General features: G+C 46.8%; 14 protein-coding genes and 1 non-coding gene across 15 annotated transcripts; 8 read left to right on the top strand and 7 right to left on the bottom strand.

Moving 5' to 3' along the window:
• Positions 1-19,493: 19,493 nt before the first annotated feature.
• Positions 19,494-21,234, top strand: C8R40DRAFT_1175751 (uncharacterized protein; the record flags this gene model as incomplete). Its single annotated transcript, XM_046232383.1, has 2 exons — positions 19,494-19,846; positions 19,899-21,234. The coding sequence occupies 2 exons, from the start codon at positions 19,494-19,496 to the stop codon at positions 21,232-21,234; spliced, it is 1,689 nt and encodes a 562-aa protein (XP_046081366.1).
• A 464-nt stretch (positions 21,235-21,698) lies between these two features.
• C8R40DRAFT_1175750 (uncharacterized protein) lies at positions 21,699-23,821 on the top strand (the record flags this gene model as incomplete). Its single annotated transcript, XM_046232382.1, has 2 exons — positions 21,699-21,852; positions 21,915-23,821. 2 exons carry the CDS (start codon positions 21,699-21,701, stop codon positions 23,819-23,821), a joined length of 2,061 nt encoding a protein of 686 aa, XP_046081365.1.
• A 1,541-nt stretch (positions 23,822-25,362) lies between these two features.
• Positions 25,363-26,211, top strand: C8R40DRAFT_1057363 (uncharacterized protein; the record flags this gene model as incomplete). Its single annotated transcript, XM_046225147.1, has 1 exon — positions 25,363-26,211. A coding segment is annotated over one exon (849 nt), but the record flags the coding sequence as incomplete, so codon positions are not given.
• A 66-nt stretch (positions 26,212-26,277) lies between these two features.
• Positions 26,278-27,339, top strand: C8R40DRAFT_1057348 (uncharacterized protein; the record flags this gene model as incomplete). The annotated part of the gene is made up of 1 exon (XM_046225146.1): positions 26,278-27,339. One exon carries the CDS (start codon positions 26,278-26,280, stop codon positions 27,337-27,339), a length of 1,062 nt encoding a protein of 353 aa, XP_046081363.1.
• Positions 27,340-33,900: 6,561 nt separating this feature from the next.
• On the bottom strand, positions 33,901-34,427 carry C8R40DRAFT_1073342 (uncharacterized protein; the record flags this gene model as incomplete). The annotated part of the gene is made up of 2 exons (XM_046226551.1): positions 33,901-33,993; positions 34,032-34,427. 2 exons carry the CDS (start codon positions 34,425-34,427, stop codon positions 33,901-33,903), a joined length of 489 nt encoding a protein of 162 aa, XP_046081362.1.
• A 5,226-nt stretch (positions 34,428-39,653) lies between these two features.
• C8R40DRAFT_1240492 (uncharacterized protein) lies at positions 39,654-40,984 on the top strand (the record flags this gene model as incomplete). Its single annotated transcript, XM_046233522.1, has 2 exons — positions 39,654-39,790; positions 40,338-40,984. The coding sequence occupies exons 1-2, from the start codon at positions 39,757-39,759 to the stop codon at positions 40,982-40,984; spliced, it is 681 nt and encodes a 226-aa protein (XP_046081361.1). The 5' UTR covers positions 39,654-39,756.
• A 795-nt stretch (positions 40,985-41,779) lies between these two features.
• Positions 41,780-42,454, bottom strand: C8R40DRAFT_1175743 (uncharacterized protein; the record flags this gene model as incomplete). Its single annotated transcript, XM_046232381.1, has 2 exons — positions 41,780-42,240; positions 42,295-42,454. The coding sequence occupies 2 exons, from the start codon at positions 42,452-42,454 to the stop codon at positions 41,780-41,782; spliced, it is 621 nt and encodes a 206-aa protein (XP_046081360.1).
• An 845-nt stretch (positions 42,455-43,299) lies between these two features.
• On the bottom strand, positions 43,300-44,948 carry C8R40DRAFT_1073339 (uncharacterized protein; the record flags this gene model as incomplete). Its single annotated transcript, XM_046226550.1, has 8 exons — positions 43,300-43,379; positions 43,418-43,498; positions 43,648-43,705; positions 43,757-43,862; positions 44,046-44,069; positions 44,138-44,274; positions 44,476-44,661; positions 44,766-44,948. The coding sequence occupies 8 exons, from the start codon at positions 44,946-44,948 to the stop codon at positions 43,300-43,302; spliced, it is 855 nt and encodes a 284-aa protein (XP_046081359.1).
• Positions 44,949-45,340: 392 nt separating this feature from the next.
• On the bottom strand, positions 45,341-46,116 carry C8R40DRAFT_1175741 (uncharacterized protein; the record flags this gene model as incomplete). Its single annotated transcript, XM_046232380.1, has 2 exons — positions 45,341-45,458; positions 45,521-46,116. 2 exons carry the CDS (start codon positions 46,114-46,116, stop codon positions 45,341-45,343), a joined length of 714 nt encoding a protein of 237 aa, XP_046081358.1.
• A 719-nt stretch (positions 46,117-46,835) lies between these two features.
• On the top strand, positions 46,836-48,238 carry C8R40DRAFT_1057308 (uncharacterized protein; the record flags this gene model as incomplete). The annotated part of the gene is made up of 3 exons (XM_046225140.1): positions 46,836-47,034; positions 47,093-47,824; positions 47,889-48,238. 3 exons carry the CDS (start codon positions 46,836-46,838, stop codon positions 48,236-48,238), a joined length of 1,281 nt encoding a protein of 426 aa, XP_046081357.1.
• A 552-nt stretch (positions 48,239-48,790) lies between these two features.
• C8R40DRAFT_1175739 (uncharacterized protein) lies at positions 48,791-49,430 on the bottom strand (the record flags this gene model as incomplete). The annotated part of the gene is made up of 2 exons (XM_046232379.1): positions 48,791-49,210; positions 49,275-49,430. The coding sequence occupies 2 exons, from the start codon at positions 49,428-49,430 to the stop codon at positions 48,791-48,793; spliced, it is 576 nt and encodes a 191-aa protein (XP_046081356.1).
• A 687-nt stretch (positions 49,431-50,117) lies between these two features.
• On the top strand, positions 50,118-54,579 carry C8R40DRAFT_1126666 (uncharacterized protein). Its single transcript, XM_046229035.1, has 7 exons — positions 50,118-51,220; positions 51,272-52,641; positions 52,698-52,826; positions 52,878-53,591; positions 53,752-53,880; positions 54,018-54,207; positions 54,283-54,579. Exons 1-7 carry the CDS (start codon positions 50,265-50,267, stop codon positions 54,470-54,472), a joined length of 3,678 nt encoding a protein of 1,225 aa, XP_046081355.1. The 5' UTR covers positions 50,118-50,264; the 3' UTR covers positions 54,473-54,579.
• Positions 54,580-54,818: 239 nt separating this feature from the next.
• On the bottom strand, positions 54,819-59,074 carry C8R40DRAFT_1274565 (uncharacterized protein). The gene is made up of 4 exons (XM_046234105.1): positions 58,789-59,074; positions 58,373-58,735; positions 55,668-58,326; positions 54,819-55,581 (listed from the first exon to the last, which is right to left on the bottom strand). The coding sequence occupies exons 1-4, from the start codon at positions 58,894-58,896 to the stop codon at positions 54,935-54,937; spliced, it is 3,777 nt and encodes a 1,258-aa protein (XP_046081354.1). The 5' UTR covers positions 58,897-59,074; the 3' UTR covers positions 54,819-54,934.
• Positions 59,075-59,148: 74 nt separating this feature from the next.
• C8R40DRAFT_t238 lies at positions 59,149-59,247 on the top strand. Its single transcript has one exon. It is a non-coding gene; the product is annotated as a tRNA-Thr (tRNA).
• Positions 59,248-62,422: 3,175 nt separating this feature from the next.
• C8R40DRAFT_1057364 (uncharacterized protein) lies at positions 62,423-62,728 on the bottom strand (the record flags this gene model as incomplete). The annotated part of the gene is made up of 1 exon (XM_046225148.1): positions 62,423-62,728. One exon carries the CDS (start codon positions 62,726-62,728, stop codon positions 62,423-62,425), a length of 306 nt encoding a protein of 101 aa, XP_046081353.1.
• Positions 62,729-69,184: the final 6,456 nt, after the last annotated feature.

Raw genomic sequence — 69,184 nt, 5'->3', positions numbered from 1 at the left:
CATACGGATTCTCCGAGAAGCGCGACAGGATGCTGGAGCTGCCTTACATCTAGGAAAGAAGCAACAAAAGGAGGGATACGAACGTGGGAAGCGAAAAGCGCATCAATTCAAAGTTGGGGACCTAGTTTGGCTAAGTGCGGAGGACATTAACCTGCAGCTATCCAGTGAAAAACTAGGAGACCGACAGCTAGGACCTTACCGTATTCTGGAGAAAGTCGGACCTCTGGATTACCGCCTTGACCTTCCCCTGTCATTAGACCGCCTTCATCCTGTCTTTCATGTCGACAAACTATATCCATGGAAAGGTAACCCCATCAATGGCGAAATACCAACACCACCAGAGCCGGTGTACTTAGAAGATGAAGATGAACCGGAATATGAAGTGGAGGAGATCTTGGACAGTCGGGTACGATGGAAGAAGTTGGAATATCTAGTAAAATGGAAAGGTTACGATGCAGGACACAACTCTTGGGAACCCGCACCCAACCTCAGCCGGGCACCAAAAATTGTTCGGGCCTTTCACAAAAAACATCCGACAGCGGCAAAGCCTTGACCATCGAGGGCAATGGTCATAAGGAGGGGGGTAATGTCATAAAGTACGCAGCCCCTATCATTTTCCCTTTCTCACCGTCTCGACGCCTTTACTTGTACAATACATCATCCCATCGCTGTCAATCTCCATCGATTACTGATCTATCTATTACTGATCCACCTGACCCACCTTCTCTTTCTATCGGCTTCCGCCTCCTTCCTTGCCCCTGAACTGTACAGTATTACATCGTTGTTTCTCGCAGACTAGATTATGTATATATAGCCAACCCTCCACAGCCTGGTCCCTTATCTTGACCTCTCTGTCATTATCTGGGACCAGGTATGTGCTTACTTATTATTACCTATGACTACGATACTCAATATATCTCTGTCATTATCTGGGACCAGTTCGCCTCCGCTCCGCTTAGTCGCTCCGCCTCACTCACCTGCTTAGTCGCTCCGCCTCTCTGCCTGGCTTAGTCACCCCGCTTCCTGCTCCGCTAGTCACTCCGCCTCTGCCGCTTCGTGACAGTGCAGAAGTTACATGTAGGACCTGCACAAGTTATATGCAGATCTGCGCAAGTTACATGCATGATACATGCAAGTTATATGCAGGTCCGTGCAAGTTAAGTGCAGATCCGTGCATGTCAGGTGCAGATCCGCACAAGTTACATGCAGATCTGTGCAATGTCAGGTGCGGATCTGCCCAAGTTACATGCAAATCCATGCAGATTGAAGCACAGAACTTTCGCAGTAACAGTTTCTACAAAGTAACTACCACTCTTCACTGCAGTTCTGTCTACATTAAATGTATCTCAGTTGCCTGTCTGACTGTTCTAAGCTTAATTCTTGCTCAATTGTTCACTGCAAGAATGCGAAGCTCTCAACATATGGGAAGGACTGGTGGACGGCTAGGCCTGGTCTATTTCACCTTCTCACTCTTACGCGCGGCGTTGATATGCTGACTCTGGGCTATGCATAAAATGCTAATGCAAGCTTTAACACTCACACCAACACAAACACAAACCATCATCACACACTAAGTTCAAGGGGGTTTATCATTGAAAAAGCAAGATAACACTGCAACTCTACAAATATCTACATCATGTGGGTATAATGTATAGGTTGAATAGTTTTTCTTCTCGAGATTCTATCAAACTCGGGCATGCTAAATCTTTCTTTGACTTTATCTGAACTGAACAAAACCTCTGATTTGTATTATACACTACAAGTACAATCCACAGAAAGAGTGTGCACTACTCACAGCACTCTGACTGCTATTAACTCTGAAGCATAATGGTAATCTGTGACTTTGAACTTTCTTTCTTTCTGTCTTTCTTAAACTCTAACTTGTTTAAAGTGAAAGTTAACACTGTATCATCTTTGTTTAAAGTGCACTTGTCACTATAGCCAGAAGCTACTAACCAACCAACCAAATCCTCTCAGAAGTGGGGGGGAAAGTGCTTGTTCCCATTTAGAGGCCAGCACCCTCCTTATATATCCTCAAAATAACCCTTAACAACTGATATCAATCATTGTAGCATGTAGAATTCTTGTAGCATGTGCTGATTTTGATGGAAATCATGCTGCATCTCGGAGTAGCATGTGGACCTGTTGTACCATGTGCTACCTTTGATGGAAATCATGCTGTACCTCGGAAGGCTTTCCGGATGAGGGACATATGCTAAATCAATTCTGATATTCTCGGAATTAACTCCAGAAGTCCGGAGTATTATTATCTTTCAATCTAATCATTCAGCCCTATTGCGATGCTATACAAAGGTGAAGCTCGGAACACTTTAATTCTGCAGATATTGTCATAGTCCAAGTCAAACACAAGTGTGGGTTTTAGTATTAGAGCTTTGTTACTTGGAAATACAACTGTATCATGCTATGAAGACCCACTCAAGTGTCATTCAGATGCAATCACTGTGTAGTTCTGTGTGTTTTCTCTGAATACAATGTACTGTTCAATCTCAGTATCACTGATAGTACTTTACAGTTGAAAATGCATAATTACTGCATTATAGACTCAAATAAAAATGGGTCATATCAGCGTCCAAGGGACAAGGCGCTGGTTTCTACTTATTCTACCTACACAAAATTTTCTGGTTGGGTTGTTTCTTGTTTCTCCGCCTCCCGCTCCGCTTCTTCCATGAGCGGGGAGAGTGGAGGCACGACCACGTGCTTCCTACCATTACCACTACCATGCACGTCCTATGTCATGGGTCTCAGCTAGAGTATATATAGTGATACTATACATCCTCAGTACTTACTCTGGTACCACCACCATCGTCTACTTACACGTGTCTCTCTCATCTTCTCAATCCAAGATCTCTGCCTGTTTACTCGTCGACTTCAGTGAGTCTTCCTCCTGGTGTTGCTTGCCAGTGTACCTGGCAGGCTTCCACTTTTTTTGTACTCTTCCTGTGTGTCAAGTTCAGATATTAGTCCTTAGTTATGTACGCAAGTAAGAAACTGAGTCCCCTGATCAATATACATGTAATACCCCCACCATGGAATGAATTTCATGTCTATAACACCTGCATGAAAATGGCATACTATACACTGAATGTACTTGATGATATTCTTGGAGGCTCATCCATTCACCATTGCTCAGCACATGTTTGCATGTATACATTGTAGCTGCATGCTTCTGCATTGTAAATGTATACATATAGTGCAACTGCATGTGTTGTTATCCTTACTTAAATTGTTCCTGCATTGTTACTACACTTATCTCTATACTTTGTACACTTGCCAGAGATGTTGATTTAATCTGCAAAGTTGATCATGAGACCATTAAGAAGCCATTGGACTAGTGATCTGGTTCAAAACAATTGCAAGGAACTACAAGCTTACTTCTCAACAGTGTTGTAAAGCCCTTTTGAGTAGAGAAATCAAGATGTGCTCCCACCAGACTAAAAGGCTGGTATAATCTTCATCTAAACACTCAGTAACCAGACCCCATTGGACAATGCACCACACAAACACAAGTGGGGAGAAGCGGGGAATAAACCAAGAAGCAACAGAAGACAGAAGGGCAGAACAGACAAAGAGCATGGGTTGAAAAGGTAATGTACAATATCTTCATTGTATCCATTCCCCTTCAACTCTCCACCAGCTCCCCTTTACCTCCAGATACCTCTGCACGTTTCATGTCTTGCATCAGCGATGCCCACCATCTACTACGGCACAATACGCCCTCAGACTCAGAACATTCCAAGCATTCCTCTTGCTCTTTCTCCTTCAAAGACTACAGTTCCCAGTCTTTGGCTTCTCAGGCCAATGTCCTATATCTAACTGACTTTCACACATTGTTCTACCGTGCCGAGTATGATTATATGGCAGAAGACGCTTCAGTGTTGTCGTTTGTCACTGGGGACATCATCGATTGGGGATAGTCACACAGACATACTCAATCCACATCTTCAGTGGTTGATATGGGTCAGGCTTTGATGGAAGGAATGTTGTCATTGTCAATGGACAAATGGTTGGCTAATACAGCTGAATCTAGAAGTATAAGCATAGACGATGATCAAGGTCTAGGTGGTCCAAGTACAGGAAGAGGAAAAGGAGGAGCAAAAAGTGACTTTTAAATGCCTTTAATTGCAAGTAAGTTTATTTTTTTGTCATCAATTTCCATTGTTTATGAAATTCTCAAAACACAGAAATTTTCATTGACATAGATATTCCTACATCAACACTCAAACAAGGTGAACAATCACAATCCAGGGATCTATCACAAGAGGCCGGAGGAGGATATAGATTTGTCCATGACAGATGACACCCCACCGGCTCTGGTCCACCCTCCGTCGTCTTCTCGCACTGGTCCAGGAATTCTCAAATACGCTGACCTCAGCTCATCATCTGCACCCTACGCCAGCGGGTAGCTCTGATTCCTAACCCCAGTCAAGCTTTGGCCTCCCCTCGCCACACAGACACCTCTAAACCCTGGATCCGGCACCATCTCGCAGATGATGGGACATCATATTATTACCAGAACCAGGTCAATGGGAGGGTCCAATGGACGAGACCAAAGTCTTCGACCTCCAGCACTTTAGGCTTACCAGATATGCCGAGTTATACCTCCCTCTGCCAGAAGACCTACTAGACATGGTGCATCGCGCAAAAAAAAACGCTATAGAGCATGTAATTGTCCAGTTGGGGATCTTTGGTGGAACAAGGTTTGATTAATGGATGTTGCTGTTGTAGACCCCTCAGACTTCTCAAAGTTCTCGGAACACGATAACGAGCTTGCCTCGTTTTTGTGTGAAAGAGAAAGGAAGGAATCTAAAGGGCACTCCAACCAACCAATCTAATACACAATATGTGAGTTCACTGCTATCAAATTTATTTAATAGCAAGGGGTAGCGTTGGCAAAGGTTCCGCAAAGCTTTGAGAGCTAAGTAAGAAGCTTTGATCAATCAATTTGAATCGTTCTAAGGATTTGATATATTCCTTTGATCAAGGTAGATTCAACACGATTTGTGCTGTGGTTTGTATTGATTTGGGTATATCAAGAATTGGGGGTTTGAATCAAAGTAAATTAAAACCGAAACACACAGACCCCTACGGAGGGCTAGAACTATGTGCTGGCACAACCACACAGTGTGATTTGCCCTTAAGACCAACGACTGATCCTAAGTTCGAAGAATATCCAACAACTGGATATACTTCTCGCAGTCACAAGGAGCAGAACACAACGTTCCTATACTCACAAGTGCCGGGCCCGAATGGCTGCTAGCGAACAGGTTTCAGTCTGGTGGGAGTGTGTCTTTCCTTTTTACGGATTAGCACTGCAACGTCGTCCCAAAATCACTTGTATTCCAGATACATTGGATCACTATTTATACATACAGAATATAGAGTCGCATAGTACAATTAATTTAATACAATCAACGTTCGGAACCGCAAGGAAACTTCTACACTCAGTCAGATACCATTTAATTTGAATCTACATGTCCTTATTTGGTCCATATTGGTTCCAAGATTCTAGTATACCTCCAAACATAGGCAGGTACTTCAATATTCATTTAATTTAATTGTTTTTTGGAGGATGACTCGAATGGTGTCCAACTGTCATTGCTGTTCAACACTTACTTCGATCATTTGTCACCTCGTCCGGAGGCAAATCAGCTCTCCTCGATTCTAATCCTATCAATCTGATTCATCTGGATTAAACTAATTGCTTCTCTCTTTTAATAGACACCCATTGTGCCTATACTCAATCAAGGGAGTTACGCATAGTATTCATTTAATTGCATTCTTCAATATTTTCTACGTCAGGACTCTTTGACATTCATTTGATATGTCTTCGGAGCCTCGCAGTCTTTCGATCGTTCTTCTAGTCATTTTACTCAACCATGCAACTTGATTGGTCTATTAGACTAAATCGCAGTCTTTTAGATTAATGCATGATCTCGTTCTAGAAGGAGTATTTGATAATTCCTGAGTTCTAGAAAGTCATTTCGAGTCAATCCTCGGTTCATGGTCACTTGAGTAAGTTCTTCCAAACTCCTGCCAGTGTAAGGTCCAATAAGAATACCCTTGGTATGTCATACGTGAATGGTCATCCTTCGGATGTAGTCCGAGTCTGGTATAATCCTGCTTGACAAACAGGTAGACTGCTATCCGTAGGTAGTATCAGGGATGGGTAAACTAACCAACTTGTGGTAGTATGGGTATATGGTCCCTTCAACTTATTAGACTGATTCAGTATTGACTTTGACTGTCAATCTGGGTCTCAATTACAGTCCTCTCGATACAAATCTATACGTGAAAATGTCACAATTCACAATATAGACGTCTAGCCAAAATTTAGGCGTGTCAATGAAAGCAAAGGAGCGGAGGTGTCAGAGTTCTCGGAAGTCAATTTGGGAGTGGATTTTTGAGTTTGGTGAACTGGTCGAATTATGATCCGTCTTCGGTGGTGGTAAGATATAGTAGACCTAGGAGAGTACTGAGAGGAGGTAAAGGGAGGAAGAGGAAACACTCACCTGGCCATGGTTTTTTGTGTTGGTGTTGGTTCACATTCTTCGAACCAAACACCTGAAGGGGAAGATTCATAGTCAGGCCAGAACAGCTCAAAGTCATCCAATCTGTCACAAAGCAGCAGAGGCGGAGTAACTAAGCAAGGCGGTGAGGCGGAGCGACTAAGCAGGTCAGCGAGGCGGAGCAACTAAGCAGAGCGGAGGCAAACTGGTCCCAGATAATGACAGAGATATATTGAGTATCGTAGTTATAGGTAATAATAAGTAAGCACATACCTGGTCCCAGATAATGACAGAGAGGTCAAGATAAGGGACCAGGCTGTGGAGGGTTGGCTATATATACATAATCCAGTCTGCGAGAAACAACAATGTAATACTGTACAGTTCAGGGGCAAGGAAGGTGGCGGAAGCCGATAGAAAGAGAAGGTGGGTCAAGTGGATCAGTAATTGATGGGGGTTGACAGTGATGGGATGATGTATCGTACAAGTAAAGGCGTCGAGACAGTGAGAAAAGGAAAATGATAGGGGCTGCGTACTTTATGACAGAGGATATGTCAAAATTTCATGGCTGTCAATAAACTCATGGAGATTGTGCCAATGCCCCAAGGCAACATAAGGTCCAAACAACAAGCCCTCAGTGGCCACACTTTTATCTGCTTATTCGACTTTGCGTCTGGCTTCTATGCATGCGAGGTGGACCGAGAATCTCACCCTTACACAGCATTCTACATTGAGGGTAAAGGTTACTTTTGGTGTGGGCAGCTCCCCTTTGGTCTTACCGGTGCTCCATCAACATTTGCAAACATGATGGCCCTTCATCTGAACGATCTGATTGCGGATGGAACCATTGAGCTGTTTGTTGATGACAGCAGTGCAGCAGATGATGACTTCAACACTACCTCCTCCCAGTGCTTCCACGCACAACCTCCATGGAGGACTCAGATTCTTGAACTGGGTTCACCAGAAGAACCATTTATGTAGACCGGGTTCTGTGTGCTGTTGTTTCAGCCACTCCTCATCCCGTTGTTCTTCCTCCTTCTCCCAAACCTTTCACCGTTCCCGTTGCCTGCATTCAAGCTCCTCTTGCCATTTGATGGTTTCTTCTCTGTGGAGCATACAGGCTTCCCTGAGCTATTCCTCCAACTCGGCCTCCGTCACCTGCCAGTCCTCCTTGTCAGCATCCATGTTCACCCCAGAGTGTCATTAGCCATGGCAGGTTCACTGCAGGCTCGCGTCCACTCCTCATCCAGTACCTCTTCAATTCCCGGAGCTTTGTACTTGTCCAGTAATGAGTTCTCAGGCTTGTACTGTCCAGTGTTATTAGTAACAGAACTCTGAGCAGCAGAACAGAGGTCAGTGCCTTCCCTATCCAGCGGGGTTAAGGCCTTCACAGTAACCCCGCCAGCTGGTTCCGCGCTTTCCTCGAGGACCACCTGCGCTTGGGCATTTGGCCTCAGTATGTCCTGCTGGCTCCTGTCCTCCAGCACGGGGATGGCTTCTGGCATAATCGCTGCTCCTAGTCCACCATTGAACACCTCTCCCCATTTTCCCTGCTTCCCGTGCAGCACGATTGACTCCTTCCTGTAGTCATGTACCACTGAAAACTGCTTAAGGAGTGGCTTCCCGAAGAGGAATTTCCAGCTGCCACCACTATTGAAGACTTCAAACTCCCCATCTACCTCCACCCCTTTGACATTGATACAACCTCCCCAACTTGCTTCTCCTGGTACGATAGTCCCATTAGCCATCCTAAACTTCTGCTGTGTCAGTTTCCACCCTCCAATTTCATTCCTTAAGCTCTTGTACACCCTTGTATCCATTGCCGCTACCATCGCGCCATCGTCCACCATTGCCTCCACTGCTGCTGCTCTTCCCTCATGGTCTTTCAGACCTATGTCCATTGAAAACAGGACACTAACATGGCTCTCGCCATTGCAGACACTGTACACCTCAAGAATATTGGATTCGTCCAAGAAAGACCGTACATTGTTCACAACAGATGTATTACCCAGGGTTGAATGTTTACCCTTCCCCATTTCCCGAATCGACCATGCCCTCAAAGATGGCTTCTGGGCCCACGAGCTGTACTGCATTCACCCGCACCGGCCTGCCTCCCAGTTCCCTTTGACAGTAAGCCCTCCAGTCGGACTCTACTGGAGGTATTGTTCCTGGTCTGTGGCAGGGGACTTCGAACCCGTGCCATGGTCCTCCACACTTGAAGCATTCCCCTGAGCATATGGCCTCTGTTCCCAGCTTCAGCGGAACAATGGTGATCTCGGATAGGGCTCCGTCTACCCTGTGTTGAAAAGCCCATTCTAACAGTTCTGCTTTCCATGCTGCCATTCCCTCTGGTGTATTAGGGTGTTGTACCTTCACCGCGAGGCCTCGGCACAGAGTACCTTTCTGCAGCTCATCTAGTGTCATGAACAGCCGACGAGGCATACCTGTATTCGCTACATAGGCTGGTCGCGCACGACTTGGAGACAGTGAAGGGGGTGTGGTGATCCTAGCTGTTGTGAAGGAAGTTGCAAGTTTGGTTCAGGGTGTCTCTGGGATCACTAGTGGAACGGCCGTGCTAGTCTCATGCTCTGCTTCCACTTTCAGTACGCTCCACTTAACCTTTTTGATAGTGTTGGTGAACTCCTTCCAGTTGTCATGTTCCTCCTCAATTACCTTCTTCAATGCATAAGGCAGGTTCTTCCAAACTGTCCCAATCTGTAAGACCTGGGTCAGAATTGGTCTTAAGGTTGGGTTTGGTATGAGGAGTTTACGTTGTAGCATGCTAGGAGCAATCTGGAGCTCGAAGGGAGCTACGGGAACCATGACCTAGTAGTATTTCGAGTTGCAAGATATGACCCTTGAAGGGGTTCCTAGAAGGTCCAGGGAGGTCCCTAGGACGTTAACGGTGGAAGGTGGAAGTAATGGAAACCAGTAGACATAAGGGCATTGCATAGTATGGGTTGTACTAGCTAGGAACGTCAATGTAGGATTGTTGTAGATCATAGTTGATGGGGGTCACAAACATGAGAGCTCCCGATAAGGTATAGGCCTGGGAAGGAGATCCCGGGAGGTGGGGGTGGAGGTAGTAATGGAGAAGCAACATGTAGTTTGACGTAAGGGGTAGCTTCGACATTACCTAGGTCAAGGTCCCAGAGCTTGTGGAGCAGCTGGGAGCTCGAGGAGGTCTGGGGGAGGTTGGCTCACCAAACCGATAGACATTGGGGAGCTTTAGTATTGGTCAAGGGAGCTCGAAGACTCACTTGGGTTGCTTAGACGTGAAGTAGAAGCATATATTGGATTGTTTAGACGATCGTAGAGACAAAGGACAAGAGTAGAGAAATAAAGATAGAGAAACAGAGAGTAAAGAGAAATCCGTATGGTTAGCAGGTACAAAGGGACAGGGACTGGACCTATGCAAAAGGGTGTGTGTTCAAAATATACTAAGCTGGGGTTTGGGGACGTTGCAATACTACTTAAATAGGTACGGGAAGTAAACAAGGGAACATCCAGGAATCTGGGGAACATGAGGCAGGTAATCGAGATTAATACTTAATGAAGTTGGTGATAGGAAGGTTCCATACGCGTGTCGAGGGAGCCGTCAGGATGTTTGGGTAATTTGGAAGGGTATTATGGGAAGGTAGGGCAGAGGGAATGGTGGGAGGTGTTGCAGCGGCAATTGGGGAGTTAGGGGTCAGGCAGAATATAGGGCAGGGTGGAGCAGGGAGCTATGGCTAACGGGTGGAGGTATGACACAATTGACTGCTTGGTTTTCTCCACTTGCACACCTTTTGCCAGACATAGCAGGCAATCAGCCCACCACTGGTGGTAGGGTTGATTGGTGTCATCGCTGGTCATCATGATCCGCTCGTGAGTTATTTTTTCCGCCTCCAGGCTGGTAAGGTATGACTTCACTAATGAGCTTGCCTTGTTTTTGTGTGAAAGAGAAAGGAAGGAATCAAATGGGCACTCCAACCAACCAATCTAATACACAATATGCGAGTTCACTGCTATCAAATTTATTTAATAGCAAGGGGTAGCGTTGTCAAAGGTTCCGCAAAGCTTTGAGAGCTAGGGAAAAGCTTTGATCAATCAATTTGAATCATTCTCAGGATTCGGTATATTCCTTTGATCAAGGTAGATTCAGCATGATTTGTGCTTTAGTTGTATTGATATGGGTATATCAAGAAATGGGGGTTTGAATCAAAGTAAATTAAAACCGAAACACACAGACCCCTACGGAGGGCTAGAACTATGTGCTGGCACAACCACACAGTGTGATTTGCCCTTAAGACCAACGACTGATCCTAAGTTCAAAGAATACCCAACAGCTGGATATACTTCTCGCAGTCACAAGGAGCAGAACATGATGTTCCTATACTCACAAGTGCCGGGCCTGAATGGCTGCTAGCGAAGAGGTTTCAGTCTGGCGGGAGTGTGTCTTTCCTTTTTACGGATTATCACTGCAATGTCGTCCCAAAATCACTTGTATTCCAGATACATTGGATCACTATTTATACATACAGGATATAGAGTCACACAGTACAATTAATTTAATAAAATAAACATTCGGAACCGCAGGGAAACTTCTACAATCGGTCAGATATCATTTAATTTGAATCTACATGTCCTTATTTGGTCCATAATGGTTCCAAGATTCTAGTATACCTCCAAACAGAGGTAGGTACTTCGATGTTCATTTAATGTAATTGTTTTGGAGAATGACTCGAATGGTGTTCAGCTGTCATTGCTGTTCAACACTTACTTCGATCATTTGTCACCTTGACCGGAGGCAAATCAGCTCTCCTCGATTCTAATCCTATCGATCTGATTCATCTGGATTAAACTAATTACTTCTCTCTTTCAATAGACACCCATTGTGCCTATACTCTATCAAGGGAGTTACACATAGTATTCTTTTAATTGTGTTCTTCAATATTTTCTATGTCAGGACTCTTTGACATTCATTTGATATGTCTTCAGAGCCTCGCAGTACTTCGATCGTTCTTCTAGTCATTTTCCTCAACCATGCAACCTGATTGGTCTATTAGACTAAATCGCAGTTTTTTAGATTAATGCATGATCTTGTTCTAGAAGGAGTATTTGACAATTCCTGAGTTCTAGAAAGTCATTTTGAGTCAATCCTCGGCTCATGGTCACTTGAGTAAGTTCTTCCAAACTCCTGCCAGTGTAAGGTCCAATAAGAATACCCTTGGTATGTCATATATGAATGGTCATCCTTCGGATGTAGTCCGAGTCTGGTATAATCCTGCTTGACAAACAGGTAGACTTTTATCCGAAGGTAGTATCGGGGATGGGTAAACTAACCAACTTGTGGTAGTATGGGTATATGGCCTTCAACTTATTAGACTGATTCAGTATTGACTTTGACTGTCAATCTGGGTCTCAATTACAGTCCTCTTGATACAAATCTATGCGTGAAAATGTCACAATTCACAGCATAGACATCTAGCCAAAATTTAGGCATGTCACCAGTGTCCATAGGGCTAAGATGGGTGCAGAGATGAAGGCCTCTCGGAGGGTATCAAATGCTTGTTGCTGGGTGTCCATCTAGGTAAAGGATATGTCTTTCCAAGTGAGGTCATTCAGGGGCCTGGCTATCCTTGCAAAGTTCCGGATAAAGTGCCGGTAGAAGTTAGCAAATCCAAGGAACCCTCATAGCTCTCAAAGGTTAGTGGGGGCTGGTCAGTTGCGAACTGCAGCTACCTTTACCGGGTCCATTCTTACCTCCCCTTCCCATATAATGAGGCCTAGATATTCAATCTGTTGTTGTTCGAATTCACACTTCTCCGGTCATAGGTATAGATCATGCTTCTCCAACCGGGTTAGTACTTCCCGTACCACTCGTCAATGCTCCTGAAGATTACCGCTAAAGATGAGGATGTTGTCTAGGTAAACTGCTACCTTTCCAGCTGCAATGAGGTCTGCAAATATAGCATTCATAAGTGCTTGAAATGTTGCAGGGGAGTTGGTGAGACCAAAGAACATAACCTTAGGCTCAAACAGCCCTCGTGTGGTTGCAAAGGCCCCTTCCCATTTGTGACCTTCCTTAATTCTGACATTGTTATAGCCCCAGCGTACATCAAACTTGGTGAAATATCGAGCCCCTTGAAGCCAACTAATTATATCAGCCACGAATGGGAGGGGGTAGTGGTTCTTCACAGTATACTCATTCAGTTTCCGGTAATCCTGTATGAAATGGAGTTTCCCATCCTTCTTTTTCACAAAGAAGACTGGGGACGAGATGGGTGATTTGGAGGGAACAATGTAGCCTTTCCACAGGTTTTCTTCTAGGAAACGATCCAACTCCTCCTGCTCATTTAGGGACATGGGGTAAATCTTGGTGCACATGGTTGCCGGTGCTCCAGGTATGAGATCAATTGCATGGTCCCAAGGTTGGTGGGCAGGTAATCATTCGGAGGCGGATTCTGAGAAAACCTTCTGGAAATCACGGTACTGCTCAGGGACCATTTCTTCAAAGGTTTTAACAGGTTTGTCCCAGTTGGCTTCCTCTGCTAGCTGCTGGGAGTAGGTGAATCCTGTGGTGCACCAGACTTCCTCAGTCTGTTCCTCTAGGATTCCTGCTTTTACCCATGCCCGACAAGTTTTATGATTGGCTCGGATTCGGTGTATTGGTGGTTCTTCCACCGCTGCTGATTCGCTCTCTTCAAGGGTCGCTTCCAGTGGCACCTCAATGTGAGGGGGTTCTGCGGGAGGTTCCAGGTTCGGGGGTTCAAGGATTGGGCTTTCTGTGTGAGTGGCGGATAGATGAGAGTACAAGATCTCCTCGTCTGGGACTTCTTCTATCGCTACTCGAGGAGGCTTTACTGAAAGTCGTCCTTTCTCCCAATCAATCTCTGGATTTACCTTCCGTAGCCAGTGGAGTCCAAGGATGATGTCTTCACCCCCTAGGTTGGTGATCAGAAAGTCCATCCATCGCTCTTGATTATCCACTGTGAGTGCTCGACATGCAAAATGGGTTATCCGTCCAGCTCGGTTAAGTGTTCCATCGATATTAAAAACATCGATTGGTTTATCAAGGGGTGCACATCTTACATGGTTCCGGGTGGCAAAGTCTTGGTTTAAAAACAGGGCGGTAGCTCCACAGTCTACCATGGCTGCAGTTGTTATACTATGATTCCTTCCTCTTAGTCTCACATGAATTCGGAAATGTGGGGAAGTGGAGTTTAATTCCCAGATCGACAATATTGTACATGATGGGTGCGAGTCATATGAAGAAGTAGCAAACATAACAAACTGATTACGGGGTACTCTCGGTGCAGCCGAAGTGGGTACCCTCTTTAAAAACCCTGTTGAAAGCCAGAGGACAAGGAGGACATAGCATTAGCACGATCAAGTAATTCCCTTATTTGACCAATCTGGTTGGAAAAGTCCTGGTTAGGGGGGCTCAGAGTAGCAGGTACGGTTGCAGGAGCAGATGTTTGGGTCAAGGCATCGATCTGGACGGATTCATTTGGGAACAGGGAAAATGGCGCGGGTCCCGTAGCAGATATCTGCTGGCGCCGAGGTTGCTGGCGTCGGCCTTGGTCTCGTCCGAGTCCCATGAACTTGTCTTGGCAGACTGCTTCCAGATGTCCTCGGCGTCCACAGTAACAGCAGGTGGTTTCTCGGTGTGGGCAGTTTTGCTTGACATGACCTTGGACACCACAGCCAAAGCATCGTCCTCGCATGCGAGCTAGGAATGCCTCCCTAGTATTCCCATTACTAGTGTGGGTTGCATCAATGTCCATAGCGTGGGGGTCGGCAGGGGTAGTGTGAGCGGTATGTGTGGGAGCATGTCCAGAGTTTTGGCCAGTCATGGTGGGGTCATGCATGTAGATGTCCACTGATATAGCTCGTTTGATTGCCTCCTTCAGAGTCGGAGCAAGTCCTTGGGCGATATTTACAACGATGAGCTTTTGTCGGATCTCCAGAAGTAGGGCAGTGAAAAAGTGTTCCCATAAATCAATGTCAGACATTCCAGTCCGATCCCCAATATCCTTGAACTTCTGAGCGAATTCCGCAACTGTCTGACCTTTAACTTGCTTGAGATTTTTGATCTTGCTGCGAGAAGGGACAGGGACTGGATCTATGCAAAAGGGTGTGTGTTCAAAATATACCAAGCTGGGGCTTCGGGACATTACAAGATTACTTAAATAGGTACGGGAAGTGAACAAGGGGACATTGGGGAATCTGGAGAACATGAGGCAGGTAATTGAGATTGGTACTTAATGGGTCCATAGGAGGTTTTGTGCACGCATCGGGGGATCTAGGCGTTATAGGAGGTTCTGTGCACGCGTTATAGAGAGGGTATCAAAAACAGGGGGGTTTGTACTGGTGGTTGTACTGTCTTGGGGAGGTACCGGGAGCATGAGATACGCGAGGTAGGGGCTGTGGGAGCATGTGGTTGCTGCTGGGACTAGTCTGGTTGTAGTCAGGGCATGACATGGACCTTCTAGGAGCCCCTTCAAGGGTCACATCTCACAATTCCAACCACTACTAGGTCATTCCTGTCCTTGGTCGCGGTTCCCGTAGCTCCCTTTGAGCTCCAGCTTGCTCTTAGCACGCTACAACATAAACTCCTCATACCAAACCCAACCTTAAGACCAATTCTGACCCAGGTCTTACATTCCTGCACAATGCCGTGCTGAAAACCTGCCTGGAAAGATGGGATTTGCATGTACTTAGTATTACACTAACTTGCATGTCCCAACATCCATCGCAGCACTCTCGACACTTTCCTCATCATTGAACCACCCATCCATTAATATCATTATCTACTTCACTCCTCATTCAATAATCATCTGTTCAGTCACATCCACAGTCTCCAACAAACCCTGCTTCTCAAACATTTGACCACACTCCTTTCAATATCCGCCAAAGCCAGCAACAGTATGAGACAATGTGAAATTGATTGCAGGAGGAGATAATATCCATGTGTCCCCTACCATTCATCCATTGCCGTAACTTGCCTCATTTGCCTTCTTCAATTCCTGACCTGTGTTGGTCTTTGGGTTGTTCGGGACTGGACATCCAACATCTATTGATCCAGGTGTAACACTCACTATGCTCAGCCAAGCTCTAAATATCCTGTACATGGGATGGGCTGAACTCCGGGGTTCATTGGCAGGGACTGTGTATTATGGTCCGGTTGCTGGACATGGGTTTCTCTTGTGTCACGAAGCGGCAGAGGCGGAGTGACTAGCGGAGCAGGAAAGCGGAGTGACTAAGCAAGGTGATGAGGCGGAGCGACTAAGCGGAGCAGAGGCAAACTGGTCCCAGATAATGACAGAGATATATTGAGTATCGTAGTCATAGGTAACAATAAGTAAGCACATACCTGGTCCCAGATAATGACAGAGAGGTCAAGATAAGGGACCAGGCTGTGAGGGATTGGCTTTATATACATAATCCGATCTGCGAGAAATGACGATGTAATACTGTACAGTTTAGGAACAAGGAAGGTGGCGGAAGCCAGTAGAAGGAGAAGGGTAACAGGTGGATCAGTAATCAATGATGGGGGTCAGGTGGATCAGTAATTGATGGAGTTTGACAATGATGTAATCGTACAAGTAAGGGCGTCGAGACGGTGAGAAAAGGAAAATGATAGGGGCTACGTACTTCATGACATCTTGCATGATTTTGAGTTAACGAGGGAGATGAGGGAGGAGGGGATGGTTAGTGGGGTTGTAGGAGGGATCTGACAAAGGAGAAGAAGGAGGAACAGGAGAGGGAGAAGTAGAAATTGGTAAGAGGATGCAGAGGGGTGCAAAGAAGGTATGAGTGGATGTAATTGGACTCATAGTTGTATCCCATTCTGTGTGTCCTTGTATCCTGTAGACTTGTATGTACTCCAATCCAGCACAACTTTAAATATGCAGAAGGCATGTGCAGATGCATGGACTATTTGTGCAATTGTATCCCTATATTGTAGATCCCTTCAGGACTTACTTGCTTGTAGTCTAATCCACTGTTGGGTTTAGTACAGACAGGCTGCTGCTTTACTGATCCAACATTACAAGATAGCATCTGCAAAACATGTATCTTTGGCTAACCATCCGAGAGCAGCTGAGAGTGCTTCCCAGCAGCCAAAGCACCCTGAGCAAGTTGAAAATCTTGCTTTCGGTGCTTTCGATGCTGGAGAGCGCTCTCCAGCCGGTACCCTTGCTCTGGCAAACATACAGGTTTTGCAGATGAGGCCCCCAGCTTATATCCTTCCCCCTAGTATTGGCACAACATTGGTTTCAACCATACTGAATATATCAATGCAAAACCAATGGAAGCCACTGATTTCATCCTCTGCTTTTATAAATGCTACCATTCTGGTTTCATTCAAGTTGAATTATGCAGAACAGGTGGCAGGACGGGTTTGCCATGTGAGGCGGCGGCAGGTGTACAGAGTACAGAACAAGGAAACGGGGATCAAGCAAACTTTAAAGTTCAATATGTGCGGTTCTAAAATGCAAGAGAACGCGGGTATGGTATTGAATACAAAGGCAGATCTCCTGCCCTGTTCATTGCATGCTATTATTTGAGCCATGGGAGCTTTGCCAAGCAAGCAACACTAAGGAAAAGACTCACAAAGTCCCAGGAGCAAACAGGCAAAGGTTCTTAATTGATATGCGAGCCAGATGATGACTAAGAAAAAGGTACAGAGAGGACGGTGGTGTACCACTGAGGAAGTCAAGAAGTAAGTGTATGGGTATTATATATACTACCTGAGGATAAATGATGTCAGTGATGCATTGGAGGTAGAGACACAGGGGCGTGCTTCCATCAGGCCTGTATATACAGTAAGCAATGCATTCACATTGTAGATGTCATGCCTTGCCCCGAATCACATAGCCCATAAGCTCCCCAACCTAGTTCCCAACCTCCTCACTCGGACCACAATACCCCACTGTTAAATAACCTCCCATGACACCATAACCTCCCAGGAGTCCCCTATACCACGGAACCCTATTCAACCTCCCGACAATAATCTCAAGACTCACATACGCCATCGGACAATCCCCCATCAGTTTAGCCTCATGGGCTCCGCACTTCACGCCATCCCCATTAGATGCCCGTTTACTACAATGTCCCTTTACCTATTCATCTCACCTATCTAAGTATCCTCGGTAACACAAACGCCCCCAGCTTGGTATATTTTGAACACACACCCTTTTGCATAGGTCCAGTCCCTGTCCCTTTGTACCTGCTAACCATACAGATTTCTCTTTACACTCTGTTTCTTTATCTCTGTTTCTCTCAACTCTTGTCTCTTGTCTCTACAATCATCTATACGATCTAATACACGCTGTTACTTCACGTCTAAGCAATCCGAGTGCGTCTCCGAGCTCCCTCAAACAATACTAAAGCTCCCCAACGCCTAACGCCTCGGTGAGCTAACCTCCCCAAAACCTCCTTGAGCTCCCCAATTGTTCCACAAGTTTTGGGACCTCAATCTAGGTAACGTCGAAGCTACGCCCTACGTCGAAATATGTGCCGCTTCTCTGTTACTACCTCCAACACTCGAGGACGTCCACCTCTACCCCCAGTTCTCGGGACCTCCCCTCCCGGGTGTATACCTTCTCAGGAGCTTATACATTCAATACTCATTCTCTCTACGACCTATTCGATCTTACGTTGACATTCTAGCGAGTACAACTCCTCCTACGCAATGCTACTAGGTTCCGTAACCCTACTTCCTCTACCTACGCCTTAGGGACCTCCCTGGACCTTACAGGAACCCCTTCAAGGGTCACACCTCTCAATCCCAGCCAATACTAGGTCATTCCTGTCCTCGGTCGCAGTTTCCGTAGCTCCCTTCGAGCTCCAGCCTGCTCCTAGCACGCTGTCACGAAGCGGTGGAGGCGGAGTGACTAGCGGAGCAGGAGAGCGGAGTGACTAAGCAAGACGGTGAGGCGGAGCGACTAAGCAGGTCAGTGAGGCAGAGCGACTAAGCAGGTCAGTGAGGCAGAGCGACTAAGCGGAGCGGAGGCAGACTGGTCCCAGATAATGACAGAGATATGTTGAGTATTGTAGTCATAGGTAGTAATAAGTATGCACATACCTGGTCCCAGATAATGACAGAGAGGTCAAGATAAGGGACCAGGCTATGGAGGATTGGCTATATATACATAATCCGGTCTGCGAGAAACAACAATGTAATACTGTACAGTTCAGGGGCAAGGAAGGTGGCGGAAGCCGGTAGAAAGAGAAGATGGGTCAGGTGAATCAGTAATCGATGGGGAATTGACAGTGATGGAGTGATGTATCGTACAAGTAAAGGCGTCGAGACAGTGAGAAAGGGAAAATGATAGGGGCTGCGTACTTTATGACATTACCCCCCTCCTTATGACCATTGCCCTCAATGGTCAAGGTTTTGCCGCTGTTGGGTGTTTTTTATGAAAGGCTTGAACAATTTTTGGTGCCCGACTTAGGTTGGCTGCGGGTTCCCAAGAGTTGTGCCCTGGGGGGGCTCCTTGATCCGGTACCACCACCATCAAGGTAACGCCTGTACCCGTCGCGAAAAAATAAGTCGACGAAAGCTGAGTACCAGCTTTCCAGAGCCAGTACGAACTCTGGAGACCTCTCCCAAGGAGGAAACCTGCACTCAAAGCTACGCCGATTGCCCGCACGGCATAGTCAAAACATGTACATGTAATAACGAATAACTAATAATTCTACCACGTAACACGTTAACACGTGTACGTCCTCATGGCCTCGCACACATGCCTGGTGGACAACTCTCAAAGGACGACCCACTACTCTACAACGAGTGCCCCGTGAATGTCCGAAGGAACGCCCTCGATAACCATCTACCCTGGCCGACCAAACGAACGATGAACACGATGTAATAACCGATGTCAGTTATGCCACAAGTCAAAGATAGCAAATGCTCTTATACCCAGAGGCCTCCTACATGAAGGTTCAGAGCTCCACCCTCATCACCTCCACACAAAACTCATGTCTGTCACACCCATAGAAAACCACCTTACCACCCCCGGTACTACGGCGGCAGCAGCTGGAGGAATTGATGTCATAAGCCCTCACACTCCCCCAGACCGCCCCAACAAGCATGCGAAGCATGGTCCAGACGCCTCTGCCCACCAAACTCCACACGTTTTGAACCGCACGGACGCAGGCAGGAAAATGCCAGCTCAACAACAGACTGAAAAGACGGGTACGAGAGACCACAACACGAGCGCTGCAGACAGTGACATGTCTCTCTCAGAAGACGAAGGAAGATACCACGGAGGAACCCCCGCCAATGACCCCTTCACGATAAACCCTCTCCCACGTACCAGATACAATCCTCGGTATGTAACCGAGCCTACCAATAACCCCACCATGACCTAACCACACCTATAGAGAAGACCTCCAAAACATGTCCATGCATGCCACGCAACACATGAACCCCAAGGACCATGGAACGGCTCACAACCTGTCCCCTACCACACCCCCCTCCCCAACAATCACCCGGCGAGGAAATCGTGCAGCGCTATACCCTAGGGATAGTATACCCCCGAACCTAGACCCCTTAGATGAAGAGGATGACCTGACCCCAAACGAGAACGTGGAAAACCCTCACGGACGCCTAGACCACTCAGGTCCTGAAAGCAAACCCATTCAAGACCTCCTCAGCATGACCTTCCTGAACGACGGACGATTCAGACATGCTGTCTTCTACCCTTCTGACCTCCTCCAAGGAGTATCGAACTCTAAAATACCCATGCTCCTATCAGGGAGCGACATCTGGGTAGCGGTAGTATTCTTTAACAGAGGGAATGTGATGCACCAAAAGATCCGAACCACAGTTAAAGACATCGAAGCCTTCCTCACATCCATTGGCTGCGAATCCCACCAAGGACAAACCATAGCCCCCTTCTACGACAACCCACCTGATCCTACACCCAGCAATAGAGGGAACCCCAACGGAGGCAGAGGATTTGGGCGAGGCGGACGTGGATCCCGAAACAGAGGACGAGGTGCCGCCACCGGTGTAGAACCCCAGCCCAACCCGAGGCTTAAATACGCAGGACCGAACACCGCATTCATCCGAATCACCTCCCCCAAGCTCCGCGACACCCTACTCCGCATCCAATCCTTCGCGCTCTCACGCATCCTAGCGTTCCACCTCGTACCAATCAATGTCAATCGGCGCCCCTCTGTGGTCTGCCTACTATACTCGACAGCGCTGGAAAACGGAGAGCACACCCAACAACAGATCCTATACAGCATCAAGCAGAAACTGCGAGTCAACAACCCGGTATTCTCAGCCCTCTTAGCACCCCGTGTGAGACTCCCTGGTTCCACGGGACACAAAATCCGCACCTTCGTTAACTCAATGGACCTGGTGCCCGCCGGATACGAAACCGAGCGCCAAGGTCGTACAGTCCAAGTATGGGTCCTATACGCCGCTCCCCTCGCCTCAGGCTCAGACTACAACGAAACCGATGCAAATGAAAAAGCTATACGCCGGTACATTGCCTCACTCCGGTTTGAATTTGTCGACCTCGAGGAGAACACCTCAATCGACAGCTGGGGAGAACAAACAGAATGCTCGTTGTGCAAGTTGACAGAACACCACTTCTTCATGTGCCCATTCAAGACTGAACCATGGACGGGCCCAATGGACCACATCGACGCATGCATCGAAAAGCACCGGGAGAGTGTAAAGCAGGTGAAAGCGCTCACGAAGGTCTAACATATCCCTTTACATATGTATGTGCTACTGCGAATGTATCCTACATAGAACCCAATAGCACTGTGTCCATCCTCACTGCTGAAGACTGACAACTAAGCCTGGGACTAGAAAGTCGTGCAACACCAGCACGCAACCCTCTTCCACCTAATTTACTGACTACACGTAGGACAGGACGTGGAACGAGGTCACACGTAACTAATCCTCATGAGGCCGATTCCTCCTGAAGAGCAGTTACGTCGCAATGGTGGGGCTATTTAGCCTGGGGTCCACCTGCCAGCAGTCCTGGCCTCCCGTCGTCTAGAATATGTCCACGCCCAGGAGTGCATACTCATTCGCCGCGGAAACCCCCGAATAAGACAACTAGTAATCGACCCTCGCGAGGTGACTGCTAGGTCTACTATTTGCAACTAACCGCTTCCAACACTCTTAACCATTTTAACTCTAACGGTGACAACGACAGGTTCATGGATACAGGCACTCCCGGACCCAGAGGGAGTACGGATGCTGCCTCCGTTCATGCTCCCGATGATGGTAACGGAAATGGAGAGGAAGAAACGGCCCCCTTGGGAGATACCTTGAACGCAGCACGCGGATCAAGGGGCACCAGTACGAGTGCTGGTGAGCAGCACGCGAGGACACGGCCTTCCCAAGGCTGGGGGTGGATAACCCCAATGGACAAGCACCGCCCACGAATCACCAAACTGAACAGATCGTGCACAGACAAAGGCACTCTACTAGCCACCAAAAAGACAGATGTCACTTAAGAACAAAGACCTCAATTAAAATTGCGGGACTCAATATCAGAGGCCATGGCTCAACCAACATTGAACATGCGGCAAACAAATGGGGTGATATACGCCTCATGATGCTCGACCGTCGTATTGGAATCCTTGTTATCGGAGAAGCTCACATGAATGCAGATCGACGGGATGACATTGACCGAAAATATGGCAAAGACATTAAACTGTACTACACCAAACTACCTGACACCCCAAATGCAGCAGGCGTAGCAATAATCCTGAACAAAAACATTACAAACGTTGAAGGAGTACAAACACACGAAATTGTCCCTGGACATGCAATGCTACTAGAATACTACTGGCACAATACTGAACGTTTATCTGTACTCGCAATCTATGCCCCAAATACTGACATCCCATCCAATACAAATTTCTGGGTGAAAGTGCGAGAATTCTTTGCACACCACCCAAGAATCCGAAAACCAGACTTCATGATAGGCGATTGCAACATGGTAGAAGAACCACTTGGCCGATTACCGGCACGCAGTGACAGTACCTTGACTGTTGATGCACTAGACGAACTGAAAAATGCAATACAAGTAGAGGATGGCTGGAGAAACACATACCCTACAACCCTACAGTACACATACAGACAAAAACGGACTGGCCAGATAACTAAACACTCAAGACTCGACCGCATATACATTAACCCCAACAAGATGCCCTACTCCTACGAATGGAAAATTGAAAGCCCGGGTGTGGCAACAGACCATGACCTGATTTCGGTGCGATACACATGCGAATCTGCACCAATAATCGGACAAGGCAGATGGATCCTCCCTAAATACTTGATGTACGACACAACTATTAAGAAGTTCCTCGATGAAGATGGGAAGCAACTAGAATCGGAAATGGATAGAGTGGATGGAAACATAGATTGGGATCCAACCGACAACCACCAGACACTATGGTCAAATTTTAAAAAGTGCTTCACCAAACTTGCTCGGGAACGCGCAAAAATTGTAATTCTGAGACTAGCGAAACAGATTGCAGAGCTAGAAGCCAAAATAGACACTATTAGCAATGACATACAGATCACAGAAGAAGAACGCTCACTTTCCACGGCAGCTCTCAAAGATGCACTGGCAACACTCGAAGAGCGACGCTACAAAACTGTGCGGACCACTGCCCGAGCAAAATTCACCATACAAAGTGAAACAATATCAAGATATTGGTCTAACCTAAACAAAGACAGAACGAAAAGGGACCTAATCCAACACCTAGAAATACAAACACAACATGATGAGCCAGCGAATCATAGCCCAGACATGCAGGGAGCACCAATTTACGAAACGAACTCACTCCGAATGGCGGACATGATGAAGGAATACCATGAAAACTTACAAAAAGACCACCAACCACCGAATGAGAATGTACGCAGACAAACTACCTATGAAATATTAAACAACATCGAAACAAAGGTTTCTGACCAGCATAAACATGAGATTGAGAAAAAACTCACACTCGCTGATGTCAACGAAGCCCTAAAACTGTCTGCAAACTACAAAGCCCCAGGCCTTGATGGTATATGCTATGAAATATGGAAACTCTTGCAGGCCCGTTTCGAAAATGCGAAAGCACACCAAAAGCAAGCCCTGAACATCATCCATACACTTCAAAGAGTATATAATGACATCGAAAACCATGGACTGGCACCTGGCACCGAATTCTCGGAGAGCTGGATGTGCCCATTGTACAAAAAAAATGACAGGTCCCAGATGGCTAACTACCGCCCAATCTCCCTACTAAATACAGACTACTGTCACGAAGCGGCAGAGGCGGAGTGACTAACGGAGCGGGAAAGCGGAGCGACTAAGCAGAATGGTGAGGCGGAGCAACTGGACAAGGCAACAAGGCGGAGCGACTAAGCAGAACGGCGGCAAGCTGGTCCCAGATAATGACAGAGATATATTGAGTATCGTAGTCATAGGTAATAATAAGTAAGCACATACCTGGTCCCAGATAATGACAGAGAGGTCAAGATAAGGGACCAGGCTGTGGAGGGTTGGCTATATATACATAATCCGGTCTGCGAGAAACAACGATGTAATACTGTACAGTTTAGGAACAAGGAAGGTGGCGGAAGCCAGTAGAAGGAGAAGATGGGTCAGGTGGATCAGTAATCGATGGATCAGTAATCGATGGGGGTTTGACAGTGATGGGATGATGTATCGTACAAGTAAAGGCGTCGAGACGGTGAGAAAAGGAAAATGATAGGGGCTGCGTACTTTATGACAACTACAAAATCATGACCAAAGCCCTCACTATTAAACTAGCAAAAGCCGCACCTGAAATTATCAACCCGGCTCAGGCGGGATTTGTTCCTGGCCGACACATTTACAACCAAATATGGCTCTCCAAACTAATTATAGACCTTGCCGAGACTACAGAACAAGATGGAGCCATAATCGCATTAGACCAAGAAAAAGCTTACGACAAAATCAAACATGATTACCTCTGGCAAACACTTCAAGCATATGGTATCCCAGATGAATTCGTGAACACAGTCAAAGCACTATACTCAGACGCACCCACCACTGTCCTGGTTAATGGCAATAAGAGTTCAAACTCATTTAAAGTAACGAGAGGTGTCCGACAAGGAGACCCACTGTCATGTTTACTCTTTGACATCGCTATTGAACCACTTGGGGAAATGCTCCGAAAATCTAACCTCAGAGGATTTGACATACCCAGGAAAATGGAACGTCTGATAGCAACATTCTTTGCTGATGACACCACTGTCTACCTGTCAAAGAACGACGACTTTGGCAGTCTTCAGATAATCCTGGATAAATGGTGCCTAGCATCGGGGGCTAAGTTCAACATAAGTAAAACTGAAATAGTACCCATTGGATCCCCGGAGCACAGAGAAATGCTACGCCAAACCCGATTCCTGAATGGAGAAGATGGAACCCGCATCCCAAACCACATAAAAATCGCCCAGGAAGGAGAAGCGATACGAACACTAGGAGCCTTAATTGGAAATGGAATAAGTCAAATTGAACCGTGGACTAAAGTTATTGAGAAAATCGACCATGCACTGAACAGGTGGGACAGAAGCAAACCAACAATGGAAGGCCGAAGACTAATAATCTCAATGATAGTTGGCGGAATGACACAATATCTCACAAAAGTCCAGGGTATGCCAAAGGAAGTCAAAGATAGACTACTTAAGAGAATCAAAAGATTCCTATGGGATGAGAAACAACACGTACGTATCAACAAAGACACTGTAGAAGCACCGTTAGAAAATGGGGGGAGACAAGTGCTTGACCTCCTCGCACGCAACGAAGCCATAACAGTCACATGGCTACAGACTTACCTCGATATGTCCCCAGACAGAGCAACATGGGCTTATGTAGCAGACGCACTAATTGCCCACCACACACCCAAGACATATGACAACATCGACGAATACTCTAAAATCAATATATTCCTCCAATCATGGAACACTGATATACGAAAGCTCCCCAAAGACCTCCAAGACATGATCAAGGTTGCAAAAAAACACAACCTAAGGTTGGATGGGTTAGCCTTCTCAAGAGACACCATCAGACAAATGCCTCTATGGCTACACTCGGAATGCAAAGAAATTAAGAGCAAACATAATAACCCACTCTCAAAATGCCTGCGAGAAAACCACAAAGTCCGTTTAGTCGGAGATGCAGAAACCTTCGCTAAGCACTCACAAATGGTAAGACACCAGGACCGAAGAAATTGCGCATGTGCATCATGCACTCAAATCCGACGAGAAACAGAATGCAGGCACCCAAATAGATGCTACCGTAAAGCACGGGAATTACTGCTCATGCTACCACAAAAATGGAACCCACTGCACAAAATACCCGCCGACTATGAACCATCAGAGCTTGAGCAACCACTGATTGAAGATGGACAAACCTTTGACTGGAGAATTACCTCCCGAGGCGGAATAACAGATGCGTTCCGAATCTTCACCGAAGGGGAAAAATGCAATACACTCCCGGATACAGAACGTACAGTAACAAACACCCATAGGCCAATCGAAGCTTTCACTGATGGTTCCTGCATGCACAATGGTACCGATGATGCATCCGCAGGTGCAGGAGTCTTCTTCCCAAATGGTGAATACTCAGACTGTACAATCCGCCTACCCAACCACATCAAACAATCAAACCAGACTGCCGAAATTATCGCAATCAAAGAAGCTGTAGAAATAACAGACACTGAGTCAGACCTAATAATCCATAGCGACTCCAAAACGATGCTACAAGGATTAACAACAAACCTTCAAAAATGGGAAGACACCGGGTTCATGGGAAGATCCAACTGCCGCGAAATTCAAGCCACAGTAGCAAGGCTGAGAAGACGGAAAGTAACCACGACTCTACACTGGGTCAAAGGCCATGCCGGACTAGAAGGAAACGAAAAGGCAGACAGCCTTGCTATGGAAGGACGACTGAAAGAAGAGGCAGATGAGATAGACCTCGAAATAGACCCTGACATACGAATATCAGGCGCAAAACTGAAATGCATCTCACAATCACTTGCACAAAAGTTTATACGTCAAAAAAAAATGAAAACAAAAGCATACCAAAATGCACTAAACCGCAGAGCAACCGCCTGTGGAATAGGACGAGCCAAAGCCTGTGCAAAAGAAACCTTTGGCTTCACTCCAACAACCGAAGCGATATGGAAATCCACGAGGCACAAAGATCTCGGGAAAAAAATCCGCGCCTTCCTATGGATGCTTCTGCACTCCGGGTACAAAATCGGCGAATATTGGGAAAAAATACCTGGCTTCGAAAGCAGGGCAACATGCACCCACTGTAACACAAGTGAATCAATGGAACACATTTTAATAGACTGTCAAGCACCCGGCCAGAAAGAAGTATGGGAACTCACCAAAAGACTATGGGAAAAAACTGGAGTAACCTGGAAGGGAATCGAATTTGGGAATATCCTCAGCTGCGGCCTAGCCGATTTCAAGGACGCCAAGGGCAAACGAAAACCCGAAGTGTCGAGACTCTTCAGAATCCTCATTTCAGAATCCTCCTACCTAATATGGAAACTGAGATGCGAAAGAGTAATAGGCGGAAAGAACATCACCAAAGCACAAATAACAAACCAATGGACCTGGACAGTCGAGAGCAGACTCAACCTAGACTGCCTACTTACCTCAAAGAAATTCTCCACTGGGAAGATATCGAAGGAGATGATCAAAAAAACATGGGGCAAGCTGGTCATGAACAAAGACCAATTCTTCGAAACACTCGAAGATACCGGGGTTTTAGTGAGTATACGTATCAACACAGGGATTGGATAATATGAGTATATGCAACATGGTATTTATTTTGGAAGACACTAACCTATACAGCGAAAGACAGAAAATATTGATACGGAGTCTCACACAATGCATCTCGATGGTGCTAGTGCGTAATGCATTTCCTCGGGAGATACAAGCTCGGCCAGACCTTGCATACCAGCGGCCAAAGAGAGGCGACGTTGTCCGTCTGCTTAATGGTACCAAACGCTCCAAAAAAAAAAAAAAAAAAAAAAAAAAAAAAGAGTTGTGCCCTGCGTCGTAACCTTTCCACTTAACCAAATATTCCAACTTCTTCCATCGAACCCGGCTGTCTAAGATCTCCTCTACCTCGTATTCCGGTTCATCTTCATCCTCTAAATATACCGGCTCTGGTGGTGTTGGTATTTCGCCGTTAATGGGGTTACCTTTCCAGGGTCATAGTTTATCAACGTGGAAGATGGGATGAAGTTGATCCAGGGATAGGGGAAGGTCAAGGCGGTAGTCTAAAGGGCCAATTTTCTCTAGAATGCAATAAGGACCAAGCTGCCGATCTCCTAACTTTTCGCTGGAAAGCTGAAGGTTAATGCCCTCTGCACTGAGCCAGACTAGGTCTCCAACTTTAAATTGATGGGCTTTCCGCTTCCCGCGTTCGTATCCCTCCTTCTGTTGTTTCTTTCCTAGGTGTAAGGCAGCCCCGGCATCTTGTCGCGCTTCTCGGAGAATCCGTATACGGTCATCCACAGCTGGAATACCGCTGCGTTGGCCAACTGGGATATTGAACAGGGGAAGATAGCCGTAGGTTAGCTTGAACGGGGACATGCCTAGAGCAGAATGGGTCCGTGAGTTAATCACAAACTCCGCCATGGGAAGGTGCTCTGCCCAGTCGTCTTGTCGTCGTCTCACATAGAGGCGGATGTATTTCTCTACTTTCTGATTTGCTCGTTCGGTTTGGCCATTGGACTGAGGACGGTATCCGGAGGTTAGATCTGATTTGATTCCTAGCCTAGCAAGAAGGGATCACATGAGTTTAGCTGCAAACTGGGGTCCGCGGTCGGATTTAAAGTGAAGAGGAAGACCATGGGGATGGAAGATCTCTCGATAGTAAATATCGGCAATGCCTTCGGCTGTGATGGAGCTGGTGCAAGGAATGGCGTGAATTTGTTTTCCATACAGGTCTGTGCAGACCAAGACAGCATCATAGCCTTGGGAGTTAGGTAGCTGTGTTATCAGGTCAACCCCTACCTCTTCCCATAGACCAGATGGTACATCTAATGGTTGAGTTACGGCCCGTGGGTGTCGTTGGATCTTCTTACGGGCACAAACCTCGCATCCCTCAACGTATTTTTCCACAAAAGAGCGCAGCGTGGGCCACCAAAAATGGGTACTGACCAAGTCGAGTGTCCCGTGTAGTCCAGGGTGTCCTGCAGTTGGATGGTCATGGCATTGACGGAGTACCTCAGTGCGTAGGTCATCGTTTGCTGGTACGTATACTCGACCTCGGTCGTAGACCAACCCATTGTCCTCTTCCCATTCGGCTATCCCATTGGCCAAGCGCTGTAGTCCGTGCTCTTTGACTGTTGTGAGACCCTCCAATACCTGTGCTTCCCGTTCTGAGGCTTTCCGGATACGATCCTCTAAGGGGTTCTGTAGGATTGAAGCTGCAATTTTTACGAAGTGGCCAGGTTTAAGGACTGTCTGTTGCCGGTTATCATCGCTGTCTGATACATGATGAACTGCCATGCGGGAGAGGGCATCAGCTTGGGTGTTTACTCTGCCAGGGCGGTGGATCATATGAAAGTCAAACTGTGACAGATAGAGGGCCCATCGGGCTTGTCGGCGGGTGAGGTCTTGTGCAGTGCGCCAGAATTCGAGGTTCAAATGGTCCGTAATGATGTCGAACGGTTGAGGGAGTCCTTCTAGAAAGTTCCTCCAATCCTTCAGTGCTTCAATGATAGCAAGCATCTCTCGATCGTAGATTTCGTAGTTTCGTTCCGCTGGCTGCATGGATGCTGATCTGAAGGCTACCGGATGCCATTGGCCGTCCTCTTGCTTCTGCATAAGGACGCCTCCCGTGGCAAAGCCTGATGCATCTACCTCGATTCGAGTAAGCCTGTCTGGTGTCCATAGAGCAAGGATTGGTGCGGAGATGAAGGCTTCTCAAAGGGTGTCAAATGCTTTCTGTCGAGTGTCGGTCCAGGTAAAGCTGGTGTCTTTCTTCGTCAGGTCATTCAGAGGTTGTGCTATTTTGGCAAAGTTCCGGATAAAGCGTCGGTAGAAGTTCGCAAATCCCAAGAACCCTCGTAGTTCCCGAAGATTAGTAGGGATTGGCCAGTCACGAACAGCCGCTACTTTTACCGGATCCATTCTCACCTCCCCTTCTGAGATGATGAGTCCAAGGTATTCAATCTGTTGTTGTTCAAATTCGCATTTTTCGGGTCGTAGATAAAGGTCGTGCTTTTCTAACCGAGTTAATACTTCCCGTACCATTCATCGGTGTTCCTCGAGATCGTTACTGAAGATAAGAATGTCATCTAGGTAGACTGCCACCTTGCCGGCTGCAATGAGATCAGCAAATATAGCATTCATAAGTGCTTGGAACGTGGCAGGGGAATTTGTGAGACCAAAGAACATGACCTTAGGCTCGAACAAGCCTCGGGTTGTTGCGAACGCGCCTTTCCATTCATGCCCCTTCTTAATCCGTATGTTATTGTAACCCCAGCGGACATCAAACTTCGTGAAGTATCTGGCTCCCTGAAGTCGGCTAATGATGTCAGCAACTAATGGGAGCGGGTATCGGTTCTTCACAGTGTACTCGTTCAGTTTCCGGTAGTCTTGTACAAAACGGAGTTTCCCATCCTTCTTCTTTACGAAGAAGACCGGTGATGAGATTGGTGATTTTGAGGGGACGATATAGCCTTTCCGTAGGTTTTCTTCTAGGAAACGATCCAACTCCTCCTGCTCGTTTAGGGACATGGGATCAATCTTGGTACGCATGGTTGCCGGTGCTCCAGGTACGAGATCAATCGCATGGTCCCAAGGTTGGTGGGCAGGTAATCGTTCGGAGGCGGATTCTGAGAAAACCTTCTTGAAATCACGGTACTGCTCAGGGACCATTTCTTCGAAGGTTTTAACGGGTTTGTCTCGGTTGGCTTCCTCTGCTAGCTGCTGGGAGTAAGTGAATCCTGCGGCGCACCAGACTTCCTCCGTCTGTTCCTCTAGAATTCCTGCTTTTACCCATGCCCGGCGAGTTTTATGATTGGCTCGAATTCGGTGTATTGGTGGTTCTTCCACCGCTGCTGATTCACTCGGTTCAAGGGTCGCTTCTAGTGGCACCTCAATGTGGGGGTTTTCTGCGGGAGGTTCCAGTTCCGGGAGTTCGAGGATCGGGGTTTCTGTGTGAGTGGCGGCTAGATGAGAGTACAAGATCTCCTCGTCTGGGACTTCTTCTATCGCTACTCGAGGAGGCTTTACTGAAAGTCGTCCTTTCTCCCAATCAATCTCTGGATTTACCTTCCGTAGCCAGTGGAGTCCAAGGATGATGTCTTCACCCCCTAGGTTGGTGATCAGAAAGTCCATCCATCGCTCTTGATTATCCACTGTGAGTGCTCGACATGCAAAATGGGTTATCCGTCCAGCTCGGTTAAGTGTTCCATTGATATTAAAAACATCGATTGGTTTATCAAGGGGTGCACATCTTACATGGTTCCGGGTGGCAAAGTCTTGGTTTAAAAACAGGGCGGTAGCTCCACAGTCTACCATGGCTGCAGTTGTTATACTGTGATTCCTTCCTCTTAGTCTCGCATGAATTCGGAAATGTGGGGAATGTCATAAAGTACGCAGCCCCTATCATTTTCCTTTTCTCACCGTCTCGACGCCTTTACTTGTACGATACATCATCCCATCACTGTCAAACCCCCATCGATTACTGATCCATCGATTACTGATCCACCTGACCCATCTTCTCCTTCTACTGGCTTCCGCCACCTTCCTTGTTCCTAAACTGTACAGTATTACATCGTTGTTTCTCGCAGACCGGATTATGTATATATAGCCAACCCTCCACAGCCTGGTCCCTTATCTTGACCTCTCTGTCATTATCTGGGACCAGGTATGTGCTTACTTATTATTACCTATGACTACGATACTCAATATATCTCTGTCATTATCTGGGACCAGCTTGCCGCCGTTCTGCTTAGTCGCTCCGCCTTGTTGCCTTGTCCAGTTGCTCCGCCTCACTGTTCTGCTTAGTCGCTCCGCTTTCCCGCACCGTTAGTCACTCCGCCTCTGCCGCTTCGTGACAGGGAAGTGGAGTTTAATTCCCGGATCGACGATATTGTACATGATGGGTGCGAGTCATATGAAGAAGTAGCAAACATAACAAACTGATTACGGGGTACTCTCGGTGCAGCCGAAGCAGGTACCCTCTTTAAAAATCCTGTTGAAAGCAGAGGACAAGGAGGACATAGCATTAGCACGATCAAGTAATTCCCTTATTTGACCAATCTGGTTGGAAAAGTCCTGGTTAGGGGGGCTCGGAGTAGCAGCTATGGGTGCAGGAGCAGATGTTGGGGTTGAGGAAGTGATCTGGACGAATTCATTTGGGAACAGGGAGAATGGTGCGCGTCCCGTAGTGGATATCTGTTGGCGTCGAGGTTGCTGGCGTCGGCCTCAGTCTCGTCCGAGTCCCATGAACTTGTCTTGGCAGACTGCTTCCAGATGTCCTCAGTGTCCACAGTAACGGCAGGTGGTTTCTCGGTGTGGGCAGTTTTGCTTGATATAACCTTGGGCACCGCAGCCGAACCATCGTCCTCGCATGCGGGCTAGGAATGCCTCCCTAGTATTCCCATTACTAGTGTGGGTTGCATCAATGTCCATAGCGTGGGGGTCAGCAGGGGTAGTGTGAGCGGTATGTGTGGGAGGGTATCCAGAGTTCCGGCCAGTCATGGTGGGATCGTGCAGGTAGACATCCACCGATATGGCCCGTTTGATTGCCTCCTTTAGAGTTGGAGCAATTCCTTGGGCAATGTTTACGGTGATGAGGTGTTGTCGGATCTCTGGGAGTAATGCAGTGAAGAAACGTTCCCGCAAGTCAATATCAGACATTTCAGTCCGATCTCCGATATCCTTGAACTTCTGAGCAAATTCTGCAACTGTCTGTCCTTTACTTTGCCTGAGATTCTTGATCTCGCTACGGGCTTCCATACCCGGGTCCATTGGTTCAAACCGTTGGCTATATTCCTTCAAGAACGTATCCCAATTTCCTCCAAAAGGGGGATTTTCCGCACTGAAATGTAGCAGATGGGGAGTTGCCCAATCTCCGGCACTTTCTGTGAAGAAGCCCAAGGCGGACTTGATGAGTTTCACTTGGCTTTTGGCGAGATCAGGTTGTTCTGATGCCCAGTTTTGGAACTGAGCCATGAAGCGACGAGCTTCAGTGCCATCTTTACCCTTGAAAACCTTGGGTTTGTTCATGCTTGACTTGGAGGATGAGCGTTCCTCCATAGCTGTAGCAAGGTTAGCTACTTGTCTGATGAGCTAAGCCATGAGATCCTCAGCAGAGGTATTTGGGGCAGGCGGGACAGGAGTCGACATGATGGGAGTAGGCAATTGGGGTTGGGGAATTGGCAGGAAGGTTATATTGCTCACAGTGAGTGGCTCTTGGATTGAGTTGGGAAGGGCGTTGGGGCAAGGTTGAGACTGGCAATCGCGCCAAGTATTGTTGTTGTTGTGGGCGTGAGCTTGGTCTCTAGGGTCAAGTGCGTGCGGGAGTGCGGAGCAGTCTATACTGGCAGCAGGTGTTTCCGAATCGGGCGGGACTGGCGAAGACGTGGTGTCTATGGATCCTGCAAGGACAACCTTATCGGTAGGCTGTCAGTGCAGTAATGGATCTTGACCTAATGTCACGAAGCGGTGGAGGCGGAGTGACTAGCGGAGCAGGAGAGCGGAGTGACTAAGCAAGACGGTGGGGCGGAGCGACTAAGCAGGTCAGCGAGGCGGAGTGACTAAGCGGAGTGCAGGCAAACTGGTCCCAGATAATGACAGAGATATATTGAGTATCGTAGTCATAGGTAGTAGTAAGTAAGCACATACCTGGTCCCAGATAATGACAGAGAGGTCAAGATAAGGGACCAGGCTGTGGAGGGTTGGCTATATATACATAATCCGGTCTGCGAGAAACAACAATGTAATACTGTATAGTTCAGGGGCAAGGAAGGTGGCGGAAGCCAGTAGAAAGAGAAGATGGGTCAGGTGGATCAGTAATCGATGGGGGTTTGACAGTGATGGGATGATGTATCGTACAAGTAAAGGCGTCGAGACGGTGAGAAAAGGAAAATGATAGGGGCTGCGTACTTTATGACACACGCTACAACATAAACTCCTCATACCAAAACCTACCCTAAGACCTATTCTGACCCAGGTCTTACAGTAGATAGGCTGCAGAAACTCACCAATGCACACAGAGAGCTCAGCACTCAGCCCAGTACTCTCTATCAATATCCCTTCCAATACTTCTCCTCTCATATCGTTCCACCATCCATTCCCTCCTTCGCATAATAATCCTTAAATACTTTCTCATACCTCTCATTGTAGATTTTTCTGTATGTTTCCAGCACCGATCCATCGACAATATTCCCGCGGTCCCTCAACTTCTGCAGCACAGTCCAAATATAATCCCTACAGGTGCCTCTATGACCCATAGGGGGCAACTTCACCTCGATCATCTCTCCAACAGCATCCCGCACATCCTGCTCATCTCGGAACCTTGCTTTGCCAATGGGTTGGGTGGGGAAAAACCTCTTTGATGGCTTCCGGCGGAAAACATATTGTTCAGGTTTAAGAGTGACCTCCCGGCGCGGGACCGAGGTATCTGATGTTGTAGCATGAAGGATTGTATCTCCTATCTTGATCATAGAGTGTTCATCTAGGGTATCCATGTTGCAAAAGATAATGTTGAGCTCTAGGTCTAGGACTGTCGGGGGATGGTGTTCAGATACCGGAACAGTGTCTTTGCTATCACCAGTAGGCATAGGCAAAGCAAGAACTGCCAGCATGCACACCCAAAAGCAGAGCAGCACGAAAAGGGGTGAGGCGACGATTCGAGGCAACATCTAAATTCGAAATCGTTTGATGAAGGCTGTTACGGCAGTCAAGTTGATTGGAATCGAAGATGTATACAGGATTAGCATATGATATATATAGCGGGGAGAAAAAGTTTTGAAAGACGTACCAAAAATTGTTTGGAATATAATCCGTCACGGGCCCAGGTCAAATCCTTCAACAAAGGCTTTATAAAACAATCGACCACTTAAGAAATAGAATGAAGCATATAACCGAAAGTTGGGATTTGTCTATTTTGCAGAGGGATTAGTCCATAAGCATAAGCTCCAGAACTGCCTGTTAAAAATATACATACTGAGAATGGTCAAAGAAAATTGAAACCAGTAGGAGTTGGCCAGCAATCCTATAGGTTATGACAGATAAAACTTGCTTTGGTAGGTAGGTAACCACCCAGCTTAATCAGATGATAAATAGCAATACGTACCGAACCAGCGCGAGTGGGTGTGGTAGGTGGTAGTACGAAAGGAAACAAAAGGGGGTAACAATGCATTGAACGAAAAAGAGCTGATGCTTTTGTAGCGGCATTATTAGCGCTACATGTACATAGATCCAACAGGTGATGAAGCGAGAATCAAAAGTGCCAGCGCACAACAAGGAAGAGGAACAAAATAATTCTGTGTATACATAATGAATATTCGGCTCGAAAGTTTTACGAGTGTAGAGCTGTGTAGAGTACATGAGGCTAAGATACTCTCGGTACACTCCAGCGAGCGGTATTTTTGATACAGACCGAATTCCAGCAAACGTCAGTTGTCGAGCCAATGTATGAGTGGTTGGATCAATATCAGCGGTGGGTTTGAGCCTTTTTAGTTGAAGAAACCATGGAGAAATAAATGAGTTCCCAAAAGGAGAGATGGACCCACAGAAGAGCTCATATTTGCTTATACTCAATAGATTTGAGGAGATAGAGGAACAGTGTTTGGGTAAGAGGGTGCAGGAATAGTTTCTGACAATCCGTTTGGTTTCCTGTGAAGCCAAAACACCACGCTCTTCCAGACTCTTGAGATGCTAAATATTGAAACCTAATCAGCTTCAACCATACATCACTATTAAGCCCTAACGATGCCTGATGCCGTGAGTCGTCCTCCTCCCATCTGGTAAGCCGGAGAGACGAGGAACCTTTACAATGGTCAGTGGTTAGAGATGAACAATGAAAAACAATTGAGGAACTTAGAAGAAGACGTACTATGTCTGAACCATGGTAGGCGTTGTGTCCACCATATCCAGATGTCTTCGTGGTCGCCCTCTGTTCGACCCCAAGCGCCATAGCTGTCGGAAGGACGAAGGTCTGTTAAATCGTCGGGTGTGGGTAGGTTTCGAGGTGGGGGTTGTTGTCAGGTGTCGGTGTGGAATGTTGAACTCTCAGTCTTTGTCAGAGACCACCGCCATCCTCATCGTCAACACTGCTTGCATCGATCCTCCCTTGCTCAGCGCTCCGAAATGTTGCAGGGGGCTACGCAAATAAAAGACTTGGTGGTGGTATGAGCGGTGTGAGCGTCTTCCTTGTCTGATGCTGAGGAAAAGACCGTTACAGAACGAGGTTGTGGGCGATTGGTGTTGTTCCTCGATGTGGTTTAATGTCAGAAGCAAGATCGGTTGTCGCCACCGCCACCTCCGACATTGATGGATTCCTTGGCCTTGCAAAAACACTATCTGGTTAACTCCAGATGTCGCGGTGGACACCGGACGTACAGAGGTGGGGAGTGCCTGGTGGAGTGTTGAAGGGGAATGGTGCTGATCAAGGTCTTAGATATTCGTTCGGCGCTTATCTCGTTGAATTCAACTTTAATTTCCCGCAGATTTCCCGTCAACGTTCCAGTCGTACGCTTGCCTCCTCCTTATATCTTTGGGGTGGGAAAAAACAGATGATGATACAGATATTGGCTCTGACGCTGCCGGATGTTCTGAGAATAACTTTTTTGCAACAAGAACGTCCTAAAGTTCGAAGCAGGAGGAGCGCTGCCTAGTTTAGTAGCGGTGGAATCTGGAGCACGAAAAGTTGGGTGGCTCTCTCTACTTATTCATTATGCTGACGAACTTGAAGCCCAGGTAATGATTACTGAGTATGAATATTAAGACTTCGATCTCAAACAGGATATCGGATACAAAAAAGGTCGATGTGGCGAGGAAGGATAATGTCGCCGTCCAAGTGCGGCTTTTTGGTTTCTTTCGTCGGGTCGATTGTATAGGCTTATCAACGTCTTCTTTTGCTCGCATTGCTGCAAGATAAATCTAACACCAACGTGGCTTCAAATTCCGACTTGATCTCCAACCATTCACAGGTGTGGTTCTCTCATTCGGTCGCATCCGACCGAAACTCTCTCTCCAGCATGATGCCCCTCCTGGAAACCTACCATCTAGCCTTCAAACCGTGACCAACCTCGGAACTCCTTTCCTTCAACAAAGTCGCTCCGCCAGCTTCCCTCCTCAAACCGTCCTCAACCATGCCTTGCCCATAGCGACACGGAATACTTTGAGAATACAACAGATGGGGGATGTAATTGTGTTCAATCAAGTCATGTTACTGATCTTCTTTTTCATTTACTGATTTCAATATATCGCGATTAGGTAGGATACGATAGGATAGGATATGAATTTAACAAAAATTCGCCCTGACGTTTCCTGAAGATCCTGGAGAAGAGACGACGGTACATTAGGTAGCTGCTCACACAATATTTAGGATAACTTCTTTGTCAATCTACGTGGAAAATCTGCGTGGACAAACGACCGTTGTCCATCAGTTCCAATAGCAAAAAGAATAATTAATTAGTGCTACACCGTAGCACTGTTCTCCTCGGCGTGTGATACACTGTGATACATAGCAAAAGGTAAGCGCAATCACTCCGGACTCACCCTAGACTTCTTGTTGCGCTTATCAGTCTTAAAGTTATATATGTACACCACTATCCCCCCTTTCATACTACCCCCGTGCTGGTTCTTAGGCATCTCCCTATGTTTCCCTTCCATTGATTGGGCTGATCTGGTGTTGTGAAAGCTCTCATCATCTTCTTCTATCTGGCCACCAAGATTTGCTGGCCAACTCCTATAAGTTTTTTTCTTCAACTCCGATTCTTGGTACGTTTTCCCACTCCATCGTTGAACTCATCTACATATCTTACATAACTAATTATCTTACATTACTATTTTCCCTCGTCTTCAATTCCTCTCGATGTGACACATTTTTCTTTTCTCAATTGCGTCCCACAGATCCCCGGCTGGGCTCATCGAATGATTTGAATACCAATGTTGCCCACCCGAATCACCACCTCGTCTTTTGTTTACTTAATCACCAATTCCTCCGGGTAATCGTTAAATTCAGACTCTGATCTTGTGGTCGAGTCAAGCCTGAGGAAGAAACTCATTTTCAGTAGTGAGTGGTCAATTTCCGTGAATGAACAATGGTAAAGTTACGGTATCAGTCGTGTGCCGTATTGCATACAATCAATATGGTGGTTGGTGAGAAGGTGGAACGTGAATATTGACCAGCAATTCCCCACTGCTACTACACCACCACTACATACACCACCAGGAACTATGTGGGAACTTCATTGTCGTTGTTGGATCGATGTATTAGAAGGACGTACTTGGACCGAGATGACTAAGTACGTGCTTCTGGTCACGAACGTTGGAACGTTGTAGAGAAAGAGGTGGACGGAGCGAATAGGAGATTTCAGGATTGCTATCAACGTTTTGGTCGCTGTCAGCCTACCCTGCGGAAAAACTTAGCCTAACCGTCGGCTTCAAGTTTCACCTCATACGCTTATTCCATTGAACTTCGCCTTTGAGCCCTTTTGAGCCTTGTCGCATAATGGCGCACCTCCGATCCTCAACAAACACAGGCCGGAGGGAAGGAAGGGCATAGCAGCTCCAGGGGAGGGTTGAGGCGGTATATCAAACACATCTTCTCTTTTTCGTGTGTATCTTCGATCCCGGTCGAGATTGATTAGAATCTCGAGACTATACAGAGTTTGCGAAGCGGACTCGCGGCGCGCACAGCCTAAAAGAGGAAGACGTGTTGAATAAATACCAGGAGGATATCATGGGTACACTCAAGTACCTCTCGAACTTGACACCCGAACTGGACCTAATCTTGGTCAGGCCCCTGCTAGTACGGTATGTATATCACTCCATTGCATGAATATAACTCGCTGATTCGATGTGTAATGTCGCGACAGCTTTTTCTTCTCTTATTCTTGGTGGAATCGCTGGTCGATTACCACAAATCAACAAATCGGTCCTGAATATTGAAAATCCTGGCCCGTTACAGTAAGCATGTATTCATGTTTTAATTTAGTACATAAACTCACCTATGCACAAGCGCTCAGCCTAGTACCCTCAATCACGTAGTCTTCAATCCAAAACTTTTCCCCCCAACTTCTTCGTGCTATTTCGACCTCTCAATCTTCTCCATTTTCGATCTCTTGATATGCTTCTTTCCCGGATCTCCACCTCGAGCCTCTTCACTCTGCTCTATCTCTGGACAATTTTCCTAACAGTCCTTCCATTACCATTGCCTACAGGTGATAATAACGCTGGCAACATTGACAACGCCGCTCCGGTATTCTTTGGACCTCCCCAACCACCAATACACATCCAAATCGCTATTGCCAACAAAGATACCCCCAAAGAACACGCATTCATCGCCGTCGGCGACACACTCCTTCACGCCGTATATCCGACCAACACCGACCACACCCAAATAATTCCAGAAAAAGAAGACATGTCAACAAAAGCCGCAATGGAAGCGTATCGTCTCGGAATGGAAACCATCGGCGAAGCGAAATTCGGTAGTAAATTTGAAGAAGGGAAGGTGATTGAGGAATTGCTGAAGATTAAGTTGCCGCCGATTGCAGAGAATGGGAATTGTTGGGATTTTATTATGATTGTGTTGAAGAAGATGAAGAAGGATGGCAGGATTGTAGGGGACGCTGATTCGGTGTTGGAAAAGTACAAGGATATATATGAGGAGAGAAAACAGGCGCGGATGAAGAGGGTTTCAGTTTCGCAATAGTCTAGAGGAAATTTTGGAAGTGATTCTTTTTGTACTACGGAGAAGTACACAGAAAATTAATTGATCCAGCAGGCTAATGTATGTACTCACTACCAACCTTTGTCTTTCTCGACGTTTTTTCAGGACACCCTCTACACTTGCGAAATTTGCGCGGTGCAACCGCCGTCGGCCAGTTCAACAGAAGGAAGGATACGGGCGCTTAGTTATATCTGAAAGCGTCGTAAGAAGCCTCGTCCTCTCAATTTCCAGCGAACCTTCAATGACCATGCATCATGATCTAACTCAGTTACATTACGCCGACTAGAAAGATGATTCTACTTATTGTTTTACTGTCAGTCCCAGGTAAGTGACTGAACGATAACTTGCGGGTTTTACAAAGGTGATTTTCCGTTGTTTTCTGTTTTTCCTGGTCTAAGTACATCAAGCGGTGCAGCCCAACACCAACCATCATTCAAATTTTTCATCGCTCATCGGATAGCATCGGATCCCACATCAAGTCATGCAGGGTTCCAAGTAGTTAGCTACCGCTAGCGAAAACCCTCAAAAAGCATCAGCTTTTCTTCGATTCACTATACAGATACCTTTCGTACCCCCACTCCCTCGCGCTGGTTCGGTACGTATCCTTCATGTTCTATGTTCTTTCTTCATCAACTGGCTTACCTATTGTTACAAAAGCTTTCTTCTTCTTCTATCAGACCACTAGGATTTGCTGGCCAACTCCTACGGATTTCCTATCTTTGACAGTTCTTGGTATGTCTTTGAATTTCGAAACCCTTTCTGTGTTGTACTCGTATACTAATTCTGCATACACTAGACACACCCTTTTATTTCTATCTTTCGATTCCATCGACTTTACCACCGTGACGATTCATTTTGACTTGTCTCCCAGACCTTGCCGGACCCTTTGTTAAACGTTTCTCGCCTCGATGTTGCCCCGAATCACTACCCAATCCTTCTTCGCTTCACTCTGCCTTTGGGTGGTTGCCTGTGGTTGCACTGGCAGTTTTTGCATCACCTCTGCCAGCTCGTGGCAGTGCAGGAACTGCCCCTGCCCCGATACGCGCTGAGCATATCCTGTCATCAATAGTCCAAGCAGATCTTCGAGTCATCTTAATATATCAGGATGATCCGAAAGAGCATGCATTCTTGGCCATCGATAATACAGCCGTTCATGCTTGCGTCTCCAAAATCCAGCTCATGACAAGTGACACCATTCTTATTCCTGAGAAAACCTCCACGCTCCGAGTCCAGAACACCACGAAAGGTACCCTCAAAACAATGCCAATTGGTAAGGCATCATTCGTGAGTAGGGAACATAAAGAGAATGTCATCAATGAGATGATTAACGTGAAGATGCCCCCTTTTAATCAGAAAGGAACCTGTGTGGATTATATCAGGATAGTGCTGCAGAAATTCAAGGACCGTGGAATTATCGTCGACTCGGTTCTGGAAAGCTACGAAACAATCTACAAAGAGAGGTACCAAGCAGGATACGAGCGGCTTGGGGTAGCACCTGGTGAGCGAACAAGGAGATAAAACCCACCCATGTAATTTATGCGCTGTAGTGTAACTATTCCATTCCAAAACATAAGATCAATGTATTACACATTAATGTGGGTCAAGAAGGCGCGGCGAAGATGCAGATAGATACTAATACATTGGTCGCTGCAATGTAATCCAAGTAGTCCTCATATCTGCGCTTTATCCTTTCCAAAGGCTTTTGCGCTTACAAAAACGGTCTCCTAACAAACGTTATCTCTCGTTGTCTAATTACGAACAACCTCGGTCCTGTCCGCCACTATACCACGTATGAGCACCACACTTGCTCATGCGTAGGACTTTTGGCCTTTCTGCCAGGATCGATGAGGAGAAGATTAGGCTTTGGACCAGTTCGGACCGCAGTCCGTGATTCCTCCAAGATTCCATCCCTCCTCGAATGGTCGATATCGATGATCATGCGTAGATCCCTCAATCACCACACCATGTTTACTTGTCCATTTTCTCTCCTTTCAGCAAGTATGATTCGACAGTTTCACACTACGTTTGCACACTGGGGTCTGGACTCTGAAACATTATTTATTCTCCTACTGAGTATCGCGGTAACTATCACAAGTACTATGTTGCTTCCGGGTCATGCAGCGGTTGACGGTTGCTGTTGAACTTTGGCCAAGTCATTGTTCAAAGCTACATCTTGGTGATTCTGTGGATGTTTATATCGATCACAACTTTCCCTAATCTATGAAAATTGGATGCTACTTGCGTTTGATTACCTGCCACTATAGAGCTTTTCAGTGAGGAATGTTAATGACCAATTGGTATTGTGACAGAATATTACTTCGACTTATGTGCAATAACGTTTTCCACTACAGTGTGATATCTGGCGTCATACTCTTCCATAAATTTAGTCATCACCCCGTTATTAGAGTAGCCGTTCTCTACGAAAAACTGCAGAACCGACCAGACGAAATCCATACAATTGCCTCCTTTTTGACCTACGGGAACGGGCATTTGCCACTTGAGGATGTCCGCGATAACTTCATCCTTTTTTTCTTCATCTTCGAACTTTGCTTTGCCGAGCTTAATCTTTCTGGGAGGTGGTGAGAACTGCGCTTTCTCATTTCCTCTCGAGATGCGCAAATGATCCTGATGTATATTGACGTGCTGCCACTCTTCCCATGGCAAAGAGGCTTGGAGATATGCGTCCCCGACTTGCACAGCCCAATGTTCGTACTCTGGGTAAGCTTCGTACAGGATAAAGAGGGTAATGTCCACTTTAACTGAACGTTTGGCAACTAGGGAAGCGAAAAGGATTAATTTGAACAAACGTTAAAATGGGGAAAACTTACTTTTTGAAGCCAATCTGGCGATCGCTGGATCGGAGCGTCCATAGTACTGGGAAACTCCAACACTACTGCCAGAGGGCAAGGGCGACGAAAATACAGCGAGAAAAGCGGTCCAAAGAGAAAGCAGGGAGAGCAACTGGGAGGTTCCGGTTCGGTAAAACATTTTGACACGTGTCAGACGAGTTCAGGAGACGGCGTCGAGGAAGTGGATGAAAGTTGACAAAAACGAAAATATCTATGAGTGGAATTTTTCATAAAGCGTGAGTTGAGACTTGATATGCCAGGATACGCAGAAGACGTACGAGTCGTGGAGATGAAGCAAGAAGGTAGTGATTGACCAGCAAAAACACTACCAAAATCAGGAGAAAGCTATTGTAACATGTCAGCAAAGGGAGAAAAGAGGGGTGCTATGGGAATACACTCACCGAACCAGCGCTTGGTGTGTAACTTGAAGAGTGAAGGGGAAACGAGGTCGACTGGATTTGTTTATCGGGATTGACTGGTGGTTTTTAAGGCTAATTTTTGCCACATTCTACGATAGCCTAGAATAGTTTGGTGAGGTTTGGCGGTCTCCAACGGATAGATCCTCAAGTTGACAGGAGACGAGAACCAGGGAAGACATCTGGATTGTGCTTTTCCGATTCAATATCTGTCGCTTGCAGTTTCAATTTTTATGCGTATCAGGCAGGTACGCATTCATATATGCGCGTAGCTTACTGTGCTTATGGGGAGCATTACTCGCTTTGCCCCTAAGATTGAGATGTACGGCCCGTGTTCAACCAGCTTCAGGCCACCTGGCCGGGTGGAGTTTCGCACCTTGAAGGAGGCTGTTCTAGGTTGTCGTGGGACGGGGTTGGAGCTGGGTTGGAGTCGATGTCACCCTTGAATCAAAGGGCTGCATCCGGATCCCTTTTGACCTATAAGGCATAAATGTGACCTTGCTCCGCCGTCGGAACGGACAGAGACAACTTTAAAAGGATATTTTTCCACGGTCGAGGTTATGGTCCCTTATGGATGTTCAATATCAATGACCATTGCAAGCAAGGTGTTCTTTTCATCAACGCTGTAAGCCTGATTGTCGGTTGATGCTGTTCAAACTTTTCAGTAAAAGCGCTAAAATTCTCACCTCTAATAGTATCCAGGTACCCTCCTTCTTGCTTGTGCACGGCACGTAGATTTGGCTGGGAACATGCATCAGAATGCATGGCTGTAAGACGACTGATTATATTTTCAGGATTCAGTCTTATTCGAAATTTAAGAATCTCGCTGCATAAGGGCCTGATAAGAGCCGAACAACAAGATCAGTGCTCATATCTGAGTTGGTACGGTATAGCTATATTTACAGGGACTACTTACCTATTGGCCGGATTCCACCTGATTCCACCTCTACTTTGAATTTGAATACGCGGTCAGACTGTGACCAGACTGTGACAGCTCTCACTAGTCATCACCAATAACGTTTCACCACGACATCGTTCAACACCATCTTCACAGGATCCATACATTTTCCTCCCACCTCCGCTACAGGCAAGGCCATACTCTTCCCAACAAGTAGGACTCTTTTCTTTAAGCTTTACTTTTACGAGTTTTATCATCATTCTATGACTCAGTAGCAAAAATTTCGTTCTCGCATTTCCTTACGCACAAACGGTCCTAAGATATGTTAAACACGGAGCCTTCGAATTGAGCACGGCCCAATGTTTGTGTCGTCGGTACGCTTTGTTCAAAATGTAGAGGTTCATGTCTTCTCTGACCGGAGGTTTTGTAACTGTAGGTTACTGTATAGATATATGTATACAGTGAATGGCAAGGCACCTAGTGAATAATTGGCGACAGAAAAGCTTACACCTGAAGCGCGTCTGGGGACAGTAGCATCAAAGCTTTCATAGCACTGGGGAATTCCGATGCTACCACCAGAGGACAACGGTGAAGAAAGGACAGAAAATCATCCAGAGGGCCAGTGAAGAGGGCAACTGCAAATGCCTGTTTGGGACAACCTTCGGTGGAGTCATTCGAGGCAGATTCAAAAAACGGTAGTTAGACTTGTCGAAGAAATCGATGATTTGGGATCTAAGAATACCTAGTTCCATTCAGATTCGCAGTGGGCACAAGTCTTGGTACGCAAACTCGGACAGAAGGTAGCGATTAACCCGCAAAAAGACAAAGCGTCGTATGGGAACGGACCGAATCGACGCCCGTTGATGTTTCTGGGAGTGGACATATCGCTGTAACAGCATGTCCCAACTCCTTGTCGAACCATTGAACCTGGCGTCTTGGGAACTCTGAGACATTGTTTACCGTAAAGTCAACAAGTAAAACCGAAAATATTCCTGGCTCTGGGGATTCGAAAAGGAGGGCTCCGTGGATTTTCTGGGATTTGAAGTTTCGTGAGGTACTCTGCTGTCGTTAAGCCTCCGTGACCTATGAATCTATCCTTGAAGCACCGTATTTTGAACTGACAACTGATAACTTACCATCGAATAACTGTCGAATATCTTCCAATCTTCTGATATCGCAAGACGGTCCTCGTTTGGCGTTCCGCGGAATTGGGTATGATCAATACCGGTCTCATCCGCAAAAGTATATTCTTCGATGAAGGAACACTCCACATGTTCCAGATTGGTGTCTGTATCGTCTGTAGAGGAGGCGGTGGACATCAATAAGGAGGAATCAAAGATGGAAAAACTTTGAAGGAGTAAGAGAGAAAGGCCCGTTTCTACACAGTGGAAGCTCCGAGAATCAGTACTCTCTTTGTGGCGAGGAATTACCGATGCTCGTAGAGGTTTTCGAGTCGATTTCTGATTGCAACGATCACTGAGGGCGACAAAAGCATTGAAGACATAAGACAATATTTGTAGCAACGTTGAACTGCATAGTTACAAGCAGGTTACAAGCCTCGCGGATAGTAATGCGTGGAGGTTGGAAACATTCAATTTTATTTCGGCGACTTAGCGGTAAGCGCTGGGAAGCTCTATGTTTGAACGCCTGTAACTCTATTTATTTTGAGCTGTGATAATGAATTTATTCCGTTCCCTAACTTCCCTTGTCGTCATGGTGCCAAGCATTCGATTTTCCACTTTGGCGTTTCTGCGGTGGATCCTTCTTCGAGGCGATAACAAACTCGATCGTGTAGTCGAGATGGTTTTCCACACCAGAACTCTACTTCGCTGTGACGGAAAGAAAGTTTTGAGTTCACCATGACTTAATATGCGAAATGGTATGGACTGACGTAGGAATTATCCTCCACCCACCCCAAAATTCTGGCATCGGAATATTCGATCCTTCCTCTCCGGATGCAGCATCAGGTGCAAATCGTTTCTCAAGCTTCTTCAACCTCTCCATGACCTCTCCCTCTTTAACAACCTGACTCTGCCGACTAGCCCAAGCACCTAATTGACTGCCTTTGGGTCTAGTCCGAAAATATCTCTCGCTCTCCTCTCGACTGACTTTCTCTACCTTCCCGATGACCCTCACGGATTTATGAACCTCGCGCCAGTAAAACACCATCGCCGCATTCGGATTCGATTCCAACTCCTGTGACTTCCGCGACGTGTAGTTGGTGTAAAATATGAATCCACGTTCATCTAGTTGCTTGAATAACACCATCCGGGCTGATGGAATTCCGGATGTCGTGGCGGTAGACAGAGATATGGCCTCGGGCTCATGGACTATACCGTCCTCAACTACCTGCTTGAACCAGATATGGAACTGATCTAAAGGAGATGAAGAGACCGTCGATGGAGTGAGTGAGTCAGAAGTTTGGTATTGATTGTGGGGAAGGACTTGGATTTTAGAGGGTGTAGGTTCGGAAATTATTACGTCCATTGAGAATGCGCGATGCAGGAAAAAATTCGAGGAATATGGACGTATTAAAGGTTGTCTGAAAAGGCCGAGAAAGATCGAGAGCATCAGGAATAAGCGCCCACAGCGCCACACGAGTGCACGTGCAAGGTCACCCGGTCCTCACTCGACGATCTCGGTCATGACTGAAGCGTATTTTCAGGAAACTTGACAATGCAAGCAGTGTCCATGAGTGCACCATGCTTACTGCCTGAACTGTCCACCCAGCTAAGTATTCCCGGGCCCTTCGCGAAACCGCGCTCAAACGCGCTGCGCAGTCCTTGTTCTACTAAGTATTCATCGCTGGCGGCTGGCGGCTCTGGGTGAGTTCGACCTTTTCTTTCTCGGCCATACACGGGTCTTCATCTTTCTACGCTGGTTATCGCTTATCTGACACATTCTCACAAGAAACTCTTGACTGTCCGTTCAATCGGTCTCTACGAACTCTTTTCATCTCATGATACCGGGTCCGTGTCTCAACATCTACAAACCCCGGGGGGCCCAGGTCAGCAGATATGACGATTGTAGACCAAGTAATTCATCCACTTCTTTAAAAAATGTTTCTATTTCTGATTTTGTCGAATTAGACGTAATTTCTTCGCCCCCTGCTCTGCGTACTAGTAGTAGTATCTCTGGGATCTACACTATCTGGCAAGATGACTGGAAAGGAGGGAGATCTCCACGTCGCGATCATAGGTGCTGGTATGGGTGGACTGGCATGCGCACTGGCCTTGGCTAAACATGGAATAACTCGTATCGATGTGTACGAGACAGCATCTAACCTTGGGTTCGTAGGCGCAGGCATCCAACTCGCCCCAAACATGGCGAGAATACTGGAACGTTTAGGCTGTTGGGAGGTCATAGCAAAGGAGGCTACAGATATCAAGGATGCTAGTATTCGCCGTACGTTTACATAGGTATTCTGAACGCAATAATATTCATCCTGATTTTAACCTTGCAGGGCACAACGATAACACCGAGCTCGCTCATGTCGATTTCTCTTATATTCGGAAAGAGTACGGGGTACCTCACATGGTCGGACACAGATCTTCGTTGGCAAACGCAATGTTTGACGCTTGCAAGAAAGAGACAGCCATCACGTTCCACTTCAAATTGTCCTGTGGTGGAGTCAAATCATGGCTACCCAAGCCAATCTTTACCGTCGTTCCTCGAGAGGGCGAATCATACGACGTTTCTGTCGATGTCGTTCTTGCTGCTGATGGTATTAAATCCGTCGTCCGACCACAGATCCTCAGGGAACTGAATATCGACGCGGAAGTCATCGACTCAGGTCAATCCGCATACCGTATCATGCTCACGCGTGAGCAGATGGCTTCGGACCCAGAGATGCTCCAGCTTCTGGACTCTGACCAAGTAACCCGTTGGATCGGAGAGCGTCGACACATTATCGCTTACCCCATCAGCAACAAAAGTATCTACAATATCTCCACTGCCCAGCCTGATGTTCACTTTGCCGCAGCACCTTCCGCGACATACACCACCCGTGGGTCGAAAGCTGATATGCTGGATAACTTCAAGGATTTCTGTCCGCTCGTGCTGCGCATGTTGAACCTTGTCCCGGAAGGCGAAATCTGTGAGTGGAAGCTCCGCATTCATAACCCGCTGCCGACATGGGTACGCGGGTGCGTTGCGCTTGTTGGGGACGCCTGCCATCCTACATTACCCCATTTGAGTAAGTTCGCACGAAGATTAGAAATCCTTAAGAGCTTTTGACTAACACGGGCTTTTGCTTATAGACCAGGGCGCCGCTCAAGCCATCGAAGATGCAGGTGTCCTTGCCGTCGTATTGTCCAAGTTACCGGATCGTAGTCCAGATTCAATTAATAAAGCGTTGAAGGTTTATAAACATGTGCGGAAGAAGCGTGCAGAGACGTTAGTGGAGCTCGCAGCGGCATCGGGAAGAACATTACATCTAGGTGAAGGAGCCGCACGGGAGGATAGAGATAAACAGTTTGCAGCCCTGAAAGACAAAGGTGGACCCAGTCCGGATAAAGCGGTGGATGCAGAGGTACAGAAGATGATTTTGGGCACGGACGTAATGCAACTTGCCAGGAAAAACTTCGAGAACATATTTGAGAATCTCTAGGTGACCTAACGAATTCTCTCTATCAGGACCATGTACACCTTTTTGTCGGAGGAGATTTCAAGATTCCGGGAGACAATCTTGTTAAAGAGTTGGCATGATCGAGGAAGTGGTGGTACGCATTAAAACAAGATCAAGCCACTAAGGAGAACACCATTACATTACGATACATCTTTGCATGTTGTGTACCTTGTTAGCTACTTTCCAATCCATTATCCAGTACCTGGCCTCGTGTATCTTTTGGTTTTTTTCACCAATGCGGCATCAATACAACGATACGAATACAGATGTTGTATCACAAGCGACGTGAAATCCATACAAGTTCCGCCCTCCTCATTACGACGAACCTTTAGCTCCAAAGAGGTAATTTTATCGATGACTCGCTCTTTATGGGTTTTGTCGTTAGACACGCTTTTCCGAGGGGAGTCTGTTCAAGTTCGGAAAAGGTCTTGGAAATGGGAAAAAGTTTTGAGAGTCCCGTCTCTTGTACGGCGTCGAGTAACGTATACCCAACAACTACACCCCAATGTTCATCGCGTATCTGGAATATACTGTCTAGGACTGAGGCAAAGTCACTTCCACCTTCCACACTGTCTTCGTTACATCGACATAGTACTTGTTGTATCTGTCCGTGAATTTACTCGGAACGGCGGAAATGAAATTCCCCTCCGCCAATAGCTCCAAAGCAGCTTTCACATAGTCCAGACAGTTCCCTCCTGAGTCAATTGGCGCGCTCGTCCACGGGATATTTACCAGATCCTTGAACACATCCTCCATCTTGGAGTCACTGTTGAAAGTCGCTTCGCAATCGAGGTCAATGTATTGCCAGTCCGGATCATTGACACTGGAGTAGTCCTTACTGTACAAGGAAGGCTTCAGTGGATGTTTGGGATTTCGGGAAACTTTTTTGGTATGGAAGTTGTTGGATTTATCGATGTTGAGGACCCAGTGTTCGAATGGAGTATCGGGGGTGGCCTATCCACATTTGAACAGGCACTTTGAGTTCGGAGCCTATATCTTATGCTGAGAGAGCGTCAACGGGGAGATAACTGGTGAATTGCATACTCCGCTTCTGGGATTCTATGATCGTACTTGCATTTCGAGTAACCAAATCCAAGGGCAAAGCTTGGATGACTGCGAGGAAGCTAACCCACGCACAGAGGAGCGTGAATAGACGTGATGATTGGAGTAACATGGATAACGTATTGGGTGATTGAAAGGCCTGAGAACTATGTATATTTCGGTAAGTCGAAAACAAATTGATGAGGATATCACCAAGGTCAACAACTTGCAGACATACCTAAAATCTTTCTTTCGTCGAACGTGACCTGCAAGTTGAGGGAAAACCTATTTTGAGCTGAATCCAGAAAAGTTCGGTCAAGTTGGGAGTCAGAAACAGAGCCGAAACATTCTACGTACCGAACCAGCCGCTGAGAGAGAGACCTTGAGCGACGGAACAAGGGATTTGAAGTATTTGAGCCTACTTACATAAATATATGAGTCTTTCACCATTTCCACGAACGTCGGATTTATCAGAAAATATATATAGAGAGAGGGATAGCATTTCCAAAGATTTCCAAATTTCCGTAGCGCTCCCGAAGGCTGACCAGCCCCGACCCTTGCAAGTTGAAACAAATTTTGCCCGAGCCTGTGTGATTTGATCGGCATTGTTGCTTGAAGCATGGTCAGAGCGCAGGGAGCCTAGAACAGCTGCGTGTACCGACTCGGAGCCATATGGGTTCAAGAACTGAGAATTGAGTCACTTAGTTGACGCCTGTTGACACAAAGAAACGGGTGTTCGATGTTCAAGCCGTAGATTGAGCCTAAAGAGAGACGGAGCTGTCGGAATTACAATAAAAAGTCGAGCTAAGCATCCTTCGACCGTAATAAAAGGATTTGGCTTTCCTGTTGAGTCGAATTGCGGCAGATCAATCATGGCGCTTGTCTAGCGCTTATAACTTACCCTTCATCCTGTTCTTCAAGTTCAATACAACCGCAGGAGACAAAAGTTCTTCTTTCTGTTCGTCAAATGGAAAATCAAGCATCGTCTCAGAACTCACAACAAAATCCACTCTTCATCCGTAATTTAACCACTCTTGGACACGTTGATCATGGAAAGACCACACTTATGGATTCTCTTCTCGCGTCCAATAATATAATATCTGCACGAATGGCGGGTAAAATTCGTTACATGGACTCTAGAGAGGACGAACAAGAACGAGGAATCACGATGGAAGCTTCTGCAGTTGGATTAAAATATCGAGTCAAAGACGGTGACATGTACGTCCTCAACATGATTGACACACCTGGCCATGTTGATTTTCAATCTGAAGTCTCTACTGCCTCACGATTATGCGATGGTGCGCTTATACTTGTCGATGTCGTCGAAGGTGTACAGACACAAACCACTTCGCTTCTACGGCAGGCGTATCAGGACCAACTTACACCGATATTGGTGCTTAATAAGATCGATAGGATGATCATGGAATTGAAATTAACACCCGAGGAAGCGTACGAAAGACTGGCAAGAGTTGTGGAAGATGTTAATGTGGTTATGGGTGGACTTTGGGGTGGAGAGAGAATGAAGAAAGCAGATAACGATACGGATACTGGCGTGGATGCTTCCGGAGGTGTCACTACAAAAGACGACGAAGAAGACGACTCTGGGATTTATTTTGATCCTGCTCAAGGCAACGTCATATTCGCCTCTGCCATCGACAGCTGGGGTTTTCGACCTTCGCACTTTGCCCGAATATTTGCGAGGAAATTGTTTGCTGAGCAGATCAAGTCAGGTAAACTCTCTCCTGAAGCGTCGAAGGAAAAGGAAGAGAGCTTGAAGAAAGTTATGTGGGGAGAGTGGTATTTTGATACAAAGAGTAAGCGGGTGGTCGGCGCGAAAGGGAAACGACCAGGCATGAAGACCCTCTTTGTACAGATTGTGTTGGAAAATTTGTGGCAGGTATATGATGCAGTTATAGGGAATCCGTAAGCATTCTTCGCTTTTTATTCACTATGTACTAATCGCCTTCATCCAAGAAATCCAGACAAGGTGTTGAAAATCATTTCCACCCTGTCGCTTACACTTCCCGCACGGGAACTTCGCTCATTATCGAACTTGACTTCGGCCTCGAGCTCGACCACAGATACATCCGCTACCAACAACTACCCCAAACATCTGTTATCACTGATATTCGCTCAGTGGCTTCCGCTCTCTACTTCCATCGTTCAGACTGTAATCGATATTGTCCCACCACCGCAGATGGCTCAGAGTCACAGGATGGGTAGAATGCTGGGTCTGGACAATGAGTCTTCACCTAACTCTACAGATGGCACCACGTCTTCATCTCCTATCCCTTATGAACACCTCTACAAGGCTTCGCCCTCACCCGCTGTTCCCGTATGCGCATACGTTTCCAAGATGTTCGCAGTCCGTAGAGGTGATTTACCAGAAGAGAGGGAGAATGCTAGGAGCGCTCAGGCGAAAGCGGCGCGCGACAGAAAGCGGGTCGCAGCTGAAAAATTGAATGAGGAGGTGAAAGTGACTGACGCTGGAGACGGCAACGACGGGAACGACGATGAGTTACAAGAAAAAGACCAGGAAGACCATCAAAAGGATCTGGATGAGGATATCCTTCTCGGCTTTGCGAGAATATACTCAGGCACCTTGAGTGCAGGCGAACAAGTCCTCGTCCTCTTGCCCAAGTTCAATCCTGCAATGGAGAATACTGCAGCGTCGCTTAACGATATTTCTACTGCGGTCGTACATCCCTCTAACGTACAATACGTTCTCGGCCTCCCATCAACTTCTTCGCAATCACTCGTCGCACAAGCCTCTAAAATGCACTCCTCTTCACAGCCTACTCATCCCACCCGAATCACCATCGCCGCCCTCTATCTGATGATGGGCCGGGAATTGCTTCCAGTGTCGAGTGTGAGCGCTGGCCAGATTTTCGCTGCACGATTCAAGTACGAATTTTCGTCGTCGACCAAGTCAAACCAAGATCTGGAAGAGAAAACCGGGAATACGAAGGAAGAGATAGAAAGTGTTGTTTGGAGAGGTGGAACCATTGTTCGACCCCCCTCTACACAAGGTCCCCGCCCTCATCACTCGTGGCTCCTCAACCTCGGTCGAATAACCCACACCGTTCCTCCCATAGTGCGTTTATCCCTCCTTCCTGCTCTCCCTGGAGACCTTCCTGCCCTCCTACGTGGTTTGAGAATCTTAGAACAAGCTGATCCATGTGTGGAGACATTCCAGATGGACGGGGGAGAGTGGGTAATCGGTGGAGCGGGCGAATTGCATCTGGAGAGGTGTTTGAAGGATTTGAGGGAGAGGTTCGCAAAAGTGGAGATCCATGCGTCGAAGCCGATTGTACCGTTTAGGGAGACGGCGATCAGGGAAAGTGGTCAGCGATACTATCATAGTATGCTTTTCAGGATTTTCTTCTCATCTTTAATCTAGAGATTCAACAAGCCGGGCAATCGTCTACTCAACAGCAGCAACAACAACAACAACAACAGATTGCGCAACACCAGCAACAGAAACAATTTCAAGTGCAGTTCGGAGGTGGTTCGACTGGTGGACCTACCGGTATGTCTGCCTTCATTTCCATCCCAATTACTCTCCTTACGTAGTTCACAGGTACTATTTCATCTTCAACCTCACCTAACGGTATAATCCAATTCACGATCCGTTGTGTTCCGCTCCCATCGAGTATACGAGAATTTTTGGCAGCGAAGAGACGAAGAGGGGTATTAACTCGTCTATCTCGTCCAAGGAGGGAGGGACCTCGACAACCCCAGGATGGAAGTCGACAATCACGCGAAAGTCAAGAAGAACGCGCTTTCTGGGATGAATTTGAACAGGTCTGTCGGAAGGAGGCTTTGAGGAAGGAAAGGAAGCATCGAGATGCGGATGAAGAGAAGTTGTGGAGGAATTTGGCAGAGAGGGTGTGTGCGTTTGGACCTTTGGGTGGAGAGAGGGGTGATAGAGGCGATAGAGGCGATGAAGGAACGGGAGACTCCGAATCGAAGGTGGATATGAGTGACTCTCCATCGGACACTTCGAGGACCAACTTAGATGACCCGCAATCTGAGTTGAACGATGGAGGCACGGATGCATACGATACGGGATGTGTGTTTGTCGATGCACGCGATGCGTACAATACGCAGAATGGGCCGTCAGACGATGCTCAAATTTCAAGTCCCGCAGCAGATTTCGATCCTCTCCCGTATATCCTCACTGGCTTCCAGCTTGCTACGAGACAAGGACCTCTATGTGCAGAGCCTGTTGAGGGTTTGGCGTATTTTCTAGAAAAAGTCGAGGTGAATCGGGAGAAATTGGCTGTTGAAATTGGTGGGTGTCTTTCGTTGGTTCTCTTTTTTTTCTATTGCCCCCTCTATCGTCCTTCCGCTGTACCGTATCTGCTGTCTGTCTTATCTGTCAATTTTCCATCCTATCGTGCCATTCATCTTCCAATGCGCATATTGACAGGGCTAACGATCATTATCTACAGAACAAAATCGCATCACGCAAACAACTGGGTCTCTAATATCTGCTGTTCGCGATGCATGTCGCAGTGCACTACTCGAGTGGAGTCCTAGATTGATGTTGGCGATGTATAGTTGTGATATACAGTGCAGTAGTAAGTTTTCGTTGTGTCATTATTTTTCTTATTCTTGGTTGAATGGTCTCCCCTCACCTCCCTCACATCATTGTATCTGTTCCTTCAACCCTTCTTGCACCGTCGTTCTTGATTTTCTGCTAACCCTTGGATTGAAGCCGATGTCCTTGGTCGCGTCTACGGTGTCCTCTCAAAGCGCAAAGGCCGGGTCGTCGCTGAAGAAATGAATGAAGGGACATCGTTTTTTACTATATCTGCTCGACTGCCCGTCGTGGAATCTTTTGGCTTCGCGGATGAACTGAGGAAGAGGACGAGTGGTGCTGCTGGGGCAATGTTGGTGTTCAGCGGGTGAGTCTTATGGGATATATTGTGCCTCCTTCCTATGCTTAATCTTTGCTCTACTTTTCTTCTGTCGTCTTCCAGCTACGACCTCCTTCCACTTTCCCCGTTCTGGGTCCCATCCACCATTGAGGAACTGGAGGATTTGGGTACGACGGCCGACAGGGTGAACCAAGCGAAAGTTTACATGGACAGTGTCAGAGAACGGAAAGGAATGTTTGTTGATAGAAAGTTGACAATGGAGCCGGAAAAGCAGAGGACGTTGAAGAAGTAAAGTTTCTTAATGAGTGCAAATGATGAGGTGTCCTGAATCATTTTGGTGATTTGTATATACGTTGAGATGTCTATTACCTTGCTTGCAATAGTCCAACTCACTTACATAAATCTTTGAATTCGCTGCAAGAAGGTTTCGAGACGAAATCGACGATTGTCTGCAAAAATCACGTGCGTTAAGAGACGAAGGATCGTCTGAAACGTTTGCGAATACGCTGGGAATGCCTTTATGGCAGATTGATTGATCTGCAATGGCTGTTGCGTCTCATGTGATACTGTCATAAACTCACTCTTTGTGCAGGTCAACCTGTTTGTTAGGGATCATGTTTTCCTCTGATTTGTTAGGTATATATATTCATGTGTGTATGGCCTTTGATAGAGGAAAAAACTCAAAGTATCACTGGAAATAGAAGTTTGAAGTGATGTTTGCAATTCTACTGAGATAATTATTCGCCGTCGTACTCTATCCAACCTTTCTTCTCTTTCCTTGCCTCCCGCCACCCATAGCTTCTGCCTCTCTTTTTGCTTTCATCCCCACACTTCTCATAACACTCTTCTTCCTCTCCTTCTCCTTCTCCTCCCCAGCCTTTTCTTTCCCTCCTTCTCTTTTCTCCTTCTCCTCCCTTTTCCCAGCCTTTTTCTCCCTCCTCCTCTTCACCTGATCTTTTCTAAGTGCACGGATCTGTTGTAAGAGAGCCACGGCACGTTTTTCTTCAGGCTCGAGGACCACCGCCCGTTTTTGGAGGTATGTTCGGCTGCTTTGCTTTCCTATGAGCTTTGGTTTGCTTTTATACGGTAACTCGCGGATGAGGTTCTTCGGCACCACCAGCGGAGCAAACTTTCCTTTCTTTTGTGTACGTTCTTGTTCAATAATGGATTTATGGGTGTATGTTGAGTTGCGCTGGAGGGGAGTGGGGATGTTGAGTGTGCGGCGGAGCGTTCCGGTTAGACGCATGCCGAGCCAGGTGGATTTGGTTTGTGGGGGCGACTCGTCGGATGAGGCTTGGGAGATGGTGGGAGAGATGGTGGGAGAAGGAAGGAGGAGCGAGGTGACGGGAGCGTAGAATTTTCGTGGCTGGACTGTGTACCATGCCCGGAGGAAAACTATGTCTGTAAAATAAGACCAAATCAGTCAGAATTTGATTAATGATATGACACGATCTTGAAACAAGTGAACCAAAAAAAAGACAGCTTACCACTCATCAACACCTTATCCTCAAACGCAGCCCTAAACGCTCCATCTCCGCCTTTCCCTCCCATATTCCCCCCAGCCACAGCCTTCTTTACTACCCCCCTCACGCCACTAACCGTTCTCACCCCCGCACCCTCAAACCTCGCCACCTCCAATGCACTACCAAACATCCCCTTGATAAATGCAGTGTTCTTGAACACCTTATACGGTGTCCCGGTGAGTTTGAGTTTTTTCACAATAGGCGAAGAGGTGCCGGGGGATAGAGACAGTAAAGTCCCAGTAGCTGATACCCTGAACCCGTTTCCTCCTCCACCTGAAGATGTAGGACCATCATAAACGCTATTGAACGCACATACACCGAGACCGGGAACCATACCCGGCCCCCAGAATGTAGCGAAACAGTGCATGTGGTCCGGCGTGTACTTAATCATACGCATTCGGATAGAATGGTCGTCGAGGGAATAGATGGGGAGTGTTTGGAAACGCCGCCAGCCGATGCTGAGGATAAGAGGGTCGTTGGATTTTAGGGGACGAGGATGGAAGCGGTGGCGTTTGAGGCGGAGACGGAGGAGGGTAAGGTCTGAGGATGGGGTGGGAGCAGTTTGAGAGGAGGATGTAGTGGAGGTGGATATAGGGAAAAACCCTTCCCCAGCACCCAACCCACCCAAAATTAACGGATATTCTGGATCGAAGAAATTAACCATCTCTCCAGGTACACCGTCCAATACCACCCTAACATAAGTCCCTGGGACGTACCCTTCAAGCTGTGCACGCAGTTCCGGGTCTTGAATGGAAGCAAAGGCGGTAGCGTTGAGAGATTGTTGTGTGGTGAGTTCGGCTTTTTTCTGGTCGTAGAACGTGGATGAGGGGTTTGAATTGGAAGGGTCGTCGTATTCTTCGTCGAAACGGGCTTTGAGGAGTGCCTTCTTGGTAGCAAGGGCGGAGCGGGAAGAAGAAGATATTGGTGGTGGGTCGGGGATTTTTTTAGCAGTGGATGGAGCGGAGGCGGAAGTTAGGGAAGGGTCACCGCCTGTAGCTTCAAAATCGACAAAATCCCCTCCAGATTCGTCGTCGTCGTCATCTTCTGCTCCGTCTCCTCCTCCATCTTCGCCAGTGGTCTCAGTAACAGCTGTAATAAACAACCTCCTAATACTCTCCAACATATCTTCGTCCTCCCATTTGTTTAACTCAGCAGAGGAAAACTCGGGTTTAGACTTGTCCGCGAGGTCAGAGAGGGTAGTCGACGAATCTAGTAGAGTATTTGCTGTGTCGTTCGAAGGTTTCTTGAAGAAAAACCCGTCGTCCTCGTTATCCATGTCGACGTCAACATTGCTCTTCTGCGCGTGCGCTGTAAGTGACGAAGACGAAGACGAGGAAGAAGAATGCTGCAAAACGATCTCTTCGGGAGAAAGATTAGTTGAATAAATATCTTTCGTCCAGTCTCTACGCGTTGGACGACGTAGAGACAGAGCCTGGGAGTCGAGATGTTTGGTTTTGGGGTGCACAGTGTCCCTGTCGTCGTCGGAATCCTCGTCAACCATATCAAGGTCTTCGCCATCTTCACCTTCGACTTCGTCGTCGTCCTCCTCCTCTATATAATTTTCGTCGTCGTCGTCGTCGTTGACGATAAAGCCTTCCTCGGCATCTTCATCTTCATTTTCATCACTATCACCCGAGTCAGAGTCGAAATCCAGACCCTTGCCAGTAGATTCAGCCTGAGGTAGAGACCGGGCAGGACGACGAGGCTGTGAACGACCAGTATTTCGAGGGTCGGATTGGACTTTGTTGAGTGTGTCGAGTTCGGCCTCGGAGCCTGAACTTTCTCCCTCGTCGTCAACAGAAGCAAAGTCGTCCTCGACCTCGTCAGCAGAAGAAGGCTCGTCGTCGTCGTCGTCGTTGCCTCCAACAGCCAACGGCTTCTCTGAACTCCCAAACAACCGAATCTTCGTTTGCTTCACCGCATCATCCAGTGTCATTCCCGCTTCCTGCAAATCCATAACCATCTTTTCTCCTTCACCTTCCTCGACCTCCTCGCCTTCCCTCCTCGTGAAGCTCCCTTTCACATTAACATACACCGCGTCCTTATCGAAACTGACTCCACCGAGATCACTCATGGGGGCATGCACAACTAACTTCCTCTTCTCGCTCATCCTCCTCCGCTTTTCTTCGTCTCCGCCTTTTTCTATAATCGGTACGGGGTCGACCATTTTTTCAATACTCTCTACCAGCAGATCACCAACACCGGGTATATGCACCTTTTGGCCTTGACCACGCCAGTTGGTGCCTCGGACGTAGCCGTAGACGGATATACGTCTATCGCATTTGGAGTGGGAGGTTCGGATTAATTCAGGAGGTGTTAGGTCCTGGAGTCTGTCGACGTAGATATACGGATGTGTATTCCGGAACACCAGGGGTCTGAATTTCATTACCCCGATGAACCTGGATAGATTCAGGATTTCTGTATCAGGGTATCGACCGTTAAGCACACCCGAGAGATAGAAAAGCTTCGCCCCTGGGTGGATCTCGGTCCAGAAACGCTTCTTGAGGGATTTTTTGGTCAGACGGAGGGTAGAGGGGGAACGGATTAGGTCAAGGTGGGTGAGGATTCCGATTACTTTTGGGAAGCCGTGTGTTTGTAGGATTGTCAGAAATTCAAATGTTTCCTGGTGGAGTGTTAACAATTAATGACAAAAAGGGAGGAAGACTTGCCATCTCGAATCCAAAACTTCCATCTATCATTAACAACACCAGATCCGCCACTTTTCCAACATCAATCATGCTACACAGCGAGTTATTACACTCTATGAATGTTATCCGTCTTTTTTTCCCCGCCACAACTGTTACAGGACCTTTCAACCCTTCGGAAACACTACGTTTGGTGTACCGCCGAACGAGACTGCTGAGGAGCGTGGACTTGCCGACGCCGGGAGGACCGACGATGGCTACGATGACCGGCGGAGGGAGATCGTCTGGGGTTCGGTTCACGAGCGGAACGTGGAGCCGTGTTTGGTCTTTCTCAGCGGCGCGTCGCCCGAGACGATTAGCGTTGTGTCCAGAGGTGGGTGCAAATGCCTGGGTACAAATAGATTGTACAGTGTTTAAAACAAAGTAGTCCAAATGCATACCTTTTCGTTAAATCCGTGCTTCTTCTCCTTTCCTTTCCCCTTTTCTTTCTTTTCAGCTTTACCCCCCGCCTGCGCAGGTCGATGCGCTTTATGTGGTTTGTCGTCCATCGTTTAAAAGTCAGAAAATATCGATAACTTATCGACGTCGTTCCAGAAGTAATAGTAGAACCGTTGAAACGGATTCTACTTAATATTTGACACTGTCCAGTGTTTCACGACCTTCCTGTGCCGTCGAATGAAAAGGAAGCGAAGCTGAACGCGAAAGATTAGATGAGAGAGATTAAAAAATTCCTTAGTATGGACCCCGTGACTACCTCTGTCAAAGAACCATTAGATTCAGCATATGTGGCTAAATGCTATTCCTTCTTAGCTCAGTTGGTAGAGCGCGTCACTAGTATAACGTGATCTTTGGAAATTATACCAATGACGAGGTCAGTCGTTCAAGTCGGCTAGAAGGAATAAGTAAGATGAAATTGCTTTGTATATTTCTGCATATTTGCCAATATGATTAAGACCTCACTGCCTTTTTATAGGCAAAAACTATTGAGAAACCCCTGTAGTTGCAGAAACCCGGGGTTCCTCGGGGAACCCTTCACGAAGTTCACTCCGAGGGTTTCCAGAGGTTCGGCCGGCGACGTGCCGAAGATTGATTGCCGCCATCTCGCTGGAGTTACTATGTTTTTTTTTTGTTGCCCTCGAACTGGTGATTGTCAATATTCCTTCTTGTTCACCATACTTAAATGTTTTTGTTGATGCATACTCCATACGTATGAGGGAGCAAGCTATGATTACACAGACTATACATGCATGTATATGCCGCACTTACCATAGAACTATACAGTACCACCAGCTATATCATGCCTTGTGGAAATGCACAAGCTCCCTCAGTTGTTCTGCTATCAACTGAGGTGAGCTCGGCAGTACATTCAGACCTAACTTTATAGTAATCAAATATGCTAACAGGTACCTACACAATCACAGTTGTTCTGCTATCAACTGAGTTAAACATTACACTAACAGTTTTATGTATAATCATGCATATGTACTACTGTAATACACAAATTCTGTTTCTCAAGTTAACACTGCATTGATAAATGAGCTTTAGTAGGGCCAATGTACCAAAAACTCAGCAAAGCCTGATTATACTCGGAGAATGAGAACCCTTGGACATTTTTATCCTTCATGTCATTCCTTAGCAGTCCTTCCATCAGCTTGTTAAATACTAGTAGCATTTCATGCATGTAACTGAGCACAGTTTTTTGTGTTGGTGAATACTCTGTACAACTGTCGTACGTATCACACTTACATACAACACGTACTACCTTGACACACAACATATAATGGTGTTATTATCCAATACTGTACAATAGGTAGTATATGGCACACCAGGCTGGTTTTCGTGGACCTCAGTTGGTTTATTGTCAACTGAGGTGAGCTCAGTCATATATACATGCACGACAGCATACTGACTTCGATAGCTTAACTCTAACAGGTATATACCAATACAACAGTTGGTTTATTGTCAATTGAGCTTAAATCTAACATTTTGAGTCATTCCAGTCACAGCAGCTTAGAATTGCTTTGAGCATCCTCCCCAACTTATTACAACTTGATAGAACTCAATAATGAGGCAAGGCCGGCTTGTGCCGTCCAGTGCCGCATTACGTAATTGGCCGGATCAGCCCAAAAGCAAAGGGTTGCTCAATAAAGACTGTGGGAATTCTCGGGGTTTCTGCAATGTTGGGGTTTCTCAATAGTTTTTACCCTTTTTATATCGACCCTTGCCATACATTTATTGTGTAACTCATCATAATCATTTGCGGAAAGCACAAAACACATATATTCATATTTCTCTTTTCCTACTATAGATAAGCTTTCATAAATTCTTGTTCAGGTGGATAGTCTCCCATGTCCCTACTGCCTTTTGATTGACATAACCACCAGCCTTCAACTTTCCTATCATATGTGTGATGAAATTCCATATCATCGAAGTTCTTCAAAGGCAGCTTCGTAGTAAGCACCTTGTCAATGAATTCCTTCCTCTGCTTCATCTGTGAATTTTACCTCACCAAAAGTCAGGTAAACATGGAGCTCATATATCAATAGTTGCTGCAATATTGGATGTCAAAGTTGTCTTTGTGGAGACCAGTGTTGGTATAAAACTGTTGGTTGGTCACTTCCAGACTTGCTGCATATTTGTTGGCAGTCAGTATTGTGTTGCCAATGCCAATGTAGGCCTTGTTATGGCATTTGATAGTGACACTGCAAATGTCCTGGATTTCTCCTTGGGTCAAGGCAGGGGCGGGTTTTCTCAGGTCACCGGAGGGGACAGGCGTACTTGGGTCAACAGCGGAGATGGGCTTGTTCAGCTCACTAGAGGGAGCAGGCAATGGTGATGCAAAAACTGCTAGTACCACTGTCCACTGTTACAACCTCTTCTTTTTATCTTATCTTTTCCTTATCTTGTCTTATCTTTTATCTCCCTTATTTCATATCTTGTCTTATCTTGTTTTATATTGTCACCTGACCTATTATTCATGCTTACTGATACGACATGTGCTTTTCATTTACTTATATGACTGGGGGTAAGGCCGCAAGTGGCAGGTGCTGAACACTTTCAATTATTCATCTGCTATATCTGCAAAATGGGCTGAGAGTATATCCTAGTGCTTTTACTGCTGGGAAATGCTCTCAACTGCTTTTGAACCCTCAACCAAATACAGGCTTTCACTGTGAGAGCCAAAGAACCTGAAAATCAGGTTCCTTGTCTCTGAATTCAGAGTTTCATGCTATATACAATGAATTAGTATTTCAGGTCGGTGACACAGTTCAGTGCAAAGCTTATGATCTAAGTACAACAAGTGTGCCTTGCTAATTCATGTAACTTGACATGAAAATCACTGTAAATAATCTTATCATATTCATAAGTTTCGAAGTGAATATCAGGGAAACTGGTCAAGCATTATATGTTGCACCGTCCACCTGTTCCATGACATCTGGACGCCCAACAATTAACCACCACCGTTTAGGGTCATCCCATACTCTGCCCACCAGCCCTAGGATAGTTGAGATATCCATGATTTCGTCACTTGAAAAATGCTGGTATGCGGGCATTCGCCTGGACAGGCCTTCAAGCTTTGCCGGGGAAATTAGAGCAAGTGCAAGAGTTCGTTCCTGGGAATCTAGACGAGCGCCATGAAGCTGAGACTGCATCCAAGGGAACTCATGAGGAAGATCTAGAACAAAATAAAATTTTACTTGTCCATAAAATGCAGCCTGAGTCATGATCTCTTCTGCCCTACGGCGATGCCTATTACGGTCAACTTCCAGGCAATACTGCAGATTAGCTGGTCAGAATTGTTTGAAGGTAACAACAGGACTGCAAACCTTGATGTAGCTTGCGTCGCATCGGGTAGTATCAGGGTTTTTGTAAGCAAAGGAACTGTGACACGTATCACCCCCATTGATGAATTTGACTTTGCCGTAGACATGAACGTGTTTGGGAATGAAGCGAATGATATCTCGAACCTGCATTCGTCGGTCAGCATAGTTAGTTACCACATGCGCAGCAATCTTGTTGCGCAAATTTTGGACCAGTGGAAACACACGGTCTTGCGGTGCAAGTAGTACAAAATCAGGATCTAAGTATGTCAGCTGCAAGACATACTATGAACATATTGAAGAGCTCACAGTCTGCCAAGTGTCGCCCACTAGTCTCTGCTTCATGAGAATCACTCAAATCTAACTCCCTAGTAAGACCATAAACTAGCTTGATCTGATTAAGTTGCGCAACATCGCGTAAATGACTGGCCATACTTGTGTATGGATATCTCCGACTGGAGACCGCCCGCACAATAGCGCCGCAGAAGCATTCTGTTGGAAAATTCCAGTAACACCAAAGAGGGCCCATTGTACTGACATTAACAGGAATGTGCAACATCGAGTAAATTGGGAGTGTACATGCCGAAACACACCAGAGGTCATAGCAATAATAAAGTCTGAGAAAGAGATCAGAAAAATCAAATATGATCAAAATCTTCTTACCATTCATAGTCTTCAACCCATTGAATCACAGCATTTTCAAGTTGCTCGATTTTGTTATTTGTCATAAGGCATTTGAGGCAGAGATTGAAGATATTGACAAGCTTCAGGAAATGTCGGTAATATGGGGTAGCAAGGTGTCCATGGAGCAATGCTGGACCAAGGAACATGAGAAAGGTAAACCAGTTCTCAGTCTTGAACTGGTATCGCTCTGTTGCAATGTTAGGTACACGTGAACCGAAGGCAGTTGGTACTGTATCACCCAATGATGAACAAGCTCGTCCAATTTCCTCCCACTCTGCTGAGTCAATGATATAGTCCTCATTCCCATTGGTCATCTCTTTGAATGTTCCGGTCCAGTGAGCAACAAGCGAAGGAACAATATTGCCCACAAGATGCATAAAGTCAAATGGGAACGAATGAGGAATAGAGAGCGAGGAGATGGAAGCGAAGAGGGGAATTCCATTGATACCATATTCATGAGAAAGAGCATCACTTTCGTCATTGAGAACAGAATGTGCCTGCTCAATAAACTGGCGATGAGAACAAAGAGGGAGGTCTCTGGGCCTATAAGGATCACCATTGTTACGATGAAGTGGGGTGTAGAGTGTTCTTGGTTTAGCGGGATCAGCAATACCATGTATCAAACACATGCGACACGGTGAATACCCATTCACACCTTTCATCCGCATGAGTTTTGCAATTGCAGGCATATCACCGAATATGTAGAGCAGGTAAGCATGCAAAGTGAAACGATGCTCAGCTTCAGCATTGAATGCAGTCACACCTTGCATAAGGGTCTCGAGCTCCAAGAACAGAGGGAAAATAAAGGAATCAAAATCATGTGGAGCTTTGGGACCAGGAATGACACTGAGGCAAATTATGTGAACAATATGAAAGCGTATTTTGGGAGGGAGATCAAGGTTGAACAAGAGAAGTGGCCAGCAAGTCTTTTTGCGACTTTTGAATGGACCAACACCATCAGTAGACAATGCCAAGGCAATGTCAGTGACATGCTCATGTCACGAAGCGGCAAAGGTGGAGTGACTAATGGAGCAGGAGAGCGGAGTGACTAAGCAGAGCGGCAAGACGGAGCGACTAAGCAGAACAGAAGCAGGCTGGTCCCAGATAATGACAGAGATATATTGAGTATCGTAGTCATAGGTAATAGTAAGTAAACACATACCTGGTCCCAGATAATGACAGAGAGGTCAAGATAAGGGACCAGGCTGTGGAGGGTTGGCTATATATACATAATCCGATCTGCGAGAAACAACGATATAATACTGTACAGTTCAGGGGCAAGGAAGGTGGCGGAAGATAGAAAGAGAAGGTGGGTCAGGTGGATCAGTAATTGATGGGGGGTGACAGCGATGGGATGATGTATCGTACAAGTAAAGGCATCGAGATGGTGAGAAAGGGAAAATGATAGGGGCTGCGTACTTTATGACAGCTCAAAGAAGCGATGGCCTAACCGTTCCATGCCGACACGTACAAATTCACGACAAAGATGTCGATAATGAGTCCTGTCAAAGACATCAGCTACTCCTGTGGGCTCAGGATTGTATTCAGCACGATAGTACATCTTTTGAATGGTAGTAGAGTCAAGGAAGAGGTTTACGAGCCGTGGGATGAGGGGAATATATTGAAAGGTGTTCCGTGGCCTGTTTCTACTATCATTCCGAGGCTCATTACAGTAGGGGCAATGGTCGCTCTTCTCATGTATCCATGTATAACAGATACATGAATTCATGCAACACGTATAGCTGACAGGCTTGATATCACTCAGGAATGAAACCCGCGCCTGAATACAATGGAGGGTCTTGAGATTTGGAACAAGTTTCAATCTATGCAACTTTTCAAAGTTCCGGCTACCCAAGTTAGTGTCTGTCAAGTCCATGCCTCGGGCCTCCATTCCGCCGCTCGGTATCCCGAAGATCTGCCCTTTATTGTAATCTCTTCTTATTGTTCTTTCTCGCTACACATACCCTTTCATTCTAGTCTCTCCTTATTGTCTTTTACTCTACCCTGCAGGTACTACTCGTATAGCTCCTAGTAGTTAGTCTGGCGCTCCGCACCGCTGCGCCGTTTCGTAGATATAAATACTGCCTGTACGCTACTGTAGTTCCTCAGTTTAATTATCAACTTAGATCTCCCTTCCCAACTTAGTTCCTCTCTCAGTCTTCAGGCTCAACGCCTTGAAGTACTGTTAAGATCATGTACACCGTGTAACCGTGCCAAGGCCACAAGGTGTCTAAGTGCGGAAGACGAGTGGGACAGTAGTGAAGTTATTAACAACACCGCCGTTACGCCGTTAGTCCCCGGAGATCGAGAGTATAGGAAGAGGAGCTAAGTAGCAGCCAAGTTGGAGTGGCGGTATCGCCGATGACAAGGAGTGGACCAGAGGATGATCAAGTCCTAAGGTCGAATAGAACGTACTTCAAGGCGTTGAGCCTGAAGACTTAGAGAAGAGCTAAGTCGAGAAGGGAGATCTAAGTTGATAATTAAACTGAGGGACTACAGTAGCGTACAGGCAGTATTTATATCTACGGAGTGGCGCATCGGTGCAGAGCGCTAGACTAACTACTAGGAGCTATACGTGTAGTACCTGCAGGGTAAAGTAAAAGACAATAAGGAGGGACTAGAATGAAAGGGTATGTGTAGCGAGAAAGAACAATAAGGAGAAATTACAATAAAAGGTGGATCTTCGGAATACCGAGCGGCGGAATGGAGGCCCGAGGCATGGGCTTGACAAGTACGTTCTACTCAACCTTAGGACTTAAAACGTTCTTTGGTTCGCTCCTCGTCACCGGCGTCACCGCCGCTCCGACTTGGCTGCTTCTCAGCTCCTCCCTTCTATACTTCCGACCTCCGGGGACTAATGGCATAACGGCGGTGTTGTTAATAACTTCACTACTGTCCCACTTGTCTTCCGCACTTAGACACCTTGTGGCCCTGGCACGGTTTCACGGTGTACATGATCTTAACAGTATAATTAAACTCAATCCGTTAACATCGTACTGACATATCATTTTTTATGCCTCCGAAAACCCGAGCTCAATCTAGAGCTAACTCCGAAGAAAATACTTTCTTCACCACAGCCCAATCATTTGCCCCATTCTCCGACTCTATTTCTGCCATCGGTCAACCACGTCGCCGTAATCGCGGTTTCGGTCCAGCTACAGTCCCTACTACGTCAACTCTTCCTGAAGCTATGGAAGAAGGACAACAATTTGAATACAGCACTCTGTATACCGGTGATGGACAACCTGTCCAAGTCTTGACCCCTCGCCGCGGACAACCCCCCGTGGTCACTCCGGCTCGGGGCCATTCAACTACTTGAATTGATTCTCCAATTCTCCAAGCCATAGCCCACCATATGGGGAAACAACCCCAACGTAGAGCTGCTTCAGAATCTCCTCGTGACCCGCCTCCTCATTTCGATCTGGACGCTGGTGATCACGATGATCAAAACCCTCCTGTCGAACCCGACGATCCGGGTGCCGACAATAACAACGACAATCTGGATGATGACTCCGGCGGTTTACCGCGTGGTGAGCCTGGTGACCCCAGTGGACCCCGTTCTCCTATCTCTCCTGACATCCCCAACGAGCAACGTGCTATGTTGGAACTTCTCTCGGGATTCAAGGGTTCCATTGAAACCCTCGGTACCGTTCTCGCCGCACTCGGCCGTCCCTCTGACAGCTCTGAATCTAAGAGCAAGGTCAAGGAGCCAGAGGTATTCGACAGTTCAGACCCCCGAAAACTCAAGACGTTCTTCGTCAATCTCGCCCTGGTCTTCAATGACCATCCAAAGTACTTCACCGACCAATGGAAGGTGAATTATACTCTTTCCTATCTCAGTGGGTCAGCCAAAGTATGGTTTGTTCCTGATATTCTCGACCCAGATCTCGACTCGCTGCCGGCATGGACGTCCTCCTTCAAAGCTCTGGTTAAGGAGCTACAGGACAATTTCGGCATTTACGACGTGCAAGGCGAGGCCGAAGATTCTCTCGGTAATCTGAAGATGAAGGAAACCGAGAACATCCGGAAATACAACATCCGGTTCAATACCCTGGCTGCTAGTACCAACTGGGATTCTGCTGCCCTGAAATGGGCCTATGGACGAGGTTTAGCTGAACGCATCAAGGACGAAATGGCGCGTTTGCCTGAGCCGGCAACGCTCGCCGATTACCATCAAGAGGTTCTTCGCATTGACAACCATTATTGGAAACGCGAGGAAACTAGAAAGCGTGAGGCTAGTAAGCCTTTCATCGCTCGGAACCCGAAGAAGGGTTCCTCGGACTTTAAGACTGGTTCTACTAACCAGCAAAACAACTCTCAGCCATCTGGCTCTTTGGCGCCGTTCATGCCGAAGCCTAAACCCTTCTCTGGTGGTAAGCCCCAGAACTCTTTGAATTCCGGCCAATCTAGCGGTCAGCGCCCCGCGTTCAATCATCTTGGTGCAGATGGGAAAGTCCTTCCCTCCGAGAAGGAAAGAAGGATGAAGAACAATCTTTGTCTCTTCTGCGGTGGTAAGCATCAGATTGCTGACTGCAATAAGCGAAAGGCCAGAGAATCAAAGGGCCATGCTGCCGAGGTTGAAGAAACCCCCGAAGCAACCATTGAGGTTGTTGAAGAGGAATTGGAAAACTAGTCCGCAGCTCTTGTTCCCCGGTACGAAACGGGAGCTGCGTTGATCAGGTTTGTACCTCACCTGGGGAGTTATATCTCAACGCGTCCGCTCTTTCTTCTATTGAATGATCTCTTGTAATATCATTAACTACTGAATTTCTTTTATCCGATTCGGCCGCGCCGGCCAAACCCATCTCTGCCCTTCTCAAATTTCCTACTCTTGTTGATTCTGGTTCTACTGACTCTTTCATCAATACTCGTTATGTTTCTCAAAATTCTATTCCTATGACCAAAATTTCTCCTGTTAATCTTCGTCTCTTTGATGGTTCATTATCTTCTAAACCCATTACCAATATGGCGAATATCGCCGTTCGGTTTCCTTCTGGCGAGCTGCTCCTATTACCCTTTTATGTTACCCATTTAGATTCATCTTGTAAAGCAGTATTAGGTTACAGTTTCTTATCCTGCTACAATCCGTTGATTGACTGGGCATCTCGAAACATTACGTTCCGTAACACTTCACATCTTGATTCTCCACAGACGTCTGTGCCTTCTGCCACCAACACCGTTGATGCAAAGGTCGCTGTTCCACTACCGGAACCTTTGCCGTCGGTTTCACCGACAATTCTGGAAACCCCTCCTGGGGATTCATCTCGCTCTCGCTCCCGCTCTCGGACATTACGGGCTAAGCCCCTCTCGTCTAAATTCCCCTTTGAACCCATCTATTCTTACCCTACGGTCTCTCAATTTGCTGCTCAACTGGAAACTCCTGAGGTCGACATTGCACTCGTAAGTGCTGCAGTCTTTGACAGGGCTTGCAAGGACGCTGGTATGGAACCTATTCTTCTTCGTGCTATCCACTCAGAGGTCGCGGCCCGTGCCGCCGACCGCTCTTCCACCACTCCTACTGTCCCTCCACTTCCTCATTCTATCCCAGCAGAGTATGCTGAGTTTGCAGACGTCTTCGACGAGATTGCTGCAGACGCACTACCTGAACACAGACCTTACGACCTGAAGATTGACTTGGAAGAAGGCGCTTCGCCGCCTCTTGGTCGAATTTATCCTTTGTCTGAAAAGGAGTTAGTCGCCCTTAAAGACTTTATTGACAAACAACTGGCCACTGGCGCCATCACCCCATCTTCCTCACCTCACGGCGCCCGGGTACTCTTCATTCCCAAGAAGGACGGGAAACTTCGGCTTTGCGTGGACTTCCGCGGTCTCAACCGCATCACCAAGAAGGACCGCTATCCCTTGCCGTTGATCTCGGACCTCCTGGACGCTCCGAAATGAGCCAAAATCTATACCAAATTGGACCTTGCCCACGCTTATCATCTAGTCAGAATAGCAGAAGGTGATGAATGGAAAACCACCTTTCGAATGCGCTACGGCTCTTACGAATGGAAGGTTATGCTGTTCGGCCTTACGAACGCACCAGCTGCTTTCCAACGTTTTGTTAATGACATTTTCTCTGACATGCTAGATGTTTGTGTCATCATCTACCTCGATGACATCCTGATTTACTCCGACACGCCGGAGGAACACTGAGAACACGTCAAGGAAGTTCTTCGGCGATTGCGGAAACATCGGCTTTACGCCAATCCTGACAAATGTGAGTTCAATATGGATACCGTTGAGTACTTGGGTTACATTCTTTCTCCTGATGGATTGACCATGTCCAAAGAGAAAGTACAGACCATTCTGGAATGGCCTGTTCCTAGGA

Source organism: Lentinula edodes, assembly GCF_021015755.1.
Source record: "Lentinula edodes strain Le(Bin) 0899 ss11 chromosome Unknown C8R40scaffold_46, whole genome shotgun sequence".
NCBI lineage: Eukaryota > Fungi > Basidiomycota > Agaricomycetes > Agaricales > Omphalotaceae > Lentinula > Lentinula edodes.
The sequence above is the reverse complement of the archived record's forward strand: the minus strand, read 5'-3'. Positions and strand labels throughout refer to the sequence as shown.

Excerpts from the sequence above, each read along its gene's own strand:
- C8R40DRAFT_1126666 (XM_046229035.1), top strand. The coding sequence starts at position 50,265 with ATGGAAAATCAAGCATCGTCTCAGAACTCACAACAAAATCCACTCTTC. Across the intron at positions 51,221-51,271 it reads GATGCAGTTATAGGGAATCC|AAATCCAGACAAGGTGTTGA; the intron begins GTAAGCATTCTT and ends CCTTCATCCAAG. Across the intron at positions 54,208-54,282 it reads GCAATGTTGGTGTTCAGCGG|CTACGACCTCCTTCCACTTT; the intron begins GTGAGTCTTATG and ends GTCGTCTTCCAG.
- C8R40DRAFT_1274565 (XM_046234105.1), bottom strand. The coding sequence starts at position 58,896 with ATGGACGACAAACCACATAAAGCGCATCGACCTGCGCAGGCGGGGGGT. Across the intron at positions 58,736-58,788 it reads AGCACGGATTTAACGAAAAG|GCATTTGCACCCACCTCTGG; the intron begins GTATGCATTTGG and ends ATTTGTACCCAG. Across the intron at positions 55,582-55,667 it reads GGATAAGGTGTTGATGAGTG|ACATAGTTTTCCTCCGGGCA; the intron begins GTAAGCTGTCTT and ends CTTATTTTACAG.